At 41.1% G+C, this 58,802-nt stretch overlaps 2 protein-coding genes across 5 annotated transcripts; both read left to right on the top strand.

Moving 5' to 3' along the window:
* The first annotated feature begins 1,688 nt into the window (after positions 1 to 1,688).
* Positions 1,689 to 39,943, top strand: ZNF143 (zinc finger protein 143). 2 transcript variants are annotated; one of them, XM_066187550.1, is made up of 16 exons: positions 1,689 to 1,760; positions 13,757 to 13,875; positions 14,682 to 14,774; positions 15,230 to 15,313; positions 15,537 to 15,617; positions 16,559 to 16,755; positions 20,601 to 20,675; positions 24,675 to 24,794; positions 25,770 to 25,845; positions 27,657 to 27,782; positions 30,738 to 30,917; positions 31,987 to 32,214; positions 33,453 to 33,601; positions 34,953 to 35,114; positions 35,913 to 36,059; positions 37,989 to 39,943. In XM_066187550.1, the coding sequence occupies exons 2-16, from the start codon at positions 13,764 to 13,766 to the stop codon at positions 38,070 to 38,072; spliced, it is 1,914 nt and encodes a 637-aa protein (XP_066043647.1). In that variant the 5' UTR covers positions 1,689 to 1,760; positions 13,757 to 13,763; the 3' UTR covers positions 38,073 to 39,943. The 2 variants fall into 2 exon arrangements, with proteins under 2 accessions (XP_066043647.1, XP_066043646.1); XM_066187549.1 differs by having other exon boundaries at positions 13,757 to 13,887.
* Positions 39,944 to 47,155: 7,212 nt separating this feature from the next.
* Positions 47,156 to 57,580, top strand: WEE1 (WEE1 G2 checkpoint kinase). Of its 3 annotated transcripts, none has more exons than XM_066187545.1 (12): positions 47,156 to 47,849; positions 49,887 to 50,095; positions 50,578 to 50,644; positions 50,728 to 50,900; positions 51,782 to 51,903; positions 52,497 to 52,643; positions 53,035 to 53,130; positions 53,213 to 53,298; positions 53,392 to 53,562; positions 53,655 to 53,800; positions 55,037 to 55,120; positions 56,215 to 57,580. In XM_066187545.1, exons 1-12 carry the CDS (start codon positions 47,286 to 47,288, stop codon positions 56,363 to 56,365), a joined length of 2,016 nt encoding a protein of 671 aa, XP_066043642.1. In that variant the 5' UTR covers positions 47,156 to 47,285; the 3' UTR covers positions 56,366 to 57,580. The 3 variants fall into 3 exon arrangements, with proteins under 3 accessions (XP_066043642.1, XP_066043645.1, XP_066043643.1); XM_066187548.1 differs by having other exon boundaries at positions 55,037 to 55,139; positions 56,215 to 56,255; XM_066187546.1 differs by lacking the exon at positions 55,037 to 55,120.
* The last annotated feature ends 1,222 nt before the right edge of the window (positions 57,581 to 58,802 follow it).

The raw sequence follows: 58,802 nt of genomic DNA, 5'->3' as shown, positions 1-58,802 counted from the left end.
CCTGGATTAATAAACATCTAAAGCAAATCCTTATCTTCACTTATTTCAGTGTGGTGTTTTGAATGTAGCTGTATCCTTACAGTTGAGTCCTGCTTGAGTTGCACAGCTCTCAGGTTTGTATTTCCCTCTCCAAAATCTTTCTCCAAACAAATGCTAGGCACAACTAGAGTTCTCTTCAACTGCGTTAAACATAAAAAACAGCCAGTTTTTTTAAATGCTGACATATGGGATTATTTAATTTTTTTTTCTTTCTTAATCACTGTCTTCAAAGAATTAATCATATGTATCAGCATAGTACAGCAAAGCTCTGTTCAAATCTCCTATAGCCTAGGACTTGCTACAAGATTTATCGAGTCTGCAGTGGGTAATTACTGACTACCTGCCAATAAACATGCAGGTGATTTTAATTATGCCTAGTGATTGACACCTGGTAAGTTTTATGGGTTGATTATTTTCTCAGTGGAACCATCAACCTACCCAGAATGAGCCACGTGGAAAAGCTTTGTCCGATGCTGATTATCAGTCACTTTTCAATCAATATGTAGCTTTATTTTAAATGTCATTTCATTAGTTAGAGTATTTCTTCTTTTTAAGGCAAACTGTTGACGCTGGAAACAAAGCACTTCAGAATCTGAAAGAGATGGTAGTATTTTACAGACACGTTAAAAAATAATCTATTAAGACAAGGGGGGTTGGCAAATCAGAAACAGGATTTTATCTTGGGTATTTCACTGCTGCTGTACCTCGAACCTAAGTGATGGCTGCAGCTTGTGCTTGGCTTAAAACTCGCAATTAGGAAATTAAGAAAGAAAAACTGTTGGCTATTAGGCCTGTTCGGGAAGAAGGGGGGTTTTTTTGCTTTTTGTACAACTGCAATAATTTTGGACGGCGAGAATTTCCAACTATTATTATTCTGGAGCAAAACGTAAACATTTATACATTTCTCGTTCAGGAAGATGCAGTAAGTCCATCAGAGCTGGGCTTAGTGTCCCATCAGTGGGGATGATTGGCGTCAACTGCACAACAGGGTTTTCTGAAAATCACCCACGGAATTAACCGTAACACGCTTTGCTTGCTTAAAGACTGGGACCGGCTGGACTATTTATTACACGTTTCCATACCTAAAAATCACGTAGGGATAAACATTCCCAAGCAGAGCTTTAAGCACAGCGTCCTTCTCCCGGAATGGCAGCCGGAGACAATGCGGCAGGAGGCCGGGAAGGGAAGGGCAGAGCGCTCACTGTCCCCGGCCGCCCACGGGGCCCCGCGCACGGCCCAAGAGAGCGCGGATGGCCGCGGCCGAGCCGGATCCGCTCCCGAGGGGCCCCGGCGGCCGCTGCCCGTGCCCCCCCGGTGCCCTCCCGGTGCCCGCCGCCCCAGGCGCTGCCGGCCGGCTCCGGCCCGCCGGGGGAGGGCAGGAAATGGCGCCGCTCCCCGCTGGCGCGCGGGCGCCTGCCTGCCCGCTCCACAAAATGGCGGCGGCCCCGCGCCCGGCACAGCCGCGACGCCATGAAGCCGCGGGGCGGGGCCGCGGGCGTGCGGCCAATGGGCACAGCCGCGCGGCCCGCAGGCGGCCAATGGCGGGCGGCGGCGGCGGCGGCGCGCGCGGCGCGGCCAATGGGAGCGGCGGAGCCGGCGGTGCCGGGCCCCGCCCGCGGGGCGCAGGGCGGTGCCGGGCGGGCGGGCGGCGCCGAGCGGCCGTTTCCTGTCCTGGTGCATGGTGGTCGGACGGAGGAATTGTTGGAAAATTTCTCGGCGAGGTTCGTATATAAATGTGCTTTTACCCAGTGTGCCTTATGCTCCCTCCGCCATCTCCGGACGGGGCCGCCGCGCCGCGCCCGCCGCGCCCGCCGGCGGTGCTCGGGGAGGCGGGCAGGGGCAGCGGGGCGCGGGCGGCACCGACCCGAGCGGCAGAGCCGCGGCGATAAAGCCGCTCCGCTCCGCGGGGCCCGCCGGCCCCTCCCCGCCCGCCGGGCCCGCGGGGGTCCCCCGGGCCGCCCCCCCGGGCCCGCTCGGCGCTGCGTCACGGGCGGGGGGCGAGGAGGGCTCGGGCCGGGGCGCTCCGGGCCCTGCGCCCGCCGTGCCTAAATCGGGGGGCTCGTATATTTTTACGTTTTCCCCCTTGTTTGTATTTTTGGTTTTTTGGTTGTTTTTGTTGTTTTTTTTTTCCGGTTCTCCCCCTCCCCCTATTTTAAAAAGTCCATTATATGAAACAATACAGTATTTCGTTACTGTTGATTTTTCGATCCCGGTATTTCCACGCCGTGGGCCGCAGAGCGGCACTCGGGCGGCGCTGGCCGGGCCCGCGCAGGCTCCGGGCGAGAACCCGCCGCTCCGGCCCGGGGCCGCGGCGCGGCCTGCCCGCGCTCCTCGGGGGAACGTCCGGCACCTCCCGGAACCCGCCTGCTGCACTGCATCTCCCTCGCCTCGCCAAAATACAAAAGCGGTTTCACCTTTTTTACTTTGCCTTTTTTTTTTTTTTTTTTTCCTTTTTAACTATCGCTCTTGCCGTTTCCTTCATTTTTTTTTTCCCTAGAACTTACAATAGAACGGGATAACGAGAAGCTGCTCCTCTAGAAAAATGGCCTGCAGTAATGCAAAGATTCTTATTTTTTGATAAGGCTTTATTTGTGGTGCTTTTTCATTCAGAAAAAGACGTGACTTCCATGCAAAAGTTTAAAATTTCTGTTAAAACAAGGCTGCGGTTGAGCAGCTCTGCTTAAGTTTTAATTTTTTTTAAGGTTTCGTTTTGAACTATCAGAGGATTGCTTTTGCCATCATATGCAGATTGATAGCAATATTTGTAAGGAATGTTATTTCCAGTGCAGTGACACAGGAACTGCAACCTTACAGTCTTTCAAAGCAAACATTTCCTCTTGTTTAATAGAGATTCTGCATCAAATGTTGTCTACCAGCTGTCCTTGCAGACCAGATATTTCTGTTGTAGCTTCTAGGTGAAGGTACCTGAAAAATGGAAATAGATTACGTTTAACTAGCAGTTTTTAACATACACATAGAAGAATGTTTGCTTTGTGCGTTTGCCATACGGCTTTAGAGTGGCAGAGTACGATGTAGCCGTGTTTTCATGGCTTGTTTCTTTGTATTTCTGCATTAATGCCTTGAGCTTTCAAGCTGTGTTTGTGTCAAGAGCGATTTGTCTGTATCACTGCAGAAAAGGAACCTCAGGAGTATGTGGTCAAATAATAGATGATTGCTTTGGTAATGGATTGCAGCTTAAATGAGATGTAAAAATAAACATTTTGAAAGAGTTTTGAGAAGTGTATTTCAAATTGATTTAATAATTCACTGTTGTCGTTGTAATTAATAATTCTGCTACCCTATCTGAGGAAGAGTAAATTTGTTTTACATTAAAGGCTAAAACAAAGCAAATACTTAAAACAGTGTAAAAGGTACTTTAGGTAGAAAGTCTCACTGACTTCACTCTGTCTTCATTCTTGCGTAGCTTGTGATGCTTTCCTCAGAGGAGAGGCACAGCCATAGTCAAGTGATGAATAGTCCCTGGTAATGGGTGCCAAAATTAGGCTGTAAATTAGGGTTTTATTCTTGAGAATATCTCCAGTTACGTGCTGCTTCAGCTCAGTGGACATTTTGCTGTCCTGTGCTGTCCAGGAGAAGGGAATTGCCGGGAGTTTGAGCAGTGGCTAGGTCCAAGTGCTGGCTGTTGCCTCTGTGACTGCTTACCTGCAGCTCTGTGGGATGGGCGCAGGGATAAGGATGACGAAGGCTCCTCGGCTTTAGTTTGGTCAGGATGGCTTCATTTACCCTAGGGCACGTTGGTCTTCTCTTGCTATGGCACGTGAGTCTTCTCCTTAGGAGTTTTGGGTTAACACATGCTCAGCGTAGGCGGGGTCTTGGAGAAACACTATCACATTTGGAGGAGTCGTTAGCAGGCACCTGGGAAGCGAATTGTTTTCCAAAGGGCTTGGCTGAATTTGGATGGGTTTTACACACACAGATAATCAGGGCAATTCTTCCAGTGTCAGGCCTTACAATGGCCAGAATGCAGATATTCATGAGGAGGGTGGGACCCATCTTTGTGCTTTTGTAGTTACTCCTGTTCTGTCTGCATTTTGACTTGCACCTGCCTTTTTGGCCATTCCCGTGATTTGTGCTTCCCGTGATATCTTCCATAACTCCTGCAGCCTCTGACATGTACGTACATAGCACAGCACCCCGAGCCGGCCTTTCCTTGCCACTCACGGACTTTTTTCCGGTGTTTCTGCTACCTGTCTTGCACATCTCTGCAGCTCGCCAGCAGTGCTTTTTGCTCAGCATTAATTGGGAGCAGCTTGATTTTTTATGTCCTCTGCAAGGAAATCAGTGTGCCTGGTAAAGACAGCGGGAACTGCGTAGTCTGTTCCTGTGGCTTGTGGCACAAAAGATCCCAAAAGATGGGAGGAATGTAGAAACCTTAGCTTATGGATCCCTAAGATCTACTACGATCCAAACCGATGGATCGTCTTCTTGAACCCGAGAGTTCAGCTCTGGAGTGCAAATTGCTGTAACTTGAGGTGTGCAGGGCTCTTGTTCAGAGCCTGGAGTGAGGGGTCTTTCCATGGACACCGTTTCTGGGGAGGAGGGGAAGAGCCCTTGTGACCCATCTCGGCACAGTGGGGTTTATGGGGCCTTGCCTGTACCTCAGTGTAACTTGATCTGCCCTTTGTTGTATTTACTTGAGAGAATATGATTTTGCTTCTCTGCCTCTGTGCACCAGGGATCATTGATCAGTTACTCAAAACCAAATTGGGCTAAAGTAATAAATGTTTCCCGTGACTTAGTCTGCTAAAAGGTTTTGGCTGTTTTTTAATTGTATCGTGGGATTGTACTTTGCTCCACCAAGATAACACTTGTTAAATAAATGAAAATTTCAGTTTTGAAGGCAATTTACAGTTCCAGCAGGTTTTGCAATTTTCAAGGTTGACATCAGAGTTACACTTAAAACTACGTAACGCTTACCTCGGTCTGTATTTTACTGCATAGAGAATGTTTCCCTTTGTACACACTTGAGCAGAAAATTGTGTTACCTGCTAAATACTCTTGGACTTCATTTCTGATGACAGATTTTTCTAGAATTGGAAGATGGGTCTGTATTTGCAAGTTAGTTGGTTTGCTCATATTTTAAGTATAATCAAACGTAGCTAACATGGTGCTGCACAGAGTTCTGTAGGATGGATTTCGATGTCCTGTGTTTCAAGTTCTGTTTGTAATACAGCTTTGGCAATCCAGCAATCATGCCCCTTTAGTTCCTGTGCTAAAGCACTGCCATTACCTGTCATGGCGAATGCTGATACATCTGTAATGTACTTACCAGATTGGTAATTAACTCATACCCACACAAAACAACCCACTCAGAAGTCCTCTTTTTGTTGCCAGTCTCAGTGGATTTGCAGGATTTGGAAGGGCATGGCCAGGATTCATTTGTTTTGGTGATGTAAATAAGAGACTTTTGTGATTGCTTGACAGTTAAAAAGTTAAAAATCTGTTTGGCATGAAAGGAAAACAGCAATAGAAAGAGTAGGTCTTGGTTTCTTTCAGTTTTTTCGCCCTTAAGTGTTCATCTAATCACCAGATGTGCCCAGTTTTATTTAAAACACCGATATAAGTGGAGGTTTTATGATTTAAGGGATAAGTAGCCCCATGGAGTGCTTCAGAAGTTAACTGTATATATCTTTTAGTGTAAATAGGCATCACTGCTCATTTCCAGGAGTGATTTAGATACAGTTGTGACATGCATCGGCTGGATGCCTTCTGCATACATATTTCAGCGATATAAACACTTGATGGTAAAAACAAACCAAACAAAAGCCAGTAGTTCTAAAAACACACTGATTCATCTGTTAGGTGCTTTAAATCTGTTTCCCGTCCTACTTTGCAGGGTGGAAATCCATTTGGAATGAAATGCTTTATCTCACTAACATGTGCTGTAAAATTAATTTAAGTTTGGGGTTTTTTCAGGTTTGTTAATCACGTTCTAAGTTTTTTCAGAAAATCAGCTGACCTGCTATTCAGCTTTTTTTCTGAGTGTGCACATTATGATTAGTTACCCAAACTTCTTTTGACTATTAAAAGACGACTAATTTATTACCAGTCAGTCTGCAATAAAGAACTGGGTTTGAGGTTCTTTGGGAAGAAAGGAAGGTATGCCTGAGTACTGATAATACAAGTTTGGCCAGGAGAGAAGAAATGTATCCTAACTCTGAACAAGAAATACCACCTGCCCTGAGAGAAACTTGATGTGCTGTTTTGGTAAGCGAGCTCCACAGTTGCATTTGCAGTAGGCAAAGGCATTCCATGCACACAGACCAGCATTCCTGATGATAGAGGGGTGTTTCAGGCATGCTTGAATTGGCTGTTTGGGACAGATTATATGGGTGGCCCTCCCTCAAGCCAAACTGCTGCTGCTGGGGACTGCTACTGCTAATAATAATAATAACAGAGTCATTAGCGTGTTGCTCGTTGACTGGCTGCATTAATAGGCTTTTTTGTACCTGATTAATGTAAAAATTTTGGAATCCTGTTTCTGTACTTCTGCAAACAATGCTGCATGGATCTCAATTGCCTGTCAGCTTCCATGCAGGATTTTTGGACTTGGCTGTGTCGGAAGACTCCCAAATCTGTTTCAAAGCTCTGGTTCAGGAAGCCGTGCTGCTGGAATAGTGCACCCAGGGCAGATGTGGTCATGGAACTGGGTGTTTGCTGTGAGATGCTTGTCCCAGAGCTGCAGCAGGAGTTCAATGAGCTCTGTCAGCACTGCTGACAGCTCACATGCTGACGAACTACTCTGGCCTCCTTTCATTAACCAGTAATTTCTTCTCTAATATATTCAAGAAACGTGTGAAGTTAAAAGTCATATTTGGGAGCAGCCTGAGTGTTCTCTATGTGTGTAGGACTTGTTGGTGGGTGGCTTTCTGAATCTTCTTGTTTAAAAGACATACCTTTGAAAATAATAGCAACCTTTGCATTCCAACGGTGTGAAAATACGCATACACACAATCTCATTAGGTAGAGTAAGGATTTGTAAATATTCTTTTTTTGCACTGGTTAATCCAGTTTTTTTACTATATCTATAAAATGCAAGCATTGATATCAGGAAATACTTGTAACATTCATGATTTGTAGATGAGATTTGAAATATAAACTGTGTGGAAATGACTTTTGGGGGAAAAAGACTGCTGGAACATGACAATTTTGTTAGGTGAAATGCGGTTCCCACTGCTCACACTGAAGTTAGACTGATGTGTGGTTAAGGCAGTGATAAATTTGGTCTTGCATTTATTTTTCGTTTCTGAAGAAATACCAAACACTGTCGTGTGAATTACTCTTGAACTGCATTATTATTATTTGGATGTATCTCTTGTGGAACACAAAGGTTGAAATACTGTAAAAAGAATAAAAAGGAGCCTTGAGTTTGACTGCTTCAGAGTGTGTATGTCGTGCTTGTGCAGTTGACAGTGCTCTCACTCCTGGTCAGGTTTTTCTCCAGGACCAGACTTAGGGCCTGTGGTTTGTCATTCACAACACTTGTTTACCACACAGGAACTCAGAAAGTGTTTGTGTGATTTGCTATTAAATTATCTGAATCCAACTGATGTTGCCAGGTTCTGTAGAAGTGGTTTTTGTTCTGTGTTTCAGCTTTATTTCCATTTTACACTGTGAGTGATTAATGTGGTATAAGTTGCTGTTTAATTATGTTTTGCCTGTACAAGAAACTGGCAAAAATACAGAAAAAGAACTCGAGATTATGTGAGAAAGCACGTAGCAATTTAGAAGTGCCCAACATTAAATAGTTGTTACACTCACTGCAAGTCAGACTGCCAACAGCACAAACCTCAATTTTTCAGTGCAGTAAAGTCCTGGAAAAGGTAAGAACTGTTGATGAAGAAGGAATCCGTGTCTACTGAAGTGTTTGATCAAAGCACCCACAGGATCTAGATTTAATTTCTGACCCTGTTACAGATTTCTGCTTAATACTGGAAAAGATTATCATGCAGCTACATAGGGGAGCTGAAGTAAGATAGTAAAAAGAGTCTTCTTTCGCCTGTGTCTATTTCTGAGCTTAAAGATGACAAATGACTTTATGTAATTAGTGGGGGAAGAAATGCTAAAAGTCCTCTTGGGTTGTCTGAAAAAACTATGTGGAATAGTCAGTTTTCCAGTCTGTCAGACTGTTTTTTTGCACTGAGACTTAGAAAGCTGTAACGCATATGAATTATCAACTGAAGTGTATTTAATCAGATTGTTGATTGTAATTTTGAGTTTTCACACATTTGTTACTCAGATTGGTTTTATGAAATTACTGGTATTTGCAATCATATCAGTTGTTAAGGACCCTAAGGTAGGCAGTATTTAATTCAGAAAAAACTTAATTATGTTACACTGCGGGCATACTTGAATTGATTTTGGGATCCAGCTTTGTCAAACATAAGAATACAGTTGGCAGAAATTCCTTAATGAAAGTTTCACTGCTGTGAGGCTATGTGTTATTTGCCATCTTACCCTTCTTGATTGGTTTTTGTTTGCTGTTTTTATAAGCTTTATAAAATTACTATGGTTTTGTACATTATTTAGAAGTGTATTAAAAATAAAAGTGGTGTTTCCTTTAATATTAAATAAATGGATATTATTTCAAGCTTCTTAGTGCTGTCTGCATGACGGGAGTGAACAATCACAAGGTTGCTGAATGTCTGGAGTAACTTTTTTCCTGTCATTCAGTTTTTTCTGCACATTCTAAGTTTGTGTTTTATAACAGTAAGTTTTCTTCCATGACTGCTATGACAAACTTTATTCCATTTCCCATTAATCATCCTCTAAGCATCATCTTTGTCTCTCTAAGGAGTTTCTGCTGCCATCACTGCAGGATTTTTTCCTTTGTCCAGCATTACAGTGGTGCAGTTATTCTTTAAATGACAAATTCCTGCTATTTTCCAGCCACACTGGGCTCTCTTCATACTGTCATCTCAGCTCCTGGAGTTCCCAAATGCCCCAAACCCCCTTTCTGCTCCAGAGCAGCCATGCCTTCTGCCAGCTCTTCCCTTGCTTTTCAGTTGCCTGAATCCCACCTGCTGGTTTCTAGTTGCTTGATTCCTAGTTTTTAGTGGAGATTCCTGTTTCCAGTTGCTAGATTGAGTTTACATAAAACATTGCATCTTTTCTCCAAAACAACTGATAGCACCCAGAAAATTCTATTTCTTTGAGTGTTAGTGGAGGGAAAAGTACAGGAGGTGCTCTCTAGATAGGCAACTTGATGAACTCTTCACGAAAAGTCTTTTGGTTTTAACCATCCTTTCCCCCCCTCACATGCCTTCGCTTTCCAGGTGTTGAGAATTTAATGTGTGCCTGAGAGTATTTCTTTCTGTTCAGATAATTTGCGGGGGGTGGTGGTTTGTTTTGGTTTTTCTCAAGAGCTTGCACCTCCGTGTGCTGCTGGATGTCTGTTTAAGGTATCAGTCCTGGGGGGGGGTGACTGCCTGTGGTCAGACACTCTTTTCAGTGCAGAGATTTTCTGTCAAGTTTTTTTTGCCTCAGGCTGATTTTTTGTGGGAAGATTTTTTTCTTTTAACCATTCAAGATTTTCCCTGCGTGGATACCATAGACATGTTTTGGTGACTAATCATTTCAGGAATGCAAGATCCATTACTGTCCTTGTGAAAGTCTGCCCGAATGTCGTCATTGATGTGCCTTTGAAAATTGACAGTTGCAACTTGCCTGTGATCTGTGAAGATTTGCAAGAGTTCACAAGGTCAAGTCTCAAGTTTTCACTTCAGGGAGTACTTCGTGACTGAGCCTGTACTTGGCTCTTCTGTCAGACAGCTCTTGAGATGAAGCAGAATCCACGTGTGTCAATCTTGCCGGGTTGCTGCGTAGGCCCCACCCCAGGGTTCCTGGCTTCTCCTGAAAATGGATGCTTTCAGCTGCTTTTAACTAATGAGCTGCAATATTTGAAGAGGGTAAAGAAATCTCTCGTGGATATTTAGTGACAGAACTTCTGGCAGGCAGGAGATTTAATGAAAAAAGCTCACTGGTGCGAATGCAGAGGAATAAAAGCGATGATGTGAATTGGGGAAAGAAGCTGGTGAGATTTAGATTGAAAAAACGATGGAGACAAATTTGATGGAACCTGAGGAGAAAACAGAAGAGAATGACTGAAGTGGAGGCAAAGAAGGGATTTGAGTTTGATGAAAGCCAACTGGTTTTGAAAAAGCAAAGCAAATTAAAAAATGTTAGGAGATTAGATTTACGGGGTAGATGAATCATGAACAGCAGGGTGATGCTGTTGTAAAGGTATGCATTATTGAAATGATCATCAGAGAGCAGGTGAAGTTGGAAGGACTTTCAGAAGTTACCTGGTTCAGGCTTGATCAACGCAAGTCCCATTTGCCCGGGTTTTCCAGGGCTGTGTCAGGTTGCTTTGAACCTCTGTAAGTATGGAGAGCCCATACCCTGTCTTGGCCGATTGTTCCTGTATTTGACTACTCTTACCGAGTAGCGCTGTAGCACCGTGATCTCTGATAGACTGACCCTTTTCTCTGCAACACAGGCCAACTCTACGTCTTTCCTACATCTTTCTTGCTTGTCTGGCTAGTCAGTGTTCTCCACTGGGGAGAAAGAGGAGGGTCTGGAAGGGAGCAGCACATCCACTTTTGGCTGAGGGTTCTCTTCCCTGCCCAGCAGAGTGACAGAGCAAAGCTGCTGTGCCCCTGCAGAGGGAGTAAAGCTGGGGCTGGTGTTCGGGAGGACGCCGGTGCTCCAGCCTCTTGTGGGGAGTGCTTCCAGGGTGGCTCTGAACAGGAACTATGGACACAGAGGCAGGAAGGGGATAGACAGTGGTGTGGGAACAGAGACCAGCAGCAAGAGAAGACTTGGGGGCTAGTTGCAGGAGGAGTTGGACTGAATAAGAAAATTGGTACTTTAAGGAGAAGGGGTGGAGCTGGGGATAAGGAGCTTAGTGGAAAGACAGAGGACTGAGAAAAGGATATGTTGGAAATTATAATTGAAAGGAGCTAGAATTGGGAGAAACAGACTGCATTGCTGCTGAGTTCTTGTGTGAGATTGTGTGATTGTCCAGATCCTCTGGAAGGTTGCAGACATTGTTCTGTGTGCAGCAGTTGCCTTCAGTTCTTTTCAGTGTGTGAGTGTTGATAGCCATGCTACAGTAGCAAACACTGGTGAAACAATTTAAGTATTGTTGCTCCTGCAGCCCTAGAATTTTTCTGGCATTAGATTTCTTTTCCTTCCAAAGTAGCTGCTCACCTCTGAAGCAATTAACTCTGTGCAGACTCTGTGAGAACTCTGGAGCTGTGCATGGAATGGCACCCTCACTGCCGCCCAAAGGTGGGAGAAGAGCCATGAGTTCTGGAGGAAGGCAGATGATATTTAAGGTGCTTGGAGTTTTAAAAGATACTTTGATTAAGAGAGGGAATATTGATCAAACAGACCAGAGCTGAAAGGCCTTTGAGGTGCCTCTGTTGGAATTGTTTCACTCTCTAGTTCAAGTCAACATCTGTGGTTACAAAGCCTTTCTTCTCTGCTGTGTGAAACGGTGTAGCAGTTCTGCAGCCTGCTTCCATGAGGTGTCCTGAAAACTGAGTGCATGGGCAATGCTGACAAAACAGACCCCTGGTAGCAGTCAGAGGACAGCCACTGGATACCACTAGCATATCATACCAGAATTAGTTAATTTAACTTGCTACAAGCTGGCAGTACCTCCAGAAAAGCAGCCCTTGCAAACGACTGGATAAATCTCCTGTTGCTGCTAGTTTGTTTGTTTGTTGTTTTGTTGGGTTTTTTTAAACTGCAACAGTTTTCTGATCTTATTTGCTGCATATTACATGCATGATGGACTGCTTTGCTTCTCTGCCTGCTTAGGCTGACTCTGTAGCTACATCACAAATGATTTTTGGTTTGTGAGCAAACTACTTTCTAAGTAAAACTTTTCTGCCTATTTTGAGATGGGGAGATGATAAGTGGGTAATAGGAAAAGAAGTTACTTTTCCAAACTCACAGTCATGGATGTGGCAGAGGAAGAGGTTGAACTCAGGATCTTCTATATTCTCATACAGTTCCTTGTCTCTTAGATTATAATATCCAAATAAACTTTCCTATTTCATTTTCTTCAGAGACATCTATATAAATGCAATTTAGTCTGGGTAGCTTCTCCTTTTTTTATGTATTACATGTCTTTTAGAGGCCTCATTTTCTGTAAAAGCTTCTTTTCCTGAAAAGGATGTTGGGAAGAATTACCCATCTTCTCTTGGATCTTAAAAAAGTCCCCTCACATCCATTTTTGAATTATACTTTGGTTTCTGTCTTACTTGTATCTTTTTGATGCCAGTTGTTGAAGGTTCAAATTCCTTATTGCAAGCCAGTATTTTAATTTCCTTAATGTTCCAGAGAGAAATGATGAGGACATTAATGTTGGAAGGCATATTTCTTACAGAATTATGCACTGCTCATTAGTAATGTCTTGGGTTTTTTGTATGATTTTCAATGTCATGTATGAAAAAAGCAGGAGGCTTAAAACTTTCCCAAAGGTACCTTTGCTTTCCACTTCCTTTATTAAGCTGTATCTGTTCCATTAACTGGAAATAAGAAACTTAGCCTGCAGCTCTAGGAAAAGGTCTGGCTCACTATATACACTTGGATGTATTTGGAAAATACTGTTTGGGTGTAATTTTCAACTACTAAATTACTGTGGCAACCTTTTTAAATCCTGTACGCACACAGTATTTCTTAAGCACAAGAAGTTTCTACATTCTTGCCTACATTTCTTACATTATTCTACAATAATCAAACTTAATTTCTTAGTTTTGAGAGAAGTACAATTTTCTCAGTGGTCTTGGAGACTGTAGATGAATTGCTTATTCAAGAGCAGATTTCTGGACTGTAGAGGTAAAAATAGTCAAATACATTTATAAAGGTAATCATAAATAAATTAAACGCCCTAGATTATTCTTCTCAGCCTTGAATTACAAACCAGCAGGTCACAGAACCACACTAGGAATAAAAGCTGTGATGTGATCTCCCATATTAAAACACGCCTGGGTAAAAATGTGAGTATGCAAAGGGATGGCTCAGTCTGGTTCTGTGAGATACAGCAGTCACTCCCTGATCACTGTCCTTTTGTCTAATTAACAAATTTTATCATGAGATACTTCATTATTTTAAGGGACAGGTTGTTTTGTTTGGTTGGTTTTTTTGTTTAAACAGAAACCTTTCTGGAAAATCTAGGGAAATAGTTGAATTGTTCAGTTAGACTTTTGCAGTGTGTCATTGTTTTTATACCTCTTACTGGCACTGGAGAGATCTTTGATTTATAAAGATAAAGCCCTGCTGTTATCATGGGTGACTCTGGGTGAATTGTCAGCTTTATTTCAATTCTGGGGACAAATAGGTATCATTACCTGTACTGTCATTACCACCATTATTCTTTGTACATTGGTTAAATCATTTATATTTAACTGAAATTTAAATGTGGTTGATGCACTTTATATTAATAACTGCTACCTGAAGTCCTTAACATCTAAGTTAAATGAGGTAGTAATACTTATTTATTTCAGATAACTTTTATTCCTTCAAAATATTTTCCAGATAAATCAATCATTTTTTGCATCTATTTTATGCTAAACATAACATAAAATATTTGTAGCAGCTGTATAAAAATCACATTGAACTGAGATGACATAGTTCTGGTTCTGTATTTCAATTTTTTGGTTTTTTTTGAATACTTTCTTTCTAGGTAGACAATGTTATTAGCTCAGATAAATCGAGACTCTCAGGGAATGACGGAATTTTCTGGAGGAGGAATGGAGGCCCAGCATGTGACTCTGTGTCTGACAGAAGCTGTAGCTGTGCAAGGTGAACCTTCAGGTTAAAATACCTCTACATTATTATGTCTTTTCTCTTTGAAACTCAGATAAAACACTAAAATTCATGTTGTGTATTCTGAATTAAAAGTTCAGGAGAAAACAGTTAACTGAGATGCATTAAATTCACTAATTTAATTCTGGATGGAAGTAATCTTTCAATTAAGAGAATAGAAGTGTAAATGTACCAAAAAGTTATGTAATATAAAATCTGACTTTATTCTCCGTATAGTCCTACTGTTTTTATACTTTGTAAATTCAGTTGATATCTAAGTATGTATTAAGCAAGTTGAGTTTTAAAATAGATTAATGACTTGAAATTGGCTTCAACTTGATGTTTTCTGACAGTTTTGTTATGATTTTACATTATTAAAAACTCTCTCCTAAATCTGCATTTTGATCTAAATAGTTTTGTGTGTATTAATGACAAGTAGTGTTGCACAAAACAAAAATTGTCAATTCAAGTATGTGTGCCATTATTTCACTACTGGCTCTGATGATTTAATTCATAGTTTTCCTAAAACCTCAGCTTTGTAGTTATTTATTCAGTGACATTGTATTTTTATGAGTGAAGGAAAATAGCATTTAGCTGTCACGTTTACAGAGCAGAATCTTGAATATATGACCCTACTATGTGTCCCAGGCTCAGAAACCAGAAAGCAAGTAAGAACTACTTGCACTTCTTATTTGTCAAACCAATATGCTTTGAGGGGATGTAATAATTAAGGGAAGTCTTTAAACTGAGATTTCTAAGGTTCCATGCTGGTGGTAGTGAAGGTGAACTTTTTTCCCTGCTAGATGGTGACAACTTGGAAAACATGGAAGGTGTAAGTTTGCAAGCAGTTACCCTGGCTGATGGCTCCACTGCTTACATACAGCACAACTCTAAAGGTAGGCAGAGGACTGCAAACTGATGGCTCTTGAAGTGACATTCCCCTTTCTAACCCTCTCTTTGCATTGCAAAGTCAGGCAAAATCCATACAATATTTCTGAAGTTCCAATTCCAGTGGGAAATTACAGTAAAACTATAAAATAAATGTTTTGGTTTTGCTACTAATAAGATGCAAAAATGAAATTCAGAATAAAAATCAAACAAAAGTGAAGAGATCTTTATGGTTCAAACCCAGATATCAACATTCTGCCTAATAGATAGAACAGCAGACCTTTTCTGGCTTTTTAATCCCAGAATTTTAAAAGCTCTGTACAGTCACACTGTGCTTTCTATTTACCAAACTATATTTCTTGTTGATATTTTATTTATATATTAATCTAGAAAGTAGCAACTGTGTTTAAAACTGTGATGTGTTACACAATTAGAATTCTTAAAAATATTCTCTATATTTCAGATGGTAAATTAATGGATGGCCAAGTGATTCAGTTAGAAGATGGTTCTGCTGCTTATGTTCAACATGTACCTATGCCTAAAAACAGTGAGTGCAATAATACAAGAAATATGTTATAAAATAATGTATTACTGAGAAATACTGATATGAAGTAGTTAACAGCCATGATAATCGCTTGATTTCTTATTTTAATGGAAATAGTCACGAAGAGATCATAGGTATTTTGTAATCCTATGTATTTAGTGTTTGATCTTGCCATCTGATGGATTCTCTGGCCTCTTGCTGAAGTGCTGTAATTCCTTCTGAGCAGGGGAGAGCCTGCGTCTGGAAGATGGACAAGCGGTTCAGCTGGAAGATGGAACTACAGCATTTATTCACCACACCTCAAAAGGTAACTGCTTTGTCTAGCAGCGTGTGTTACATCAGTGTTCAACAGAACTTCAGCAGTATAAAATAGGATACTCTCTAAAAACTATCATCTTAATGGGATTCCCAGCGTGAATTACTTGTTTTAACTTTTTTCTGAAAATTGTTGAAATGAGACTGTTTCAGTTCTTTACTTGGGCCTCATGTAACAGTTATAAATGTAATCAAAGCCAGTGCATTCCACTGTTTATTTAGCCCAGGATCACATTAAAGTGAGTATATACCTTTAGGCAGTAGGGCAGAAAATGTGACAGCTGATAGTCAAGAATGCAAATGCAGTTATTCCAGTTGATAACATATGTTTCTGCAGAAGATGATTACACTAGTCTTGGAAATAGTACCATGTCTCTTGAAAAAGTGATCAAGTATATATTTTTAGTCTGTTTAAACCAGTGTAACAATTACATTTTACAACCAAGAATAGTAAGAGGAAAGAATGTAATAGAGACTTTTTTTGTTAAAAGTCGTTTTATATTATGAGTTTCTTTTGCATATTTGTATGATTCTCTTCTTAAAATGTGAGATCTATGAATTCTATAATCTGAAGTAATGATATCAGTAGATCTCTTTTATTATTTTCATTTTATTATAAGTGGATTTGAAATGGAAATCATATTTGTGTTCCTGATTTCCTTTGTAAATATAGCTAGATCGTTATAGATTATTTTGGTACTTTTGTAATTGTAGAAATAAAACTATGGGGGGTGTTGTCTTGAAAACAAATTCCTGTGTTATTCATAGTGTTGTTTTAAGTGTTTCTCTTTCTCATATACTCGTGGTTCTGTTTCTCATGTATTTCATATGTGTGCATGACTTCAGGAGACACTTCCTGGAGAGCAGTACTTTCTCTTGTAACATATTGCTGCTCCTTTCAGAATCCTAACATTTTGCAATATCATTCCTCAGACAGTTATGACCAGAGTGCCCTGCAAGCTGTGCAGCTGGAGGATGGAACCACTGCCTACATCCACCACACGGTGCAGATGCCACAGTCAGACACCATTTTAGCCATCCAGGCCGATGGCACAGTGGCAGGACTGCACACAGGGGATGCTGCCATCGACCCAGACACCATCAGTGCTCTGGAGCAATATGCAGCCAAGGTACTCTGCAAGGCATTTTCCCTACCCAGTATGTTTTCATGTACAGCACAACATAGCTGGCAGCACAAGCCAATTGCCGTTTAAGAAATAAAATTGTAACTGAGAGAATCCCAGATTCCTAGAGGAGAGAACACCGGATTGTCACAATGGTGCTTCACTGTCATGAGCAGCTCTGGTGTGTAGTGTTGCATAAAAGGGAGAAAAGATTGAACATTGAACTGGAGACAGATTTAGAAAGCCATTTAGACAGCCAAATTATAATCTTCTTTATACTATAGCATTGCAAAGGAGTCTCTTGAAAGGACGCTGTTTGGAAAGAAGGGCAAAGTTAAATTATTCTTGTTCAGGCGCTATTGCTGGATTAATTTTTTTTCCTGAATGGGAAGAGTAAGGCCTGGTGTACTGAGCAAGGCCAACACATGGTATGAAGTGTAGAAAAAATAATTAGACAGTTACTGAGTTGAGAAAAAAACTTCTTTGATCTACATTTTCAATAGTAAAAACGCAGTAGGATGCACAAAATTCATGTTGTTCACTTTACTGGACTTCTGTAAAGCATGATATAAGTATGGTAATGGGTGATGCAACTTCCATGACTCCATAGTTAAGCAGTGTCCCAGTTGCTGGATAATTGCCATCAGTGCTTGTATTGCTCTGGAAAAAGAGAAAAACATATTTTAAAGTCTGTCCTCTTAATGTCACTGAGAGTTGTCAAAACTTGGAGGGCCAGTTAGGATAATTAAATAGCTTATTCAGTGTTCTTTTCATTATGCTTCTGTCTGTTAGAATTGAGAGATTCTAAGGCAGGCAGGTTGATTGTGTTGTGATACTATGCTTTAGCATTTCATGAAATAAAAGGTAATTCAATGTTAGTTGAGCTGTAATCACAAGCTTTTACACATTCCATGGGTACTATTTCATTTAGATTAAATCAATCACGACTTTGCCCTTCTTAACCAGCAGTTATATTAATCATAATTTCTGATAAATTTCTGTTTTGAGAAGGAGACTAAGAAACAAAAGAAACGCAAGTAAATTTGCGTTTTCATCCTATTTAACTCAATATGGGGTTTTTAATTCTGTAATGTGAATTTGTTTTCTGTAGTGCACTAGTAAGTTTGTTTAGGAAAAATTGTTTTCTTTAAGCTTTCATCTCAGAACCTTATTCTGAATGGTACTGCTGGAACCTTTAGGGGGCAGTCAATAGAATGAGTTTTCAAGCACTACACCTGGTTTATGTACAAAACCAAATATTAGCTCAATGGTCAGAACCTTGCATCTCTCTTAAAAGAAGAAATGCACTTTTGTGATTCTTCTCCACAGCCATGCGCACTTCATAGCAAGGCAGGGTACACTTTGCACAGCTGGTGTTACAGACACTTTGAAAAAGGTACAGGAAGAAATTAAATATCCATGGTAAGTATATTATAGGATTTTATAAAATTTGAGTAGCCCAAAGAAGAGTTGTGACTTGTCATTGGCTGCACCAGTTTCAGAACTGGGAAGCATCAGGTGAAACCCATGTGATGGGTTCAAGAAGAATGAAGATACTTTTTCAAACAGCTCAAAGTTAAGCACTGCTTGTAGGATATTGTGGACACTAATATGTCCTTGGATTCAAGGAGTAGTAATTAGATAAATGCATAGAAGAAACATGTGTCAGTGGCTATTAGGTAGAAACACGACTCCTGCTTCAGGAAGTTCATAAGTGACAGATTGCTTGGAGGTTGGCAGAATGTTATGGGGAATGCATCACTACGTGCTTGGCCTGTTTGTTTAGTGTTCTCCAGTGTCTGCTACTGGCTGCTGTTGGAAATGAAATGGTGCAGTAGTATGGCCTTCAGTTTGACTCATTGTAGGTGTTCTTGTGTTTTTATTTGAGGACAGACTAAATCTTTCTTTAGCATAAAAGAGAGTATTTTAGGTGGAGCTCAAAGGTCTGCCCTGGGATCCTTCAAGAATTCTTACAATACTGCAAAAGAGAAGTTAAAAGTTGGGTGTCTTTTTTTTTTTTGTTTGGTTCTTTTAAGGCTTTCTTTTCTAAACTTAAAGGGCAAAGAAAAAAAAAAAAGGTGGATTTGGAAAGTGGTGGTTCTTTGTTTCCCTGTCCTATGCAACAGACAGAAACAGAAAGATCAGTGGGGTGCCCAAGATCAGTGTAGAATAAAAGAGAGTTCATACGAAGAGATCCAAGCAGACTACCCAGAAGCTCACTGGAAGTGGTAGAACTTTTATTGTCCCTTCTTCTTCAGGCATAGTGCCACTTTTCACAATATGCAAAGCACATGCAGACTTAACTAGAGTCCTGTAATTTTGGGCTGAGTCAATGCCACCATCCTCCCAAAGCAACCAAGGAAAAAAGGTCATTGCTCTCAGTGAAGTCAGAAAAGGTGATGGCAATGGGAAGAGGTTACAACACATACTTTCCTTCCATAAGCTGCTTTCCTGTGCCATCACAGCTGCTGGCAGAGTACAGTAACTGGGATTTGTGCATGCCTCAACACGTGCACACACATTCTGTTTGGATCCTTTGTTTTCAATAGTTGATCAAGTTCTACTTTCATGCCAGCAGTTCTTTTCTCTACCAGCAACAGGAAATTCCAGATGAAGTAATTCAAGTCTCCTTTCTGTGCAGGTTCTCCCCCCTTCCTTTAAAAATTCTGAGGGAGAAGGTCCCCAAATAGCCATTGTTTCCCTCTGAAAAAAATACACAAGAATTACCTGCTTTCTGATACTCTTTTCAATCTTTTTGTAACGTAAATTTGCCTCTGCTTGGGCACTTTCCTCATTACTGTTTTACCACAAAGTTCCCAAAAGTATATTGTTCATAATTGTCTAATTTAGAGAGACAGTATGAAAACCTCTTGTGGGATGAGTTCATGGCAGTCTCCAAGCCAAGTGCTGGGGGCTGGTGCTTTGGGCAACACACAGCCACCAATGTTCTCAGGGGCCTGCTGTGGCCTCTTGGGTGAAAGGGCAGGAGCAGCCCAGGGGAGGGAGGGAGGGTTCCTGCCAAACTGTTTTAGACAAGAATAAAATCTCTAAGACTAGGCTTCGGTGCATCACTTTCAGCCTTGAATATAATAGATGCAGAGAGTATTGTGAATGCCTGAGCTTAATACAGAGACCATTAAGGAATGGGAAACTATCCAAAGTATACTTTAATTTTTTTATATAGTGATCAGTAACCCGGTTCTTTGAGTTGGTGCATGTGAGAGAGTTTGGGGTGTTTTTTTAAACTGGGTGATTGTATTTTAATTTAAATAAGAATTTTGCATTAGCATCTAACAGTCTCTCAAATATTTTTATGAGCTCCTTGGTAACAGCAATACCTTTCTCTTCCTGGAGACTGTCTTTAAAAACAAACCTATGTAGCAATACTCAAATACTTGTTTAGTTGTAATTTGAGATGTAAGACATTGTCTTAGATATTTTGATTCAAAAAGCTGTTTTTGAAAAGTTGTGCTGTTTGAAACAAGTGCATTTTGCTTAACAAGGAGTGAGAGCGAGATCCTTATTATAAAAGAAGTAAATGTTTGGGATTTCTTTTGTCAGAACTCAGTATTGTTAAACTTACTGATTTACTGTAATACTTTTGTCCATTCTTAGTTCTTGCAGCCTTTCCTAGCCTGTTACAAACTTTGTTGTGCTTACTTGGCCTGTTCTGTAATGCAGGTGCTGCAAGTGGTGGTTTTTATGTAAGCTCATGTACCGTGGGATAAACATGTTCCAAGAGGGAGCTAGAGAGCTATGAAATAGCCCCAGGAACTGTCTGTAACCCTTTGTTTCTCAGATTAATAAAAGTAACCTGTAAATGTTTTTCCCATTTCAACTTTGTTTTTCAGGTGTCTATTGATGGAAATGACAGTGTTAGTAGCACAGGAATTATAAGTGAAAATGAACAAGATAAAAAAATGCAGGTATGTGCTTAATACAAAATAATTAAAGATACTTATTTCTTTTGTCTTTTCTGCCCAGCAAGGTGCATGATAGGGAGCCCTGTAGCCATGAACTGGAGTTTGCTTCTACCGTTCAGAATTTGTAGATTTCAAACTATTCAGATAGCTTATATTAATTATCTCACTCTGTACAAGATCCTGTCATAAGAGTTTTAAAAGATCTTCTAATACTTACTGGTTTTCCTGTTAAAAGGTAATTAAAAATTATGTTGTCTTTCTAAGATTTTTCAAGCTGACCTGAGTATTTCATCAGTAAGACTGTTAGTATTTCAGAAGTTCTTTTCCAGAGAAGGAGCTGACTTTTGATAGTATTTAAAAAAGAAAAATGCTGTCTTAGTTAATGAATTTCTTCTAGGAGAGACCATTCCAGTCATAGGTCTGGAACTGTTCCCTCTTTAATGACTTACTTTGATTCCACTTCCCCTGTTAGGGTCCCTGACCTTTATAGCAGGATCTATAAGGAATCAGTAATTAAGAGTGTTGCTCCCAGAAAAATACTTCAATTTCTTCTTCTGGATCCATATTGTCAGTACACAGAAATGTAAAATCCTTTCAATGTGAAAAGATTAATGTAAAAGTTCAAAGGGTAATGGAAAATACAGATGCAACTTACTAAGTCTCGAGCTTTGTCCCCTGGGATCCATAAAATTATGTAAGGAGAATGGTATTTGGCATTATAATGTATTTTATTAAAGGAAAAGACAAAAAAAAAAGGTATTCTGTGCTTCAAATATACAACTAAAATAATACTATAACCTCTATATCCTCACATGTTCAGATGACAAAATCAAAAATGGAAAAGTCATTGAATTGGGAATGGGGCTTCTCTGGGCAAACCTTTTCTCCTTTTTTGCTTAATTTAAGAAATAATGAAGTAGACAAGGAGGAAAAATGTCTTCTTCCAAGATCAAAATACATTATCTGTGAAAGGAATATAATTATAGTCTCACATCTCAGAGCTCAAATTTTCTATTTTTAATTTTTTACAGGTTAGATCCCCCAATATTTAAAGCTGCAGACATTTTACTTTTGCCTGTGTGGCATGACTGTGGAAGGAGAGAATAACCAATACTTGCATTATTTCCTGTATTAGACCATGTTCCAGAAAATGAAATTAAGAAATTCAGAGGGTTTGCACACTTGTAGGTTGGAATAGGGCTATAACTCCAATGAAAGGCAAAATTCAAGGAGGAACAAGATAAAATTTTCATTGGTTTTACCTGAAGTAAGAGCCTACTAAGCAAAATTACCTGTAATCAGTATCCACCTAAATATTGATTTTGGCCTCAGCCCCAAAGCAAACTGAATGTGGATGTGGTTTTATCTTATATGGCAACATATGTGCAATATGGAAATGTGCCAATCTTATGGAGCATTAGATGTTCCAAGCAAAACAAGATCTGACATTTCAAAACGGTAGTGAGGCTTAGTCTCAAATTCTGACCCTTGTAAGGTGACTACAGTGGGCCTTCATTTGAAGGGGCCCAAAGCTATCAGTTATGTATGAAAATATAAATCATTCTTATGTCTTGATTCAAGTTGATACCTAGTTGTAGCTCATTCCGTATTCATATGTATTAATATAGAATATATAGAATAGTCTTATATTTAGCTGTAGAATTAAATGGGTGTATATTTATAAACTTTTTAAGTCCACAGGGAACAGAACAGATGTCACGCTGCTAAGCAGTCACTCAGACTTGCCTGTGGTTAGTTAGGTGTTTCAGCAAAGAAAAAAAGCATAAAACCTCTTTGTGATTTCTTCATGGGAAAACAAAAGACTCTGTGTGCGCAAATGGGTATCTCACTATTTCCCTTCTAACCTGTCCTATCCATCTGTTCATAATACACACTTTGGTTATATGATTCTGCTTTTATGTGTGCAATAGAAACATCTGATCCGAGATCTTTGTTTTTCTCCTGTGTTACCTCTCTGACCTCAGGATGCATTTGTGATCTCTCAACAATAGGGGCTTTTAAAATCTATTTTTTTAAAGTATTTGAAATACTCAGTTCCTCTCAGTGAGTTCCACATTATTAGAAAGGTGCTTCCTCCCTAGTTTTTGTATCCATCTTAATATTGGTAAGACTATGGCTGGTTATTTCCTTGTAGATATCAGCGCATTACAGAATTGTTTTCATTTTCTTTTAAACTTTGGCATACTTGAGCTTTATGGCAGAACTTAGCAAGTATATACATATATGCTGGAACAACAAAGAAAATAGTGGTAGGTTTACTGATAGAAAAAAAAGATAGTGCTTCAGTGCAGGTGCTCAGCCAAGTGTATTCTTAATGTATTGAAGTGATTTCTGTGATTCATGCTGTCATAGGTTAAACAATACTATCAGTAATGGGCTTCTTGATCCAAGGAGGTTGGTTTTCTCTGTGGTTCCAGAGAAGATTTTCTGAAGTGATGGAGATGAACATTTCAGCTGAATAAAAACTTTGTATTGAACTTTGCTCCTTTAGTCTTAAGAAGTCTGAAGGTAACGAGTTATTCCATCCTCTCTGAAGAATCTGTAGGAAAGGTGTTAGCAGTCAAAATGGTGATTTCTCTGAAAAAGGAAATAAAGGTCTGAGTGCTGTTGCAGGGCTGCAGTCTCCCTGGTGTGAGGGAGTTGTGGTGGGAGGGCTCAGATGACTGAAGTGCTGTGGTGATGGATCCTGGCTCTTCAAAAGGGCCAGGTGGGAAGGACTGCACGGGGCTTTGGGATGTGAGATGGCTCAGAGCAGTGTGAGTGCTTGAGGTGGTGACTGTCTGCCACAAGGTCATGATCAGGAAGAAGATGAAGCCTTTGGCAGACAACTGGAACAAGCCTTTTCGTGTTCACAGGCCCACATCTTCATGAGGAATTTTAACATCCTGGGTATCTGCCAGAAGGGCATCACAACAGGGCATGTGAGGAGCATTCTGGAGTTCAGGGATGGCAATGGGCAGTCAAGAGCAGGTTACTGAGCAGCTGGCTATGGGAGACACTTTGCAGACCCTCAGTTGCCAAGAAGAATTAGTTGGGAATGTGAACGTTGGGAGCAGACTTCAGGAGTCTCTATCCTTAGAGATATTCTGAACCCATTTGGATATGGCTGTGAGCAACCTGCTGCAGCTGACACTGTTTTATGCTGGGAGTATGGTCTCCTCATCCATCCTGTGCAGTGTTCTTTTGACAGTTTGGAATAGAATTGGATCTGTAACAAAAGGGAGGTGATTTAAAAAGACAGAGTAAAATAGTCTTGATTGCTTTGCACAGAGTTGTATCCAAGTGCTGATGTTTGGGTTTCTGCCTCTGTTCAGTCTGTTGAATGAATGAATGTTTCTTGCATGTCAGTGTATGAAGGAGCCTGTCCAAGGGGTTTCAGTTGCCTCCTGAAGCTGTGCTGCTGATTTTCCTGTTGTCATGCCAGAAGGGAGAGTAGAACCTAGCTCACAATGGTCCAATTAGCTTGATCAAAATACATGCATGGCAGACCAAGTACAAAATGCTTTCCTTCTTTTTCACAAAGTGCTCATTCTAAGGACATTTAATTATTGTTTGGCCTTTCTGTTAACTTGTATTTGAAGGTGGTCTGATTTATAACTAATTTCCCTTCGGAACAGATCTAGCACCTCAGATAGAATCTAAGACTTGTCTGTCTACTAATTTGGTCATTTTACTACTGTGCTTATATTTTAAATTATTTGTCTTTGTTACTTGACTAATTAATGAAAGCTTTTAAATTTTCTAGGTACAAGTAAATATGTTTTACAGTTTCCATTGTGATTTTCAGTTATTTAGTTTTAGTTTATTTATTGAGTATGCAGAAATACATGGCATAGCAAAGCAAAGAGAAATAAAAGAAACCTGTCAGAATCAGCTCTGGCTTGTTAGCAAAGTATGTGACTTCTCTGATCCATTTTGGTTGTTGTTTTTTTAGTATGTGGTTGGGGTTTTAAAAATATATTTTTTTCTCTTTCACTTAAGATTGTCTTGCAAGGGCATGGAACAAGAGTGACGGCAAAATCTCAACAGACTGGAGAGAAAGCCTTTCGCTGCGATTATGATGGCTGTGGAAAACTGTACACAACAGCTCACCATCTTAAGGTGATGAGATTTAAAATGTGCATTGCTACTTTATAGATAAGATTTTTTTTTTAAGATTATGTGCTTAAAAGTAATAGAAATTGAGGGAGAGCCAATTGCAATGGGACTGTTTTGTCAAATGTTTAATGGATTGATTTTCCAGTAATTGGCTGGTGCTCAGCTGAGTTTACTTGGTGTTCTGGAATGATGTTCAGCTGGTGTATTGCCAGTATGTTGAGGTTGTTTCCACCAGCAGTGTCACAGAAATTCTGGAATCCAGCATTCGCTTTATCAACTTTACATGTTGCATGATCATGCAAAAATTCCAGTTTTTGAAATATTTCACCGTCATAGTACAAAGCGAGGCTCTTCAAAACTAATATTCAAAGTGAAAAGCTGGAACATCTTCACAGATGGCAACTTCTTAATTCTCTTCCTTTTTTAAAATTAGGTAAAGGGATTACTGAAGTAGTAAATGGTATAGGGCTCACATTCCAGCTGAGGCTGGCACAATCTCTTGCTGGTGAGGTAACCTCCTCACAGTGCTGCTTTGTCTCTGACTACAGGAGTCAGTGAGTGGTTGGCTTTATGAGTCACTTGATAAAACTAGGTCCTTGCTGTAGATGTTCCATGCAGTATAAGAGCTTCATTGGAGGCATTCAGTGGAGTCAAAAGTCATATAGAGAGTGGGGTCTGAGGCATATTTACCTCCTGTCTTTAATGTAGTGCATGATGGCAAGTCTGCATGTATTTACAGAAGTGTTTTGTGCCAAACTGACTGGCAGGATCAGGTTAAACCTTGGAAAGAGACATATTTAGTTTTAGGGAAAATGTTGTTACCATATTTCATTATTTTTTCATCACTGATATAAACAGACCCTTCAATGTGAATCTTAGTAAGATAAATTAAGTATGTTGGCTTTGAGAATGAACTGTTTCCGTGCTGAAGTAACCAGATACAACATTTCATTAAGTCACTGTGTTGGATGTCAACAGGTGCATGAAAGGTCTCACACAGGAGACAGACCATACCAGTGTGAACATCCTGGATGTGGCAAAGCCTTTGCAACAGGTAATCTTTTGCAGACTAGCTCCTCCTGCTTGTTAGTGTTTGTGAATAAAGTAAGTTTTTAATATTGCCTTTTTTAACTGCTAAGTTGGTTGGAACAACTGGAAAAAATAAGTCACCTTTTTAGCTAGTGTAGCAATAGATAGGACAGAGGATTTTACTCTTACAGAAGGCGAAAAGCACTCAATACTTCCCCCACTCTTCACCTGTCATCTACAGTCAAACTAAATGTTAAAAAAATAGGCCTTTCTTAGCATTAAACTAATAGCAAAAGTTAAATGAGGTGATAATAGAAAGCTGAGCCTGTAGGATAGGGGCAGATTCCTGATCTTCTGGTCTAAACCTGAAAGCAGCTTTGATAGAAGATGCTGGTTTAAGTGTTCTTTATTGAATTTATATCAGGGTGCAGTCTGTCATGAAGTGAGCTCTCCATTTGTACAGATTACCCTGCTCATAAGTGATGCTCTTCCTGAGACTGAATTTGATTGTGCAAAATGTAATTGTGAGGAATGAAACATGGAGGAAAGTGGAAGAACAAAGCTTGTTTCAAATTTTATTCTTTAATTGGAATGTAAATTAGTGTCATGCTTAGAAAAGTTAGGCTCTGTTTTTTTAAATAAGGTATTTTAAAAATAACTTCATTTGATCTAATACATTTGCTACACTTGCTTTGAATAGAAACAAGCGAAATAAATACTGATGCAAAAAGTCAAAAGGGAAGCAACCACACTTTAAAGGGCTGCACCTAAGTTTATTGCATAGTGTTTGTCTCAAAACTATGTAATGAAATATTCTCTTCCTTTGCAACAGACCAATGTATGGCTACAAACAGCTGTTTATAAATACTGTATTTTTGATCAGAGCCATTGTACTATTGTAGTTCAACAATCTTTGCCTCAGACAAAGTTCACTTTAAGTACTGAGTCCTCTTTGGTTTAAATGCTAAGAACTCTGCTGGTGTGGGTCATGAAATTGAGTTTATTTTAGATATAAAAGTGAATTAATCCCAGCTTGGTTCACATGCCTCCTCATGCTTTTAAAAATATCAAGAATAGGAATTTCAGCTGTTTTGAGGAGAACCCTCTGAAATTAAAGCAGATGCCATTTTCTTACAGACTTTATTTTGTAGAAATGTAAACATCACATGTGGGGACAAGTGAAATTCAGGTTCATTTTCTAAAAATGGCTGTTTCAGGCTACTTTAGTCATTATCTTTTCAGGGAAGTGCTGAAAGGAAAATCTTGGTTAAATGCTCATTGCAAAATAACTTATACAGGGCCTGACCCAAAGTTCACTTCAGATTGGTAGAGTTTTTAGTGACAATGAGTTCCTAAAAGTAATCTTAAAGAGAATGAGTGTCTGTGACTGCTCTTGGTCAGTCCCTGTGTATGTGATTTTACTGCTGACTTTGTTAGTGGGTATTTCTTTTCCTATGAGCAAATAATTAAATGTCATTTTGATGACAGTAGTGGGAAGAGGTAAAAACTAGAGGAAATGCACAGCATATGGCTTCCTTAGAAGGCAGAATAAATATTTGTCCACATTATAACAATTGCAGTTTGTCCTTCTGAAGGGAAAGAGAAGCACTATGGAAATGTATTTTCTTCAAAAATAAAGAATCAAAGAATTTCTAAACTGTTATCCAGAGTTCTGCTGCTCTGTAGGGTAGAACGAAGAGCTCATAAAGAATGAAAGAGTAAACTTTACTCGAGAACATTCCTGATTGGAATGGCAAGCACAGATTTTGCTGGTGATGGTTTATGAGCACCCTGATGTTGTGCTGATGCTGTGCTAACATCCTTTCTGGCCCGCAGGGTATGGGTTAAAAAGCCACGTGCGGACACACACTGGTGAGAAGCCTTATCGGTGCACAGAGGAGAACTGCACCAAATCCTTCAAGACTTCCGGAGACCTGCAGAAGCACATTCGGACCCACACAGGTACTCACTGGCAGCACACATTCCTTTTGTGTTCATTCACCTAGGTGGATTTTCAGTTTTTTCTCTCCCCTCGTTCTGTGACTTTATACTGACAAAATCAGCCTGTGTATATTCTTTCTGAAGGCCAGTGAGCTCAGCAGCATTTTAGCATGGTAAGCATGCACTGCAAATCCAGCATGCTTTAATTGGAAAAAAGTGTCAAAGCATTCACACTGCTATTGCAAATGCACTGACTTCTAGCAGTGCCTCACTTACATTGTTACTGAGTCACTTGTTATCTGTACAGTTTCATCTGCAGCTGTAACAGAACAAGGAACTTTTCCTCAGTAATCTCTCTTGCCTTTTAGAAATGGCTTCAGTGTTCCTCAGTTTTGGTGCTTTAACTCCTGTGCCAGCTCTGTGAGGGTTGATATTCTGAGCTTGTTATCCTCATTTCCCGTCTCTTCATCATCCAGCAGAAAAACAAAAAATATTACAGAAAACCAACTGTTACTAAAACTTGCAAAGCCACAAAAAATAAAATCTTATATTTTGTCTAAAAACATTAAATTGAAAGCCAAACCACAAATTCTAGACAGCACACACTACACTCTGCAAAACTTCGTGGGTGCGCACACATGTAAACAAGTTTGCACAATGTCTTCTTTGTGCCTGTGATCTTCCAAAAGAAAAGGAAAAAAAAAAAAAGAAAAACAACCCTTAAAAAGAGGAAGAGCAACCTTGCTAACCCATTCCATTAAATATATTTATGCCTCTGATAGAACACTGACAAGCTTTTCCACTGAACTGTCTGAATCTTAGTGAGTCAACAAGAGAAAACAAAAGAAAGAGGAGTTTGGATTTTTTTCAAATTAACAAAATAACAATATGGGGAGCTGGGATGTAAATACAGGCAATAAAAATTATAAAAACTCAGGATTACATTAAGATATTTCTGCCTTTTTTACTTCTGTACACAAAGAGAATGTGTTGGGATTAATGCTATCTTGATTTTTAAACATCAGAATGAACACGTATCATCTCAGCTCTAGAACAGGACTGTTGATATGCACTGCATCAAGTACAGTCTATGAACTGAAAGGTTTCTCTAGTGTAGGATAGTTTCATTAGCTGTGGACTGGTTTTTTTACTTCTTTATGGCCCCAGAAGGTGTGTGGTAATTTAATCTCTGTTTAGCAGTTGAGACAAAACACTTGAGCCAGCCCTATGTAACCTACCCACCTGTACAATATTAGTAATAGAATCATAATTTCCCAGCAGCTCGGGGGCCAGAGGTGTCTTATTTGAGATTTATGAGTGTTTTCAGGAAGCTAAAGAATGAGAAGAAATTGCAGCAACTGCTTTGTGCAGGTGGACGGAGCAGTGTGCGCTCATGCCTTGTGCAAGCTGCAGCAGGGCACCCGCGGGAGGCAGGACTGGGCTCTCCCACTCTCCCCCATGGCTCAGAAACCTTTCCCTTCCTTTAGTAGGTACATCAGGGTCAGCGCTTTCTTCATTTTCTGCCTGTTTTGACCAGAAGTGACATTTCCTCTCTTTGAGCAGAGTCAGGTCTCACTTTCAGTGCCTTCAAATGCTTACCTCCCTCGGCTTTCTCCACGACTTCCCCAGACACAACTCTGGGATGAGAAAAGCTGCTGTGGCTGGTACCTCGTGCTGCAGTGGGGTAGAGCTTCCAGGCTTTGCATTTCTAGAGTTGGAATTCTCTGTCACCTGGAAACAGGTCGCTTTGCTAGGAAGCACATTAGAATTTGAAAAGGCCCCTTCAGGGACCGGTCTGGTGACATTCCTGTGGCATTGTTTAAGAGCGATCTGTTGTGATTTCTAGTGAAGGGTCTGTTGCTGGGTGGAGTTGGCTCCCCAGCCTTGCTGCTTTCAGACGTGTTTGGGGTCCTGGCTGAAGCAAGGATTAGGGGAGCCATGGTAACACAACACTGAGTCGTGTACGGGGAATACACACTGCCTTGCCGAGAAGCTGGAAAACCTTCCCAAAACAGCTGCCCGAAGGAGCGAATAGTAGTGTCCTCTGCCAAGGAGCGAACTGCTTTGGAGTTTCGTGGTATTACTGTCTGTCAGGACTTGTTCTTTTATTTTTAAGTACCTATTGTTGTATCTGTAGTGATGGTCTGCTCGCTCTTGCTCTCAGATTCTGCTCTTGGGTAAGCAGCACAGTGCGTGGAAGGTACTTGGTTTTGGAAGTGGGAATTACACCAGAACAGATTATCGGTGGCTCCAGCGTCTCCAAATTTAACCCCCTTTACTCTCCTTCTCCGTGTGCCTTAGTAGATCTGAAAGGTCAGGGTTATTGGAGTGTTATTGGTTGGCCTTGTCTGCTATTCACAGTGAAATTCTTTGGTGCAGTGATTTAAGTTATTGTCCTTAAACTTGTATTACACAAAGAGATTTACTCTAAAAGAAGCTGTATTTGTGATTTGCTTTGATCTGGGGGTTTGAAACTTGAGTTTCATGGCTGCTTCTCTTTAGAAAGTTTGTTCTTTTTTAAGGTTAAGTGCTTTCTATAACAAGTTTTACTAATCCATGTTTATCCTGGTCATGTGTTAAATCATGAAGGTCTTTCTTTTCATTTGAAGAATTAACAATTGTCAAACGTCAATGGTATGATACACTTGGCTTGGGTAACATATGTATGAACTGGGGAGGTTGTTAAATAATTGATAGATTATGGGCAGTGTGGACACTAATCCAAGCAACTGAGTCTGTTCTATACATATTAATGTATTAATCTAAATGCTTCATAATTTAGCTTACAGACTGTATGATCTTCCTGAATTGTATTAGTTTGGGCTAAATTAGAACACTCCACAGTGACATGTTCATGGTATTTCTGACTGAGGATCTCAAAGATAAAATTAGGTAGCTTTAGGTTCCTACATTCTAGTCCAAGTCCAACTTAAGATTTTCATGCTTTTGTGTACCTTTTCTTGTCTTCTTTTTCAGGTGAAAGGCCTTTTAAGTGTCCCTTTGAAGGATGTGGCAGGTCATTCACAACATCTAACATTAGAAAGGTTCATATCAGGACACACACGGGCGAAAGGCCTTATTACTGTACAGAGCCAGGATGTGGGAGAGCTTTTGCCAGTGCAACTAATTATAAGAATCATGTGAGAATACACACAGGTATATGAGTGATTTATTATATTTTGAAGTGGAATGTGCTTGGAACAGGCTGTGTCATTCTCCTAATGAACAATGTTTTCATGAATTGTAATTTGGTATAGTCATGTTTATATGACTTGGTTTGGTAATTCTGGTTGGGCTTCCTCTGCCCTCAGCTGAGGATACTTAAGCAGTTAGATTTCCCACCTTGCTGTCAAGGCAGAATAATTTTGGTTTAGATACAAAGTTTTTTAAACTGGACACTGGGCTGAATCCTTAATATGATTCTGAGGTTTGCCTCCCTTGTGAGCTGTTTCTTAAATAAATACCAGTAAAGGACAGTCTGAGCTTAACTTCGACTCACTGTTATGAGTCACCCTTTCATCCCAGCTGTATTTTCCTTGCTGCTGGAACTGTGGTCAAAACTTCCGTTTTTATAGATTGAATGTGAAAATACTTATCTAACGTGATTTTCAGAGTGAACAGAAATAATAAGTACAAATTTGTAGATTCTAAAATGTCAAAGCCAGTGATCGCCATATCAGCTTGGTAGCATTATATGTTTTATAGAAACACAGGCAAGCCTTCATAGAGGCATGTTTTATATCTCAGTTTATATTTTTAGTTTACAATGTAATTTGGACACTTGTTTCACTGATTTTTAAATGGAAGGTGTTTCTGCATGAAACCATAATTGTTTATACACATGCTTCCTATGGATTTCCTCAGAGCTTTCAATACTCAAAAGCAATACTAGTCAATCAATATATCTGATCACTGAGGAAAACTATGGGGCTTCCAGTAACGAAAGAACAGAATTCTCAGTACAATGACAAACTGAAATTGCAACTTTCAGCTGTATCATTCTGCTTTCATCAGAAGGATGTTTTAGATGGAATGATAGGGAGAAAAATGGGCCCAACTTGTACTGGCAGTAATTCTTAAAAAAAGACAGGGTTGAGCCTCTCTGTTGTCTTTGAAATTAAAGTATGGTTGGTAATGAGGGTTTGTCCCTAAGTAGCATTTGCTGGCAATTTTTCCTGTACATCCTGAAAAAAGTTCGCATTATACCTTTTGTTTTCCCATGCAGGGGAGAAGCCCTATGTCTGTACAGTTCCTGGCTGTGACAAACGTTTCACAGAGTATTCCAGTTTATACAAACATCACGTTGTACATACTCATTCCAAACCATACAACTGCAACCACTGCGGGAAGACCTACAAGCAGATCTCTACCCTTGCTATGCACAAACGGACAGCACACAACGACACAGAGCCCATTGAGGAAGAACAAGAGGCTTTCTTTGAGCCACCTCCAGGTTAGAATTGCAGCCTTTGAATCTCTAGTTGTTAAAAAAAAAAAAAGGGCTGGATGGTATTTTGCTGGGGGATTTTGATAGCCAAGGAAATTAAAACATAGATAAGAAGTTAAAGTACTTAATAAAGATACCTTAATTTCTCTGTAAGACTTTTTAGGGTGGTAAACAAAAATTGCATGGTAATTGGCCAGATAATAAAGTCATTTATAGCAGTCACAGGGTTAAGAGAGAAATTTGAATTGCAGTCTCAGCAAACCTGCTGAAAACACGAATGTAGGGAAAGGACCAGAGAGACTCTAAGCTGATTACAACTTACTGGACTTCTGTTAGGGATTTTTCCAAGATATATATTTATATATAACACGATGGCTGGTGACAATCTTTTGTGTGGGAGTAAAGGCTCTGCCTTCAGGAGAAAAAATCTGGTTTTGCTACACAGTGATATGGGCTGGTTTTGCTGTTGTTTAGAGCAGTTTCTGTAAACTGTCCTAGAGGGAGAGATGAAAAGGAGCTGCTGTGCTGCGGTGCCCCTCAGAGCGTGCTGTTCATGGTATCATGAGTATTGAATCCTATGACTAAAAAGGAGGAAACTGAAGGAAATACTATGATAGAACAAACACCACTTGTCAAGTTGTGATTTTTAGATGTGCCTGAAGATCAGAAGTATCTGCACAAACTGTTTTGGCTAGAAAAGCTGTTTTGCTACCTGTTTGTGGGAGAGTGCACTGAATGCCTCAATCAGACTTGCTATAGCTTAATTCCTTCTTTTAAAGGAATGATAACATTCATTTGCCGAGGTTAAACATTTATCAAGATAATGAACTTACTTAAATCTTCACACAAAAGCATCATTATGTTCTTCTGTATGTTTGTTAATTAATAACTTTAAAAAAAAAATCGTGTTGTGTTTGAATGGAGTCCCTTGCATAGAGAGGTTAAAATTTAATGAATAAATTAGAAATGTTTATCACATTTAATAGATGCTTACAAACTAAATGTATGTGTAGTGTTTATGTGTCTTTAAACTCATTGCTAGAAGATTATACCCCGTGTTCCCAAAATAAGACTTTCTGACTTGCTTCTGGTATCTTTCCTTGTTTTTCTCATCTTTCCACTAAATTTTTCTGTTGGAGTGTTCAAAACCTTCAGACAAGTCTGGGATTTAATCCTGGTCATTTGCTCTCCAGGGAGCATTTAGAGTATGTAAAGTATCCTCTTGCCTTCTTTGTATCCAATAGGTCAAGGTGAAGATGTGCTCAAAGGCTCGCAGATCACCTATGTGACAGGTGTAGAGGGAGAAGATGTCATTTCTGCACAGGTTGCTACAGTTACTCAGTCAGGATTAGGCCAACAAGTAGCACTTATATCCCAGGATGGAACCCAACATGTAAGTAACTGCAGTGTTCAAGTGCTGACAAAACCGTGCTGAGAATTGAAGCACACGTTTGTAGCTTCTTCATGGGCTCTCTGAAGTCACAGAGGATTCTTGATAAGTGTTTGTGGGTTTCTTAAGGAAAGAAGCTTCTTTGGAGCAGTGTCAGGCTATGTTTAGGGTTGTGCCTCCTATGGAATACCTAAGTGAAACCACATATTCTGACATATGAAACTGTATTAATACAAAATTAGGGGATTGGTCTTTCCTTGTTATTTTTGTCACTCTGAAGGGGGCTGTATATATAACAACTGTTACATACACAGCCTGTTTCTGAGATTTCTCACAATTCCCAGACTATGCTGTTAATATCTGATGGGCATCTTCACTGTCTTGTCTGCACACACTTTGGGGGGTTGAGGGGTGGGGAAGTCTTTTCAGTCCAAGTGCTTCCTTTACCAGCAGTTTGGTTGGTAGTGTCCAGTTTCTAACATAAACTAAAGGATAAGGAATCCTTTGATACTATTTTCCACTTGAACATTCCCATGGCTGTCTTTTTTTTAATGTTTTCCTTGGATACGTATTTTTAGAGATTTCATAAGAAATTTCTTTGGAAGGGGATTTCAGCACAACCCTCTTGATTGACTGTGGCAGTATATTGAAGGCTTTTGGGGAAAAGTTTCTGTATCAGCTGGCATGGCGGCTGAAATACCAGTAACCTATGAAAGATATATTTATTGAATTCAGACTGAAATAAAATATCCAAGGGGCCTGTTATATTGCCAGCTCTGTACATTGCAGCAGTACTAAGTAACTGGCGTTTTTACCCTCTAAAATGAAGGCCTGCAGAAGTCTTGACATAGAATTCTTACATTTAAATTATCTTTCAGCTTGACTTCAGTTCTGGGATTTGTTACCTTGTAAATCAGACATCAAATTATGTATCTCATGCCCTAATGCATTTATACTGGAGACATCAGTAATTTATATCATTAATCTGTTATGGATTGTTTATTTGTGGTTTAAATTCTAAGCCCTCATAGGCCTCTTTAGTATTTCCATCAAGATCAAAGTATGTCAGGTGGTGCAACCTTGAATCCCATTGACCTCAGTGTAAGACACTTGCATAGATAATCTTATGATGCTGTTATTTGGGATACACTGATTAACATGGAGTTGTAGGCTCTGGGATTAAGTATGCAGCCTCTCTCTACTGCTGAGAGCTATATTGTTTTCTGTAAACAGGTAAGTGTATCTGAAAGGTCACGAACTGTTAGATGCCAGCCAGGGAGGCAGATGGAAGGAGGGCTGTGACTGGAGCAGCAGTGAAGCCCTTCTTTGGCTCAGGAGCTGCTGTGTGTTGCAGGTGAACATATCGCAGGCAGACATGCAGGCCATCGGCAATACCATCACCATGGTGACACAGGATGGCACCACCATCACCGTCCCCGCCCACGACGCCGTCATCTCCTCCGCGGGGACGCACTCGGTGGCCATGGTCACTGCCGAGGGCACCGAGGGCCAGCAGGTGAGACTGTCCTGCACACCTGGGCCATGGCCCTCTAGGAGCTGCCATCAAACGGCCCCTGAGCCAGCACACTTCTGTCACTGATGGAGGTTTATCTCAGCACCTGGCCTACACATTCCCCTCAGAAGTGCCTGATGTGTTCACTCTAGTGCTCTACCCCAGCAGATGGTGGAATGTTTTAAAAAAAACAAGTGGGCACCAAGAAAAAAATCTGAGCTACCAGTCCAGTGATTCATTTAGGTGTCTGTAAAATAAGCCCTTGAAATGCCAAGCATTTTCCTCAAAGTCACACAGTAAATGAGCGGCAGAACTAAGAATAGACTCCAGTGTGAACTGTAATTTCATTGGTTAATATTATGAGACTGTAATTTATTTGGCAGATGGGAAACATTTGTGTGAATATATATCTGTGGGTTGCTTTTAATGTACAGATAAAACAGCTAACTTTTTAGTACAAATATGATATTATCTTTGAGTTAAAATGCAGTCTACTGCTCTAAAATTGCTTATGTTCTAAAACTGCACCACGTGAAAATGAAGATAGTTATTAATCTCTGTGTAGATAATCACAGGTCTGTAGGTGCATTTATTGAATTGGCTGCAGTCCTGAGGATATTTATATTTTAAGAGCTCGTAGATAATTTGGAGAACACAATTGTGGCAACTTTTCTTTTTCACAATACAATTATGCTCATGAGTGATCCCAGCTTTGACTGTAACTGTAAAGGCGGTGGTGGTACGAGCTGAGAAGCAGGAACAGATCTGCCAGGCAGGTGATTCTGTCCCTTTGTCCTGAAGGTTGCAATTGTGGCCCAGGATTTAGCAGCGTTTCACAGTGCCTCCTCAGAAATGGGACACCAGCAGCACGGACACCATCTAGTGACTACAGAAACCAGGCCTGTTACATTGTTGGCTACATCCAATGGGACACAAATTGCAGTACAGGTAAGATGGGGATATAAATGTTTTTTTGGAGTGTTTCTTACTTCTAGAGCTAGAAGCTGCCTAGTCAGGTAAGAAAATTATTTGAATAAGTTTGGTCTCCCTGAAAAAAATATAGCCCACAACCATATGATCTCATATTTAAAATAATGTATAGGGTGAGGAAGAGGAATGAACAGTATCTGATTTCCCAAATCTACTTGTCGAACTCTGAAAAAAGGGGAAGGCTGGGGAAGGGCCAAACTTCAGGTCAATTGAGTTGTTCATGGACTCACAGGTTTTCAGTGAAAAAGTGCTTTTGTTCATCCTTCAGCTTCACATACAAGGTTGACTCCTATGAAGCTAAAGTCTCAAGGATAAATGGCTATGAATTTATAAAATTGGCAAATCTGTTATTTGAACCTTGAAATGCTAATAGCAAAATAGTGCAAACAGTTATATAGAAACGGTAATAATTAAAAATCTCTGGAAATAGTGACCTTCTGTTATGTGCCAAACCAGCACAGTGCAAGCAGTCTCTGTAAATAGTTCCTCACATTGTTCAAACACTGTCAGGAAAAGGTAATTTCTAGGTATGAAAGAGCTCTTAAGAGCTCAGATTGAAAGGAATAGTATTAATATCCTCAAGCAGAAATGAGAGATGGTTATTTTACCCTTTGTTAAATGGAAAGTAGCAAGTCAGACACTGTTGAAAGTTGAGAAGCTCTGAATTCTCAACTCCTCTCTTTAGAGCTAAGTTGGCACTAATCAAAACTGCCTGTAAGAGAAACCATGTCAGAAGGCAATTGTTTGCATGAGAGCAAGGAAAAAGTAACTTACACCCTCAGCAGTGGTCCTTTGAAAGGAAAACACTCTGCACTCTCTGCACAAGTCCCTCTTCTGTTACCAGCAATGGAGCATTAGCTTAAGTCTCTTTACATTAAGTAAACTTAAAATACACAAACAGAAGAGAAAGAACTCAAAATGCTATTCATTATTCCTGAGAGTTTGATTGGCTTTTTTTTTTTTTTAACTTTGATACTAATAAATTAATCCATTTGGTTTCTAAGTACTGGTAAAGCCATTAGCCTGATAGTCCTATTGAAGCCCTAATGAGGTGAAAACTGAGGTCCTGATTTGAGTGGATCCAGAATGATATGCAGTGACTGTAAAAATAACAAGTGATACTTATAATTGTCCCATTAGGGCAAACAATTTGGTTTTACCTTTCACACTCTCATATGTGTTTCTCCTGGGTCAGTAGGTAATGGCCAGCTTTAGATTTTTTTTTGTGAGGTTGAGGTTGTGTTCAGTATTCCCATGAACATACAAAACTCCACGGATTCCTTCCCAAAATTGTGTCAAGTTGTCTTTATTCAGGGTTGGTTATCTTGCTTCTGGTAGTACCAGATAATTTCCTTTCTAAACTAACTGCAGAAACAGTGTCATCACAACAGCTTTTTAATGCAGGTGGGATTCTGCAATGTACACTTTTTCTATAAATTAATGTTATGTGGTGTTCCAAAGAGCTGACTTTCTGTTAGAGTTAAGAAAAATGAAGATGTTTGTTTGCTTTACCAGTGATAATATGTAATGCAACAGCTACCGTGACTTCTGCGAGGCTCATCTGAGCTTTGCAATATCTGCCAAGTAAAATATCATCTACTTTGTGGGTCATGAAGTGTGTTTATCATGCAGCAGTTCTTTGAAGTTCATGTATTTGGTAGTTATATAGAAAACTCAGTGTCTTAATCAGCCGCTATCTTAATTGTCATGCTGATTAGATAGCTGCTGGTATATATTACCCAGGAGAGGTGTGACAATACTGATCACACTTATTTGGGCTGAAGTATTGTTTGGTATCTAGATCTTGGCTTTCAGATCTTTTTTGATGCATTTGTTATCCAAGTGTAACATTTTGGATTCCTTTCTGTTTAAATGCGTTTGTTTCAGCTTGGAGAACAACAGTCTCTGGAAGAAGCCATTAGAATAGCCTCCAGAATACAACAGGGGGAAACACCAGGGATTGATGATTAACTTCCAAAACTGCTACCAGAACAATAGAGTGAAAGGTATTTTATTTTCAACCAACAAAGGTCCATGCCAGCAACAGCCCATAAAAACTTTGAAGTCCCTCACTCACTGATACTGTGTACACATTTTATGCAAGAGTGAAGAACATTTTCTAAGTTTTGTGTACATAACCCTTGGAATGGACTGACATCATCTACTTCCAACTGTTGCATTCAGGAATATGGAATTCGGATTATATAGTAAACTTCCTTGTTATCTTTTCATCAGACTTCAGACTGGTCTACAAGCAAGTAAAAGATAGAAGTATTGGAATTAATTTTTAATGTCATGTACAAATAATGAAGGCATTATGGAAGATTTCAGCTGTTTAAATAACCATTTCAGGAACCCTTACAAGTAATAAAGGCAACAAAGCCTTTTTAAATTGCATTCCATTAATGGAAGAGTCTTGGATTTTGAGCCTACTACTGTAAATCTTCGTATTTTGATTTGTTTCATACAGATTTGAATACTCTTTAGATTGTCTACCCCATCTCATTCATTGTAAATACAGACTGTTAATGCTGGAAGTGCTAATTATATTATCTTTAAATTGGATTATGTACAAAGAACTGGTTGTTCAATATTAAAGAAAGTAAATCTAATGGTTTTGTTTCTTTACATATTTTACTTCAAGATGTTACTCTCAAATTATTATGCAATAAAATATAGCAAGATTGTATTGTTTAGATAGGATGATATTGTTGTGTGATGTATTGTTTTACTTCTTACTGAGACTGAAGTTCAAATTATTTATTAACGGCCTTGTATAAATTTTTCCAAAGTTTATTTATCATAAACTTAATTTTTTGACATTGATTTTGATCATAATCCATTATCGTGTATTAAGCAAATACTGGTAATAGTCATTTCAGATATTCTAAAACACTACAGGAATGATTTTCACTAAAAGGTGAAGTTACCCATTTTCAAGAGAACTATTTTCAGATGGTGCATTTGCAGCAAAAGTACAAATACTAATAGTCTATTTTCAACAGTTCTGAGTGCCTGCTGCTACCGTTCAGTACCTAGGATGTGCTGATAATCAATGCTTTTGAAAATCAGGACCCAAGTTACTAGAAAAGAGGGATTAATGGTGATGTAAGTACAATGCTCCTCTCCAACTATCATTCTGTAAAGAAAAAAAATCCATTGTAGATATGTCTAACAAATACAGCAAAATGTAACTTTCAATTTTTTTTTATATGAAGAAGTTTTTACTCCTATATTGTTAGCAAGCTGGTTAAGCAAGTTAAAAAATTGTTGGCTTCCTGTAAGATTCAGTGCTTATTTTAGATTAGTATCAAGAGCACTTCTGAAACTGAAGCCTCACCTTTTGCCTTCTCAGTGGAAGGATTGAACATCCTCTGGACAAAATATTAAGGAATCCCAAGTATTGTGAGGTGCACATCCTACATGAAAAAATAAAGTCCATAACTAAGTACCTTGAGGTATTTGACCTCAGAAAGGCCAAGTTTGACTAGAATGAGCCGATTTATTGTGAATTACTGTATCAGTGTGGGTTGCAGCCTTTCTGTTTTCTACACAGAAGCCAGCTGTAAAGTGCAGTGAGAGAATACAATACTGTAGGATAGATGGGGACAAAGTAAAGGCTGCATAAATTACAAAGAAAAACTTGGAAACATTTAGGTCGTCTGTAACTTTTGTATAGGATTGAGGTTGCTTGCTCACATAGGTGCCAGTTTTCCTGAAATGCTGTAAATCTTGATATCCCATGGAGATAAATGTACTATGCAAGGAGGATTAATTGCCTGTCAACTAGATCAGTTTCTTAGTACTTATCACCTTTTAGAAATTAAAGTTGTATCATTTGATGTGAATGTTCAAGGTTTTTTTTTTTTCCTTAAATTTCATTGCTAATAGTTTCTGGCTGGAACAGTGGCTTTGACTTAGCAAAGAAATAACTTCAGATCTTCTTCTCATTTCCCAGGACATTTCCTGACCATTGTACAAATGTGAGTATTCTTTCTCTTTCATACAAGTTGGTTTGCTGCAAGGTGTTCATTCACAACCAGTCAGGAAAACAGTAGTATTTTAAAAATTATTTCTGTGACTGTTACCTTACCAGTTACTCTTGCAAAACTCCCAAGTCAAAGGTGGTGCTTCTATGTTTTGCTAGCTACCTCTACTAAGGAAAACTTAATAAATAAGGTAGAGTGACTTAAGACTGCTTAGTGTTTAAAGAAAAGCTGAGGTGATTATTTGTGCCTTAGCTGCAAGGCCTGCCTTCATAACAGTCTTCTGCATGGAGAGACCTTGGTGATTTTTCCCTCCTGTTTCCATTCAGCCAGGAGTATAAGGAGCTGTTTTGGTGGCTGATGCTGCAGGTTGGCATTGGAAGGTCCTGTAGTGCAGTTTAGACGGGAGAAGATCTAGTTAGATAGGAAAACGGGCAAAAAGGATTTCAGGCGGAAGAAGAAAAGACTATGACAGGATTGGTTATTGGGCAGTAGAAATCTCTATACTTTCCCACAGATTCTACCCCTCTTTTGAAAATTGTCTCAAAGGAAATGCTTTGGCACACTAGAAAGAAGTAACTTGTAAAAGATGAACCCTGTAAAGTAAATCAGCTCAGTATATCACTGCCTTTTACAGACTGACTCCTGCATTTCCAGTCACGATTTTTCTCGTGTTTCAGTTCCGGGCCTATACCAATTCTCCTCATAAAGGAATAAACTAAAGTCTTTCCTGAACTCGCAGTCAAGTTTTCCCTTTGAAGTATTTCTCCACTTTTTCCCTATGATGGGCTTTGTTTTACTGTAGTTTCGTGCCTCTTCTGATAGTAAAAGAGGTGATTATTTTCAGTGCTCCAGGCTGATGACCTATCGTGCCAGACACACTCTGCGTAACAACAGAGTTACGGCCAAAGGGCTCATGGTGTTCATGAGAGTAAATCCTGCCGCAAACAGCCCTCATCCCTGCTGGTGTGATTAACCCTGCTCAGCTGACCGATCCCGCCGATCCCGGGTGTGAGACGGGCACGTGGTGTCTGCTCGGCCCAAGGGCAGGACGGGCGCAGGGCGCTGATAAACAGCGGCTGGGCCGGGAGCGCCGCTCCTGCTAAACTTTGCTCTGGCTCCTGACCCTCCTCACCCCTCCAGCAGGGCCGGCATTTGTCTCGCTGGCTGCTCTGCTTTCTGCCAGGGTTGTGCTGTAGCAGAGAAATCCCTCTGTATTGCAGCGCTCTTCCCAGTGCACTCAGGGAGCCTTCCCCAGGGACAGGAAGCCGTTTAATCGGTATTTAGTCAAGGAAAGACGGTGTGGAGTAAGGATCTGATCGAAAATGTTTCTGAGTCGAGCAACTCCAGCTCTTCAGCTGTTGAGATTTGTCCGACTCTACATCAGAAGCTGACCAAGATGCAGAAGTGCCCCATAACAAACACATTCTGCTCGCTCTGAGTTTGTCATTGAATGAAAACAATTTTTTCTGCGTTATTTTCAAACAGCACAGGTGAAACTCCATTAATATTTGGGTGGCATGGAAACTGATTTTCTTAAGCAGTAAGGTTTTGTGAGACTGAAAATGACAGGTGACTTGTGTCCTGTTCAGCTGTTAACAGTTGTTTCAAACTTTTAAAAATGTATTTATTCAGCATGCATCATTTTGTCTTGAAAAAATGGGGATTGCCTTGTCTTTGCAGATGCTTACAATCAAACTCCAGCCCCTTATTTATAATAAGGGTACTCTTACTTTTTTATTTGCGAAGTATGTATTTTAACACCATTTTCCCCAGAGCATCCTGGGGAAAAAACCTATGGATAAAAACCTTCTAAAGCATAGACACCTGTGACAACAAAACAAAAATCGAGAGCCATTTTCAGTTCTTTTGTTGGAGGTAGTAAACTGCACTCAAACTGAGGCAGAGAAGCAAGCACTTTACCATGTTATGTGTACTGTAAAATGTCCCATCAGTTTGGCATTCCTTTAATTCTCTTATTCTGCTGAGAACAGAGAATCGGCCAGAGGAAAATGTAACTATCTCATTAGGCCATCACCATTAGCACTAAGTGGTTGACACCTTACCCTATCAGGAACAGGGTGATACCAGACTTTCTGACTGAGGGTTATACTCAAAGCAGACTCTAATTATCCCAATAAACATACAAGCTTGTCTTGTCTCAATTATCCTAATAAACATAGAAGCCTATATCAACAAGTGAGCTCTTGGTCCTACACAGTCTGTGTATTTATCTCTGCCGGAAATGTGACCCCTTCAATCCAATCCAGCTCAGGTTCTGAAACAATAAGAGAGTTTCTTTGGGGTATTGCTTTTCTGTTTAATTATTAGCAGCATTTTGTTTAAAGGAATGACAAACCATTTACAGTTTCAGGGCACAAGTAACTGTGTGGAACTTTTCCTATAAGTAAAAAGTATCGTACGTGGTTGTCAAAACCCCCAGTGTTTTTACCCTTTCTTTTCTTTAAATCCATCGTCAGCCTTGAGGTTATTGGCTGCTGCTTTTTACTTATTTTTCAAGAGACTTTTAGACTCTCCATTGTGTTACTGCTCGGTGCTGTAGAATTTGCTGAGAGGTTCCTGAACAGGCGTCTTAGTGAGGCAAGACAAGGGAAAGAGGCTGAATTCCCAACATCTGGCAGCTCTGCTGGCATAACAGAAACTACCCACATGGATGGAAAAAGCTCCTGGACATACAGCAATGAGACACAACATCTCCGGTGGGGTTTTTTCCCTGGTGTAAAGCTAATTCAGATTTAAATATAGGTTGTAATGACTGAAAAATACCAGAAAGTGCAAGAATGGTTTGTGGGACAGATGGGATTAGCTGCTTTTTTGGTTTTTAACAGATACATTCAAGATAGTATGAGAGAGATTTAAAAAAAAATCTTTTTATCTGCACACCTAAAAATGTCTTACCTTAAATAATGCACATAAGATATTGTTAAAAGAGTAGTAGATTTGAAAACAGACACTGTACCTCTTTTATGGTTTTGTATGTTCCCTGAAGGAGAAAAAGGAAACAGGTTAGTGTTAGAGGTAAATCAGTAGTGTAGTGACTACTTCGTTTCTCTGCATTAGCCATTGTGAGGATTTTAATTGCTGGTACAAAATCTTTGTATTTTGCTAATTTTAACGTGGCCTCAGCAGAGGAATGGGACATTCTAATTGTACCTGTTTCAGTCATGGCAATCATTGTCTCTTCCACTTTCAAGATGTTTTGGAGGAATTTTTTACCTGAATACAACTCTCAGGAATTGTTTTGCCATTTTCTTGTTAAGCAGATTTCAAGTCTTAAGAGGCAGACTTACAAGCAAAAAAGGGAGTCACTAAAAACTGTCATGAGTGTGTGCTCTCATAGAGAATTACTGAATTGTATGTACTGCTTGACACAACCTGTACTTTTTAAACGTGTTTCCTATGTTTTAACTTCTCAGTACCTTCAGATCTTCCCTGAAATTCCTAGATTTTGGATCCAGCAGCTGTTCTTTACTTTGTGGAAACTGTGGTGCTGTCAAATTCCCCTCTCTATTCTGTACCTTGTTCTCTTGCTGTTATTATTTAGAGTTTCAGGGTGAATAAATCCCTGAGGAATGTTCTCTCTGCCTGCAGACTATAGACTAAAAAGAGAACAAGGACTGACAGCATCAGCTATTGGCATGTCTTTGCATATACAAAGTCCATTTTTGATGGGAAACGCATTTAACTCTGGACCTTGTAATTGAAGAGAAAGAGGTTGCCAGCTAACAGCAGCTGTTAGCAGCACAACCTCAGATAAAACAATCTTTAAACTGTTCACCTTTAGGCTGTCAGAGGCCCAGACACAACATCTCCCAGTTGGCACACTCCCACTGGGATCTGTTGTCCCTGTATATGCCAAGTCTTGTGTGAACACTGGAATGCCGTCGCTGGCACTGGTGATAAGCACACTGGTCCCTGGGTACCTGCTGAAAACCAAGATAAAAGCTGGGAAAACAGCAAAGATCTCTCTGCGCTCAGTTCTCCAACAACGGCCTTGGCACAGGTGGCTAGAGTGTTTCTGTTTTCCATAAAAGCGACTTGACCTTCTTTTTCTTCTACTTTTTCACTCCATTTATGCCTCTCCTGATAAGGTGAACTCTTATAAAAAGGTGAATTATGCTGGCTGATGTAGAATGGGTTTCAGCCAGACTTTGGCAAAATTCTTCCAATTTGATGGAAGTGGTTTTGGAGGATTCCAGATGAGCTTGCAAGTGCAGGAATCCTGACAAGATGGCAATGCCACTCCTCTGGCAGTTCTGACAGCCAGACAAATTGGCCATTGTTCTATTTCTTCCCCATTCATCATTATTTGACTTCCCCTGCTACCCACAAAAGTTGGAAACAATGGTTTCCTTGAGCTTGAAAACTCCTAGTTAAAAGCAGCTGTTTGCCTGTGAATGTGTACTGCTCCAGATAAATATTTCTAGTAGCAAAATCTTCAGTGCACCTTTAAAACAAGTATTATAAAAAGGAAAAGAAGCCAATTTTGCAAATATATATCCTGAAAACCGTTAAACCACTCAAATTTGTAGGAGTATCAGCCAGGCACTGCCTAAACATCAGTTAGTGCTGTTACATCTGTTGGAAGATTCAGGGCTTGAGTCTGCAAGATCTGTAGCACTTCAAACAAAGGGTGCAATTTAATCAGCTTCAGAAAATTTGAGATGATTTGGCTTGGAGAGTGTGGCACAGTGGAAGCCTGCAGAGCTCCTCCTCACTCAGCTTCTTCCTGCTGTGGTGATGTCCATTGCTCAAGTGCTCTCTGGGAGGGAATTGGCTCTGTGGGGCTCTTTAGCCAGGCTGCTCCTAGCGCTCCTCACGCTAATTACAGGTGTCACAGGGGACAGGAAAGCAGAGTTCCACACTCAGTCTGAGCAAAAGTCATCTCTTCAACACAAGTGTTCATGGTCCTGTCAGACTACAGCAAAAGAACTGTGGGTGCAAGTCCAGAGCAGCACGTACATAGAGCCTGTGAACTCATAGCAGCTGTGCATTTTGTTAGCTACATACTTATTCAGTACTTCCCTTTCTTAATTGCTTTCATATTGGAAATAAACTTTCTTTTAAAATTATTGTGCTACTGTTGTTTCCTTATTTCTGTATTCCTTTTTTCCTTACCTCTTGCCTGTCTTCTCCTCCTTCAGAAATACTTTCTTCTCTGTACAAACTCTGAATTGTTCCACTTGCTTTTGTCCTACTAAACTGTTCAAGTGATAAGTAATTAATTGGTACAACTCAGTTATAACCGGGCTTCTGAATTTCAGTTTGTCACTTGCTGTCACCAAATATCTGGGTCTGTAGACTCCAGAAAGCAATGAGTTATATTAGGTTGAGTTTGGGAAGGAAATGGCAAGCTTTGACATTACAGGGGGAGGGATTTATTGAAAGCTTACAGTCTCTAAACTTTTTCAAAGAAAAGGAAACTTCATATATGACTGAAGCAAACCACAGATAGTGGCTGGGAAGTTTTGAGTCACTTTATAAGAATTGCTTTGCATCTCCCTCTCTGGGCTCTGAATGGAGAAAGAGGTGGTGGAAATTCTATTTTTAAATAGCCTTCTCTTACACCATCTGTTCTAAAACTTGAATGCTTCAGTTAGTATTTGCTATACAGGGCATCTCATTATAAAAAATGAATATTTTTAATGGGATGTTACTGTAGTCCTAAATTATTGCACACCAAGTGCCTTTATACTTGGCTTGATGTAGCCCTATCTCTGTCCCATTTTCATAGGTTATGTTGGCCACTTTCAGCTTTCTGAAACCTGTTTTCAGTTTTCTCCAAAATGCAAATCTCAAAACTTGCGTTTCTGTGCCTCAACACTGCTTGTCCTAAAACCAGGACAGCTCTCTGCAAAGAAGAGGGTATTTTCAGACAGAAGAGGTTAAAAAAGGAGGAACGGCCAGAAGTGGAATAGGGGACGCTGACATCCCTGTTGGTCCGAGGTTCTCACAGGAGTGTGCCATGGGCAGCACATGAGCATTTGTCTGCCGGGCAAGGAGAGGGAGCTCCGGGGCTGGGCTGCGCCGCCGCGTCCGAGCATCCCAGCGCGCCGAGCTCTGGGAGGTGAATCCTGGCACTGCTGCGCGTCCGGGCAGTAATGCCCTGTGTGCCTGGAGAGCCTGGGCCAGCAGCGAGGAGCTCCACAGGCATACGCAGCTGCCTTCCTTTGGGCTCTGGGGCTCACCTGGCTAGAAAAAAAACCCATTTTTTCATGTGCTTTGTTACCCAAGGGGTTCGTTTTAAGGCGATTTGGTTCAGAAGAGAAGGGCAGGTTCATTTGCTCGGTGTAACCAGACAGAAAACGAAGCCAAGAGGCGAAGCGGTGGCACCTGTAGGGAGACAGGCGCTGATAAACAATATCCACCATCCATGGCCTTTGCTGTGCTGGGACTGAGTCCGTTTGGAAGTGTCCCACAGGAGCGACCAGCACGGACTGCGCGGAGGCTGCTGCGCCACTGCCCTTTAAACCACGTGGATCAAGTTACTGGAAATACAGTAATCTGTCTGCTCGAGCTTAAAAAAAGAACACTTTTAAATGGTGCAGAATATGCTGTTATTATTATTATTATTGTATATTAAATAGTGATGATTATTACGGGCATTTTGCGCTCAGTTTTAGCAACTCAAGGGGAGCAAGACCACGTTGCAGGGGAGCGGCAGCCTCGCAGGGCGGCGCAGTGTCCCCGTGGTGTCCCGGAGCTCCTCGGGCGGTGTCCCCGGAGCTGCCCGAGCCGGGCAGGGCGCTGTCCCCGCGGCCGAGTCGGTATCCCCGCGATATTCCCGGCGCTCCCCGACCGCCGTCTCCAGGCGATTCCCGCTGCCCGGGCGGGGCCGCCCCGGGGCTAAAATGGCGCCGGGCGCGCACCTCACGGGCGGACACGTCCGCGCGGCCGCCTCGGGGCGGGGCCCCGCCCCGGCCCCGCCCCCGCTCTCGCGCCAAAGCGGCCCGTGAGGCGACGGCGCCCGGCCCCGCCCCCGCGCGCCGTGTTTTCAAACCCGGTGGGCGGGCGCGATTGGCCGGCGTGCGCGGCACGTGACCAACGGTCGCGGGAAAGCCGCGGAGTCCGAACGGCGCGCGGCGGGGCCGTTCCCGGGCAGCGCGAGCAGAACCGGCGGCGCACGCGGGCGGAGCGCGGGCAGCGCAGCGGGAGCGGCACGGGCGGAGCGGCCGCCATGAGCTTCTTCAGCCTGCAGCGGGCGGCGCCGCCGCGGCGCGTCTCGGCCCGGCGGGCGGCGGCCCCGATCCGGCAGAAGCTGCTGTTCCTGAGCGGCCACAGCGACTGCGAGGAGGAGGAGGAAGAGGAGGAGGAGGAAGGCTGCGGCAACAGCAGCGCCAACAGCACCGGCGAGGACTCGGCGTTCCAGGAGGCGGACTCGCCGCTCTCGGCCGCGCGCACCCCGGCGCGGAGCGACCCGCCCCTGCTGGAGGAGGAGGAGGAGGAGATGGAGCCGGCGGCGGCGCCGCTGCCGGACGAGGGGGACTCGTGGGAGGAGGAGGGCTTCGGCTCCTCGCCGGTCAAGTCGCCCGGAGCCTATTTCCTGCTCGACTCGCCCTCGCCGCTGGCCCCGCACAAGGACCGGCGCTGCTGCGAGCGCTCCCCGCCGCACCCGGCGGCCGGGGCGTACCGGGGGCCGCGGGGCGAGGAGCCCGGCTCGCCGCTGCCCGACTACCCGGGCACGCCGCCGCACAAGACCCTGCGCAAGCTGCGCCTGTTCGACACGCCGCACACGCCGAAGGTGAGCCCGGGGCGGGGGCGGGCCCGGCCGGTCCGTTATGTAACGGCGGGGGCGCCGCTCGGACCGCGCCGGGGGCTCCGCTCCGGCCGGGGCGGGGCCGGGCGGGGCCGGGCCGGGCGGCGCCGCCTCCCCGCGGGGCGCGCCGCTTGCTTATGAATTAGTCGTATATAAACACAAAAGTGTTCTGAGTTCGGCAGTGTTTAGTGGAAAGTATGTTTGAAAAGTGCGAGCGTAGAGTGTTAAAACTCGTAAAGTAAGTGCCTGAGTGTCGAGTGGGCGTTGGCAGGGGTGTAGCCAAAAAGTTAAAGCTCGACTTAGGGTGTGATCCTGCGTGTCTCTCGGTGAGCTGGCGCGTCCTAGGAGGAATTTCTTTACAGGAAGGGCGATTAGACATCGGAATGGAGTGCCCTGGGGGCGGTGGAGTCACCGTCCCTGGCGGCGTTTAAGGGAAGACTGGACCTGGCACTCGGTGCCGTGGTCTGGGTGACACGGCGGGGCTGTGTCATGGGCTGGGCGCGATGATCAGAGGGCTTCTCCAGCCTGGTGGATTCGGTGATCTGTCGTGTTGGAGTGCTGCTGTCGTGTGCCAGCGCTGGTTCAGCGTCTGCACTCCTGCATCAAACGTGAAAGGCTGTTTGAGCAGTCGATGCTGTTAAACTGATTGAGTCCGAAGTTTAGAGGGAGAGATGGGGTAGCTCCTAACTCTGTCAATAATAGACTTTTGGAAGGCATTTCAACTTTTGAACTCGACGCTGTGTAAAATCCTGTATAGTGAATTTAAATCTAGTGATAATTGGCTTCCTTTCTTCATTACTTTTCATGTAGCCCTTTAGAAGTAATCCTGGGATAATCCCCGGGGATAATCTCCCAGGGGTCTATAGACTATAGATGGAAAACAACTGACTTAAGGTGCGAGGAAGGCATCCTTCTTAATTGATTTTTTGCAGCTTCCCTCTCCAGTGAGGTTTCACTGGTAGAAATCAGTGGTAAAGTTTGTAAAAAGGTAAAATTGGTGACGATTTTACACCTTGTCAGGAGCAGATGCTTCAGAGATGTCAAAGTTTTGTGGAATGTGATACTGAAAAACAAGTTCTTAACACAGCAGTTCAGTGGGATTCTTGAATTAGGTTCCCAGATTCTACATAGGTTATCTTTGGAAGAAGCAGTTGGTTCAGGTATCCAGTGGAAGTACAGAAGTGTGTCCTGAGAAGCACAGATCTTCATCTAGTGCAGATTTGAGGACTGCAGTTGAGATTCTCTTGCACTGAGTGTTCTTCCCTACAGCAGTTTGGGCTTTAGTCCTGTCAGATCTTTATTTTGTTGTTAGGATAAGGTGATGCTCCTGCTTGGGATCCAGTCATCGGCATCCTCACCAGGATAAAGGAGACTCAGGTGCAGACTTTTCAGTGTAATTGGGAGAGGTTTCATCATGTGCTTGGAAAATGCCTGGTCTGGCAAATTACCACCCAGAAGATCAATTTTGGATATTTAACTGACAGCGTAGCCGTGCTGTCAGTTCTTGATCCATTTTTTGTAGGCTCAGGAAAATGCACCAGTGCATCAATATTAAATGTTGCATTTGCTAATTTTTTAAGATTGTCACCTAAATTTGTAGAAACCAAAGATCCTTTCCTGTCCGATCGAAGTTCCACATCATGCATGTGAAAATCATGGTGATACAGTACAGGATTGTCCTCGAGTTTTATCTGTGTTCATTTAATGAACAAAGATTTGTCCAAGAACTTTAGGTGATGAAGCAATTAAAGACAGAAAAAGATTGCTCTCATCATCGTATTTCCTATCTTTTAAAAATAATTAAAATACTCGTTTGCTTGTTTCTGTGTAGATTACAAAGCCTAGTAGTTTCTTAAAAACTTTTTGATGGAAATGCAGGTATTTAAACAACTGATCCTAACTTTAATTAGACAGTACTGTAATGATGGCTTCAGGCATGACCTGACTGTTTGATGTCTAAGGCAATTTCAAGGCTATAAACGGCTATAAATGTTTTGGTTTTGTTTGTTTTTTTAAATACAGAGTTTGCTTTCTAAAGCACAAGGTTTAGGCTCCAGCTCAGTCAAACTTCGAGGGGGCTCGCTGTTCATGAATGTTGGGAAATCGGAGAAGCAAGAAGAAGATTTTAGACAAACTCCTCTTGTGAACATCAATCCCTTCACTCCCGATTCCATGTTTCTTCACAACTCTGAAGGCAAATGTCGGAGGAGGAAGAGGATACACTGGAATGAGTGAGTGACTTGTAGCTTCCTTTGTTAAGCTTGTATTTAAAACTACTTTTCACTGCAAAAATTTTGTTACAGATTGCTTCTAAGAAAGTATTGTTGCTTGCAGGTTGTTAGCAATGTATAATACAGCTCTTAAAGTATGTGTTTCAAGACACATGATGTAATGAAATAATCCTTTAGCACTAGATCTTCTGAGTGCTGTCAGTGAGGACAGACACTATAGGCTGTGTCCTGGTCCTTTACCCTTCATGGAATGGGCCATGCACAGTCTTTTCTTGAGGAGGAAAAAAATGCATTTAATACAAGCGTGAAACATGAAGAAATAAATGACAAAGATATTGGCATGGCAGTTTTATAAATTTGTGTTTACAGATATCTGGTTAACTAAAATGAGATGGGAGTATTAGATCTCAAGAAAATGCAGCAGCTTCTGGGCTTCAGTTTTAAGTTTACTTAAACCATGTTATTTCTGGTGTGAATTTCAGCTCTTGTGGAGAGGACATGGAACCAAGCGATGGAGAGCCTGAAGAAGAAACCATGAGACCTGCTAAGGTACTTAATCTTTAAACCTCAATACTAGTTTTAGCAGTTTGTGGATCTGCAGATCTAAGTATTTTCCTTGGAAATCTTTGCAGCGGATAACAATAACAGAAAGTAACATGAAGTCACGGTATGCAACCGAATTCCATGAGTTGGAGAAGATTGGATCCGGAGAGTTTGGCTCCGTGTTTAAGTGTGTGAAGAGGCTGGATGGCTGCATCTATGCAATAAAACGATCCAAGAAACCCTTGGCTGGTTCGGTAGATGAGTGAGTACTTCCTGCTCTTAAAACTCTCTTCTTAAAATTCTTCTCTTGGTGTTTCTTCTTCACATGGCTCTCTGTGTTGGTGTCTAGAGAAGGCATTTAAGAGGAAAGTATAAAACAAACATGAATTAAATGTAAAATAGTTACAATTTTAAAGCCACTTTTTTTTTTTTTTTCTTCCCATCGACCCCCCAGGTACTGTGCAGTACTGGGGAGAAAAGGCTGATTGGCCTCTCTCCTGCCAGATGTTTGTCCCAGTGTTCTGTGTGGAAACAGATTGTTCTCAAAGTGAGAATAACGCTTCCATGCAAAGGTGATTCTTTGAGAGATAAAAGGAAGGCACTATTCCCAACTGAGTCCTCATCCTTGTCAGCTTGAGTGACATGCAGAGGGGTTAAGTCAGGTTGGGGTAGTGGCATTTGTGAATGAGCCTGTGATTCAGGACTTACCTCCACACTTCTGTAGTGTGGGGAATAGTGTGTTCAAATAGTTATAATATAAAACCCCCCAAGTCTGAGTTGCACGAAATTGCATACCACACTTACAATTTAGGGAATGTTGAGTTCAGTCAGCATTGACTTATGAGCACTTCTATTTTTTCCCTGAAACTTCAGTCATGCATCTCAAAGTTTGCTATTGCTGCTGGTTGGCAAGTATGTAATGGAAGTGTGGCTCCCACACCAAACTCTGTTCCTTGGATGCTCCATTTATTAAATTTTTTCCTATAATGTAAATTATTTTAGCTGTTTGGACATAAGTACAAATCCAGCTTAGGGTGCCACAAAATTGAATAGGAAGATTTTAATTAGAAATACTTACTGCAATAAGAAATTGTACTAATTTTACCTCACAATACTCACATGTGCTGTTGTTGTGACTAACAGGCAGAATGCATTAAGAGAGGTCTATGCACATGCAGTTCTGGGACAACATTCTCATGTAGTGAGGTACTATTCTGCATGGGCAGAAGATGATCACATGCTTATACAGAATGAATATTGCAATGGTAAGTAAATAAGACATACAGGTATCTACAAGCTGTTAACACTGGTTAGGAATTGATTACCCTACTCATAGCTCATGCTATTTCTCTCAACTGACTGATATTCCTTTCTGGAAAAGGCATATCAGATGGATGAAGCAAAAACTGTATGAAGTTGCAGACCAAGTCATGCATGTTCAAGAATGGAAGTACTGCCAGGCATTTGTGAGCAGCAGAACTGTTCTTTCTTCTGTACAGTAGTGCAAGCTGGAACAGAGAAAATTGCTAGAGTTTCCATTAAAAAGGGAGATTAAACCTGATTTCTGAAGCATTTTGCTATTATTGATGCCCTGACAGAGATTTGAGAGAGAGCCCTTTCCCTTGTGTTGATATCCTGTTAGTTTGTGTGGCAACTATGAGAGGAAGGAATTTTATTATATTGTTATAGGGCTAAAAAGAGGATACAGCACTATATTTTACACTGACTGTATACTGCCAGCAAGTTCTTTGTGATATATTCACTTAATTTTGGGAGCTAGTTGTCATTACTTTGTCAGCTGTTTGATGTAAAAAAAAAACAAAAACAAAAACCCTTGGTTTTTTTCATGTTGTTTCAGGTGGCAGTTTAGCAGATGCTATAAGTGAAAATTACAGGAATATGCGTTACTTTACTGAACCAGAACTGAAGGACCTGCTGCTTCAAGTGGCTCGAGGTTTAAAGTACATTCATTCAATGTCCCTGGTACACATGGATATCAAACCTAGTAAGTTTGTAACTGCTTTACTCTCTATTGACAACTTGCTCAGTTCATTTAATCTGCTGTAGAAAAATGAACAGTTAGCCACACCTTACTAACTGTAAATTCTTCCCTGAAGTTCTGAATAGGAGCACAAAGATGTCAGTTATAAAATTGGCCAGCAGACCTAAACTGTTGAGTTTATCTTTGGTCCTTTTTGTGTAATTGACTCTACTTGCATAACACTTGGCTGCCTTCCCAGCAGAGGGGCCACAGCGAGTCAGTTATAGCTTCTCACTCTTTGAACAGCATATATATACAAATAAAACTTCTGCATGGCTAAAGCAAACTGTAGTGAAACTAGGTCAAGTAGAAATTGTAAACGAATGTTCCTTTTAAGAATTCTACTCTTTTTCAGGTAACATTTTCATATCTAGAACATCAGTCCCAAGTATAACTCTCGAGGAAGGTGATGATGATGACTGGTCATCTGATAGAATCATATTTAAAATAGGTGAGAAACAGCACGCTTGTGTGCCAAAGAACTTGCATCATGTCGTTGTCTTCTGAAAAGTAACTTTCTCCTCTCCTTGCAGGTGACCTGGGCCATGTAACTCGAGTCTCGAGTCCTCAAGTGGAAGAAGGTGACAGCCGTTTCCTTGCTAATGAAGTCCTACAAGAGGTAACTGTTCTGTTTGTGGGAAACAGTGATGTTAGGCCTGCATGCTCTTTCCTTTAGGAAAAAAATGGTGAACTTCTTTTTTTCTTTTTCAAGAACTACACTCACTTGCCAAAAGCAGATATTTTTGCTCTTGCTCTGACTGTTGTCTGTGCTGCTGGGGCTGAACCACTCCCAACTAATGGGGACCAGTGGCATGAAATTCGGCAAGGAAAACTGCCCAGACTACCACAAGTGCTTTCTCAAGAATTACTGGACTTACTAAAAGTAAGAACTCGTGTACTGTTGACTCGTTGATAAGCGTAATTTATTGTCTTGCTGGCCTTAACAAGGATGCCTTGTTTTCATTTTTTCCCAAGGTTATGATTAATCCTGATCCTGAGAAAAGGCCTTCAGCAGTGGCACTAGTGAAGCATTCAGTGCTTCTCTCTGCTGCGAAAAAGAGCGCAGAGCAGCTCCGGATAGAGCTGAATGCTGAAAAATTCAAGAACTCGCTCTTGCAGAAGTAAGTGTGTCCTTGAGGTCCTTCAGCAGGGCTTGGTTTCTAACAGGTTCTCACCTGAGAGTGATGATAAAACACGAGTGTCCTTGTTTGTCGGTGAGATCCACAAATCTGTATGCATGTGTGTACCTGAGAGCACAAAGTGGGTCATGGAACTTTAAAAGGAATTTTCTCCACAGAAAGAACTGCTTGAACACTCCAAGGGAATCTCAACAGCACTATTAGTATTCAAGGCATACAAAACATTATGGTTTTAAACAAATGTTTCAGGGCAGTGCACACTTTCGTGATAGGTACAGCCTAGCTCACATCTGTATGATTTGAGTCTGTCTTTTCCTCGGTCATTTGTACATTGAAATGTCAGAAAAATGGCTTAACCGACCTGTTTTGGATTTAAATGGCACATCAGGAATGTTATTGGACTAATTTGACCTGTACACAGCAATGTTATCGGGTCACCAGAGAATAATATATCCGGAGGTCATCTTGTCCTACCCCCTGCTCAAACACTCTGAATTAAAGCTTGGAAGAAGAGATTCCCTTTAGGAAAGTCTGATCTCTGCTTAAGCTTCAGGGAAGGAGTTAGTAAATTAATAAGCAGCCATCTGACTCTTTCATTGCAGTTATCTTTGCATGTGTTATGCATAATGGGCAGGCTTTTATGAGGGAATATAGAACACTGATTTTTGCATGTTATGTCTCAAATGAAGATGTTAATTTCATGTTCAGGTTCACTCCATTGTTACCTGCTTATCTTGCCATTGCTAGTCTTGACCACAGCCAGATGTACTAGATTAGCTGCTTATCTTTATAATATTATGAATTATATTAAAAGAATAATCAGACAATTTGTGCAGGGTGCTAAATGCAGATTTGCTGAGGTAAGCTGCTTGCTTGTATGAAGACAACATATTTTTGCATCACTTGAAAGAGAAAACTGGCAAAGCTAGTGTTTTGTGAAGATTCCTGGCCTGGTAACAAAGATGCATCCTTATCAATCCAAGAATGATTTTAAAAGAACACTTAGTCATAGTAATTTTTAATGTTGTGTGGCGAAGTGCTCCATGACATACTTCCGGTTGTTTAGGAGGAGAGCATTTTCTTTGTTTTGGGTTTGGCTTTTCTTAAATTCTTCATGCATTTGAACCTTTTAAAATACCACTTTTGTGTGTAAGTCACCTTAAGTGAAAACAATCCTTTTAAGGCAACTCAGCTTTTCTACTGTGTTGTCCTCTTCAGAGGAAGGAAGAATTCAAGATTTCTAGGCAAGAACTCAAGACTTCTAGGGAAGAGTGGAAGGATATTGGGAAACTTAATTTCCTGGTAATGGTGTGGTGGTTGGGTGAGCACACGTGTGTATATTTGTGACCGATGTTCACAAGGAAGAGGACTGAAAATTGGTTGCATTCTCTTTCGGTGAACTGGCACAGTAATAATGTGGGGGTGATTAGACGGGGCACGGGTGTTAATGATACTTTGGCTTACAAGAATGGGAATTGCTTTTTAAACTAAAACATATAGCTTAAAACAATACACCTACACCAATATGCAGCAAGCTTGTAAAATTTGATTTTGTTTGGTAGCTAGATGTGAAGTGAGATTACAAATACTAGCTCTTATACTAGAGAAAGTTCTTTAGTGGATAGTTTGAGATGGTGGAAGGAAGAGAGTATGGGGGAAGGCTGAGGCTTAGCCATATGTCAGTATTTGAAGAAAGGAGAACAGTCCATGGGGGAAACCTTTATAAAGATAGCTGTGCTCTTTAGTTGGACTGTTTTATAGTTTTATCCTGAGTTTGATTTAACTTTGTCCTCAGCCTGGGTATTGGTAATTCTCTGAAACAGAACAGTTGGCAGAATGTTGCACAGGGGCCTGTGCTGCCTTGAGTGACTGTGCCTCGCAGGCTCCCATTTTTGTTAGGCAAAAAACATGGAGGTGGTGATCAGCTTTTGATGTGGGTGTGCAAAAGGGAAAGGATGTTCCTGAGTTGTCTGTTGCCAGTTATCCACACCTGTGTTCATCTAATGAGTCTCCCACAGAAGATCTGGTGTGGCTCAATATGCTTCTGTTGGGCAAGCCTCAGTCATGAACTCTGACTTAACATGTGGCTTGTGCTAGGGAAGTAAAAGCACCCTGCTCTGTCCTGGTAATGGAAGTGTTGAGCTGCTTGTAACAGGCTGGATTTCAGAATCCTAGTTGTGTGAAGTTTTTATTTCCTTCCCTTGCTTTTCCGAAGCAAGAACATTTAGACAAGTACTGAGCATCCCACCTCTGCCCTCTGATTGGAAAGAGGTGGATGCGAGTCAAAACGCCCTCAGTGTGACCTAAAATTGACTTAAAGTTGAGCTATCTCTCTGGCTGTGCTGAGCCCGTGTCCCCGCGGGTGCTGCTGGCTGTGACAGTGTCCCTTGTTGCAGGGAGCTGAAGAAGGCGCAGATGGCCAAGGCGGCGGCCGAGGAGCGCGCGCTTTTCACCGACAGGATGACCACCAGATCCACAACACAGAGCCGCCCGTCCCGCCTCATCGGGAAGAAAATGAACCGCTCCCTGAGCCTCACCATATACTAACCATGGAGCCAGAGGAGCTGCAGATGGCCACAGCTTCTGTGCCAGACCCATGGTACTGATCTTGTCCTGTGATCAGTGTCACCAGTTTTACAGCTGTTTTTTCTGGGTTTTTACTTGTACCCTATGACTGATCTGCTGTTAACCGTTGGAGTTAATGGACTCGGTTACACTCCTGTCTGTAGAGGATCCTGGATGTTGTTCCATAAGCCTTTCGGTTACACTGTTAGATGTTACGTTGTCCCAGGGTTAACCACTATAGTGGTGTGCTGCTTTGTAGTGTTACAGCATTGTAATAAGAAGCAATATCCCTAATCTTTTAAGAAGGAGGGAGGGGGCCTTACTTTGATAGTTAAATTTTTTTTTTGTTTGTTTGTTTGTTTGTTTTGTTTTGTTTTGTTTTGTTTTTTGGAGCAGAGGGGGAATAACTTTTGAAAGACAGGCTTTAAGGCCACCTACAGTCAATGTACCTGATGTCAGGTAGACTTGTGAATTTTGTGTATTCAACTGGGAGCACTTTGTAGGCATTGCATAAACCACAGCTTAGGAACCTGTGGAATTAAGTGCCATGTGGAACTGCTGCTATTTTTAGTTCAATGTCCTTGCTGTAAACTGTAGCATTAAAACAATCATTATTGTGTTAATAGGCTTCTTAAAGCAATTAAGTGAAACAAATGTAAGCTGCATTTTAGTGAAGGCAGCATTTTTCTCTCAAAGCTAGTGCATTGTGAAAAAATGCACCAATTTAATATTTGGACTCTGTCTTGCAGTTGTTAATGTCTTTGCTATTAATGTTTTGTTCTTCTTTCTAATAAGGTTCTCTGAATGTTCATATTTTCTTCAGTTGCCCATTCTTGAGGCTATTGTACGTTTGGTTTTTTTATGTTGAAATACCTGTAAATAGTTCTTTAGTGTGTTCAGGTTGTTTTTCATTGTTTATGTACATAAGTTTGATCATGCTTATAGTGTACTATACAGAAACTGCAGTCTGGGATGCCGACAGACAGCTTAACTATTTAGTTTGAAGTTTCAAAATGTGGAACAGAATGTGGCCGTGGAACCGGTGCTGTAATTGAGCCTAGGCTGACAGAAGAACTATTGTGATTACTGGCTTGTCTCTTCATTCATTTTACTTCAAAAAAATGTTTCCCTTTGTGCTCTGTTTGTTCTTACTAGTGTTGAATTTGAATATTAAAGTTAAAAGTTCTGTTTGTTTAATATTGTGTAACACTTATTTAACTTTGTAGTTTTGGAAACAAAATACTGAGTTGGGAATATACTATGGCAAGTCCTGATGAGATCTGCTTCCCACTCATGCCTAATGCTTGTGATTCCCTCTTATGAGAGTGGGACTGAAATAAGACACTTGCTGGTAGTTAGGAGAGAAGGATCCTAGTCCATGTGTCTGTGTCCGTAGCAGTCTGCCTCTGCAGCCTCAGGAATAGTATTGCACTGGGAAAGAGGAAACCCCTGGAAGAAGTGGAACCCATGACTGATGGTGGAGGAATAGAAACTATGAAGAAATAGCTGGGTCTGAGGTGAGGGGAAAAACACAGGAACTGATGAGAATGGGAAGAGAGGTGCTGATTTGGAAGTTGGGAAGAAAACAGTGGGAGGAGTTGGAATATTTCAGGAACACAATAATGGCATGTTCTGTGGCATGGAGGCACATGGAAATAAGAGAGACATAGTAAATAAAAGCTTAATAGATCAGTTTATTGTGGAAGTTTTTACCTTGTATTCTAGCTGCAGGTGACTGAGAGAAGCTGTGTCTGAATTCTATGGACTCATAAAACTCAGCTTTGCAATTGGCAGAAAATAACAAAGTAAGAGTTCTCAGTTCTAGTCATATGACAGTGAAATTCAGAGTACTGGTTTAAGGTATATGAATACCGATATTTTTCTGATAACTGAATATGCAGTTATCAGAAAAAGTTGATACGCTGGAATACTTTCAGGTTTTTACTTTAAAAGATAGCCCTGTCTTGTTTGTGAGAGAATTGAAAATATATGGTTTTGCTGCAGTGTTTTAATGTTCATCTACATTAAGTGAGACCTTTAAGCATACTTCTAAACAGTCAGAAATACCAATTGGTGAGTGATCAGTGAGCCTGAACCTTTCTATCTCTACAGTGTAAAAAAACCTGTTACACCTGTTACAGTTCTGTGCTCCACCCATTTTCCATTTTCAGAGGCCTGTAGCATCCGTAGAGGCATTGCTGTGCAAGCAAGCTGTGCTGGGGGCTTGGAGATCTGTGCTCCTGGCTGGGTAAGGAATTGCCTGGATTGCTGGGCCCAGGGAGATGGTGGATGGAGGTGTGTCTATCCTGCTGGAGGCCGGTCACCAGTGGTGTTCCTCAGGGATCGGTGTAGGGCCCAGTCCTGTTTAATGTCTCTGTCAATGATCTGGGTGAGAGGACCAAAGGCTCCCTCAGTTTGC

Source organism: Chamaea fasciata, unplaced genomic scaffold (assembly GCF_029207755.1).
Source record: "Chamaea fasciata isolate MVZ Bird 193981 ecotype frontalis unplaced genomic scaffold, bChaFas1.0.hap1 SCAF_7, whole genome shotgun sequence".
In the NCBI taxonomy this organism is placed as follows: domain Eukaryota; kingdom Metazoa; phylum Chordata; class Aves; order Passeriformes; family Sylviidae; genus Chamaea; species Chamaea fasciata.
The sequence above is the reverse complement of the archived record's forward strand: the minus strand, read 5'-3'. Positions and strand labels throughout refer to the sequence as shown.

Coding starts and splice junctions, on each gene's coding strand:
- ZNF143 (XM_066187549.1), top strand. CDS start 13,764: ATGTTATTAGCTCAGATAAATCGAGACTCTCAGGGAATGACGGAATTT. Junction 15,314..15,536: donor TGTACCTATGCCTAAAAACA/GTGAGTGCAATA, acceptor CCTTCTGAGCAG/GGGAGAGCCTGCGTCTGGAA. Junction 35,115..35,912: donor AGGGCACCGAGGGCCAGCAG/GTGAGACTGTCC, acceptor TTTGTCCTGAAG/GTTGCAATTGTGGCCCAGGA.
- WEE1 (XM_066187545.1), top strand. CDS start 47,286: ATGAGCTTCTTCAGCCTGCAGCGGGCGGCGCCGCCGCGGCGCGTCTCG. Junction 50,096..50,577: donor AAGAGGATACACTGGAATGA/GTGAGTGACTTG, acceptor TGTGAATTTCAG/CTCTTGTGGAGAGGACATGG. Junction 53,131..53,212: donor TAGAATCATATTTAAAATAG/GTGAGAAACAGC, acceptor CTCTCCTTGCAG/GTGACCTGGGCCATGTAACT.